At 44.1% G+C, this 61,608-nt stretch overlaps 1 protein-coding gene and 1 long non-coding RNA gene across 4 annotated transcripts; one reads left to right on the plus strand and one right to left on the minus strand.

Annotated features, from left to right (window-relative positions):
* The first annotated feature begins 558 nt into the window (after positions 1-558).
* On the plus strand, positions 559-6,392 carry s1pr4 (sphingosine-1-phosphate receptor 4). The gene is made up of 3 exons (XM_040053067.1): positions 559-2,244; positions 3,780-3,981; positions 4,650-6,392. The coding sequence occupies exon 3, from the start codon at positions 4,802-4,804 to the stop codon at positions 6,044-6,046; it is 1,245 nt and encodes a 414-aa protein (XP_039909001.1). The 5' UTR covers positions 559-2,244; positions 3,780-3,981; positions 4,650-4,801; the 3' UTR covers positions 6,047-6,392.
* Positions 6,393-16,863: 10,471 nt separating this feature from the next.
* LOC120747142 lies at positions 16,864-33,335 on the minus strand. 3 transcript variants are annotated; one of them, XR_005699054.1, is made up of 3 exons: positions 32,064-32,748; positions 17,608-20,092; positions 16,864-17,502 (listed from the first exon to the last, which is right to left on the minus strand). It is a non-coding gene; the product is annotated as an uncharacterized LOC120747142 (long non-coding RNA). The 3 variants fall into 3 exon arrangements; XR_005699052.1 differs by having other exon boundaries at positions 16,864-20,092; positions 32,064-33,335; XR_005699053.1 differs by lacking the exon at positions 32,064-32,748 and adding an exon at positions 21,688-22,495 and having other exon boundaries at positions 16,864-20,092.
* Positions 33,336-61,608: the final 28,273 nt, after the last annotated feature.

Below are 61,608 nucleotides of genomic sequence, written 5' to 3' on the forward strand. Positions count from 1 at the left end.
CCCCTGGCTAAACTTTGCTAGATCCGCCCCTGCACAGTTACAGCCGTCAGCTGTAGAAAAAGATCCTGGTGTAGAAAGTAATATTAAATACATTCTAACAACAGCTGATCAAGCTTAAACGTGCTGCTGTTGTTCAGCTGCTGGTTTCCCCTTTCTGGCGCGAAGTGAGCCAAAAACAAAGAAGAGAGACGGACTCACGACAGAAAAGCCGATCAGCTGATCATTGATCAGTTTCATGATTGAAGTAGTAGCAGGAGAGAGAGAGAGAGAGGCAGTCGCTCCATATATCAGTTGTTAAGCTTAACGTGGGGATGCTTTACAAACATTCAGAGATGAACTTGCACACTTGCTTTACTTCTCTCTGGGATCACTTCCTCAGAGGTGAAATGCTGGTTTGGTAGCGAAGCTACAAATACGCACAGCCGCTCTATCACGTGACCACACTGCTCCAACGTGCTACGGTTATGAGCCGACTTACGCCGTGTCCAAGTTTTGTGAGGTGCTTTTCTGATATTTAATGGATCGGATTACATTTTTTATTTCTCTCCGATATCCGATCCAGTGATTTAGGTCAGTATCAGACCGATACCGATACGTAATATCGGATCGGTCCATCTCTACCTGAGACGTGCATCTAGCCCTGCAGTTGATCCAATTCACTGACTTTCAAGATCAGTCGAAGTGTTCACACTATATTTTTGCCTCATACACTGCATTTCCATGTATTTTTGCACCTGTTTCCCATTGTGGGGTGGCTGTAGCTCAGGTGGTCGATCAGCTCACCTACTGCTGGTGGTCTGATCCTAGTCTGCTCCAGTCTACCTGCCAAATATCCATCGTAGTATGAATGATGTGTGAATGTTAGTTAGGAAAAAGTGCTTGTGCAAATGGGTGAATGAACAAGTTGTGCTGTGAGTGCTCAGATGAGTAGAAAAGTGCTATAAAAGAACAGGTTTTATTATTTCCTAGCAAAATATAAAGAAATGCCAAAATGGTGATGAAGCAAATATCAGGGTCAAATCAGGACTTAATAAGCAGCTACGTCCAGCCAACAGACTGTCTATCCACTTAACTTGGAACCTGCCCAGTTTGTATCACAGGTGGTTATTTTAGCTGCCGAGTGTCATCGACTCACTATAGTGTCTGGTGGTCACTGTGAATCTCTTCCTGTGTGCACTGCCCGTTTCCCCTGCATTCTATTAAATGGTCAGCAGGCGAGCGACTGGTTGCAAAAAGATTAGTAGTTGTACAGGAATCGATGGGAGCCCCCACCCCTCCACCCGTGACTTCAATAAACCTGATGTATTGCTGGACTCTGTCACTAGTTTCAGGGAACAGTGAATATAAGTTTTTATATTCTGGTTATAAATGGAGTCAAAACGAGAGACTGTCAAGGCTTCGTCCATCAGCTGTGACTTGTTGATTAGAAGTTGTTAGCCAATAAGCATGGAGTGTCATCACTGCTTTCACAGGCAGATGTGCTCCTTCCTCATCAGGTCCACTTTAGAAATACCGAAATGTTGATGGTAAAACGTTCAGCTCGAGCTTTCACAACAGGTGTTCTCAAATCAGCAGGTGACGTCAGCCGGTTACAGAAACATCTTTCACAGGGTCCGTGTTGTGGACCAGTCTGTCTTCCTTTGTGCAGTGACTCTATAAACGACTTTTCTACTGTCGGTTTCTGTCAAAAGAACTTGGACTTAAATAAAATGGAAACACTGCATTGCTTGTCTTGAAACTGCACTCCAAGTCCTTCCTTGGGTGAACTTGCATCTTACTAACGAATACTGCTGTTATCACTACTTTGCTTTTAAGAATGCTTCACGTGTGATTACGCCTTCAGCAAAGAAAGCGCAGGTGTTTTCAATCACTCGTATCACTCATCAAAGGTTAGTGATGTCAGTGACACTGGCTGTGGTGAAAACAGTCAATAATCTGATGTAAAAACTGGCACAACAGCAATTTTCTGGGTTTTTTAATCTTTCATTGGTTAACCACTGCAGGAAAAAAACAACAACAAAAACAAGCCAAAGTGCACAACTCCACATTTGTGTTAATTTCAACAGAAAACTTGAAAAATGCACAAAAGTTCACCATAGAAAAACAGGCCTTCAGGACGTTGTGGATTTCCTAACTCTGCAAAGTGTTTAAGGCATGAAAGTGCTCACCGTCGATTATAATTTCTCATGAAGAAAGAGAGGAAGTCTGAAATCCGTAAACAAAGACCTGGCAAGAACAAATTTCGTGAGTACGATATTGTAGCAACATGGTGACTTGTTCTTTAGAATAACTGATTCCCTATCAGCTGCTCTCCTCTGCATTCATGCATTTTCACCTTAGCTTTAGTTTGCATGCTGGTATAGGTTTTCCTCTGCAGGCCTGAGTCTGCTGCACAGGCAGCACACACACATTTAAAAGATGCTTGGCAGTAATTTGGTGGCTGTCACTGGAAACACAGTAATATCGCTGGTCATAGTTAGGACGCACTTTTGTTTAAATCCCTTGAAGTGGAGACCTGCAGAGCTGGACTGCTTATGAGTGAAGAAGAAAAAACACACACTCATGCAGTTGTGGCCAGATACGCACATTGTGGTTATGGAGTGCTTTGAAGTTGTATTTTCAGAGTAAGGGCGTTTTCAACAGTCGTGGGTGTTGTTGACACCTCAGGATGTTGTAGCTTGTTGTACATTTTCCGGGTGTTTTTCTTTTTCCTCAGTTTATTCACAATAACAGTTTCGCCACCACCTTTAGATCTATACAGAGTAACAAGTCCTCTATCGACCATGATGGAGGACGTGTCTTCAACACTAAAAAAGGAGAAGTTGTGTTAGTCTTGCAGGGGGACAGCACAGAAATGATGTAGTTAATTACAGTACACACAATGTAGGTCAAATATATACGCATGGGCGACCTTGTCTCGCCGTTTGTTAAAGAAACCGTGCAAACTGGAATAATTCATGCAGACGCAGGCGACTGCGAGAATGAAAAGAGATATCTGCTTATAAGAATAATTGGGCGCCAGTATGATTGGTATCATTTGACTTTTTTTGGCAGCACAATCACAATTGGCTCTGGAGCATTAAATGTACAACAACAGCTCTTTGAAAACGTCACTCGTGTTCGGCCACGAGCTCTGGTTTTGCTCATATCTGAAATTTGGTTTCTTAATTCTGGGGTCTGCCTCTGCTTTCTGCTTCTTGCAGGGCGTCTCTTGTGTTTGTGTGTTTATGGTTTGAAAATGGTCACAGCTTCAGCAGTAATGTCTGCTTCGTGGCATGTGGTTGGGGGCCCACTGGTGCATGGTAGGGGGTTTGCTGAAGACAAGGGTTTCATGCATGGTGGCTATGTGTGAACAATGTAAGTGCGGCCTGCACACCCAAGCCAACAGCCCCAGCTGCAAGAGAAGATATATAGTATGAAACCTCACTATCTACAGGGAGGGGCACCTGAGTTCCTGTTTTTCTCTTGTATTTTCCCTTTTATTTTACTTACTTATATTTGAGAAAAGAAATTGTCATAACTCAGCAAGAGGCCAGTGCAAGTGGGTCTTTCCCCATATCCTTATTGCATAGCAAAAATTTACAACTAGTTTACAACTGGCACGGGTTTTGAAACCATCTTTCCCGTTACAGGCCATAGAGCGACTTAAGCAATAGATTTGATTGGCAGTAGCGGTAACAATGTGCGACGTCCTGGGAAACAATAAATAAGAAGGTTAATAAACCAGAAAAAAATGTTGGAGACGAGAAAATGATCACTTGTTTTTTCTCGTTACACAGTGATGGAACATGTGCAGCCTCTCTGTTATGCATGTGTGAATGTGTGTGTGAATGTGTGTATGTGTGTGAATGTGTGTATGTGTGTGTGTTGGGTGTGTCGGGCTTACTTCCCCATGTAAGTAAGACTGTACTGCAAAAAACTCTTTAGTCAGCGACAGCAGCTGCACTATCGCACACTCAGCATCACCAAGAACGGCCAGAGGTAAGCACTCACCACTGCACCTTCACCTCACTGCAGCTCTGCAGTGAAGTCAAATTCAAATCGAATCAAATTTATATTATAACAGGAAAAAAAAATGAATTTACACCCATAACTTTTAAACATAAATTCCAATTAAACGCCAATCAATTAATTAATTATAACATTTGCTATAAAGATTAAACTTGGTGTAAAATGTTCAAATATATATTTTTTCCACTCAGATATTATTGAATACAATTTCAACACAACGGCAAAGCTGCATTTCTTCAAATAGTTTTGAATATATTCATATATATATATATATATTATATATAAAAAAGAAAAAAACATTTTTTTTGTTGGTAATTATTTATTATAATTTCGCTAATTTTAAACGTGGGAATTTTAAGCAATTATTGTTTTGCATTCTTGATAAAAAAAACAAACATGTTTTTCCTTCATGTGGTGATTTAAATGCCCCCATTTCTCACTCATCCTGTGTTAACCGCAGATAGGTGGAGACTGTAGCTTTCGGGAGACATTTAAATGAGACCTTTTAAACTGACTGAAACTTTGCAATGAAGCGTCTCAGAGTGCAGTACTGAGAGTGAGGGAAATTTCGTTCATGGCTTTGATTTTCATACAGAAATCACTATTGTTTCTTTGTTTTCTTCTGCTTTTATTCTCAGGTGTTTGTTGCTCACAGGCAGCGAGCTCCAGTGGTTAGAGTGCGCCCATAGCCTGTTTACTCACAGGAGTTTCGCACTAATTCCCGTGCAGCTCGGTTCAGCCTGTTCTCACCCAAATCCTTCATCCGACCGGCCGGCTCAGTTTTCCCATCATGTGTGCCTTGGCCTCCCTCACGTCCCCTTCCTCCTGCCCTCACATGTACAACATACCCACCTACCAGAGCAACAGCACGGCACCAAATGCCACCAGCGCTGCAACTGGGATCAACCACGTGATCCTGAGGCATTACAACTACACCGGCCGTCTGCAGAACAGGACCATCGCGAACTCCCAGAACCAGATCAGTGCCTCCGTGGCCGTCTTCCTGTTCTTCAGCATTATCATCATCCTGGAGAATCTCCTGGTGCTGGTGGCCGTCATCTCCCGCATCCGCCGCAGCCGTCGTTGGGTATATGTTTGCATTGCCAACATCACACTCAGCGATCTCCTCACCGGAGCCGCTTACCTGGTGAACATCTGCTTGTCTGGCAGCCAGACCTTTCGCCTGACGCCTGCTCTGTGGCTCTTCAGGGAGGGCGTGCTGTTTGTGGCCCTGGCAGCCTCCATATTCAGTTTGCTGCTGATTGCTGTGGAGCGTTACACCACTATGATGAAGCCACTTCCCCAGAAGTCAACCAGAAAGACCTACTATCGAATCTATGGCTTGGTGGCGCTTTGTTGGGGTTTGGCGCTGGTTATTGGCTTTCTCCCCTTGCTGGGCTGGAACTGTGTGTGCAGCCTGGATGGATGCTCCACCCTGCTTCCTCTCTACTCCAAGACTTACATCTTTTTTTCTCTCATTATTTTTTTCCTCATCCTTCTGGCTATCGGTGTGCTGTATGGTGCCATCTACTGCCACGTGCACAAGAGTGCTCAGCTAGCGCCCCAGCGCAGTCGGAAGCGCTCCTTAGCTCTGCTGAAGACTGTTATCACCATTGTCGGGGTCTTTATGCTCTGCTGGGGGCCGCTCTTCATGCTGTTACTGGTAGATTTCTTCTGTGTCTCCCGCCAGTGCGCACTGCTGTTCAGCGCTGAATTTTGCATCTCCCTGGCCGTCTTCAACTCGGGCCTGAACCCCATCATCTACGCCCTGGGCAGCAGCGAGATGAGAAAAGCCATCGCTGAGCTGCTCTGCTGCTGCTGCCTGAGGGTTGGCTTCTGCCACCCAGACACATTCACATCAAAGGAGACCAGCAGCACCTCAGAGAGCAGGAGGGACAGTCTGAGGAACAGTTTTAATAAGGTCAGGAACCTGAGTGTGGCCTCCCCGCCATCCACCCCAAGCAAAACTCGCAGGGCACCTAGAAAATATAGGCTGAGCACCACCACCAGCTGCCTGTCAGTTTCAAGTGGTTAAACCACAACGTTCCCCTCCCAAGTAAACCAACCTGTGTGCACTGATACACATCTAACCGTTTCCTCACAGTTTTGGTTTGAATGTTCACTGCTTCATGAAATGCACATGCACTGCTGACTAAACGCTCCAATAATATCCTCAAAATATTCCAGTTTGCAACAATGTTACAAGATTTTATTTTTTTTGCATAACAATGCATTCTTTTGTAACTGTAAATGATATTTTACATTCACCGTACTTTTCTATTATTGCACTTATTGTTTATGTGAATATAAAATATGTACATTTAAGTTGTTTTTTGTACTTCTTCTGTGTAAGAAATATAAATAAAGTTTATTTTGCTTTATCCATGCGTGCCTGCTCTTTTCAGTAGGATAGTACCTCTGCTTACCTCTGGAGGGAGGCACCTCATCAGAGCTTTGACCCCCTCCTGCAAATGATCAGATGATTCAGTATCACTTAAACCTTCATAGACTGAAAGCAGACATTATACAGACCTTAATATCAATTCTAGATTTACTAAATATACCAAATATACAAATTCCAGCATGTTTAAATGATTATTTTAGTCTGCCTAAAGAAGGCTTAATCTGTATTCTGCAGGCATGTCGCTGTACATGTAATGCTTCTTTCTGTAGTTTCAAAAGCTTTTCCTAACAGGCTTTTCAAGAGGCCATTTCCAGCCTGCTCGCCATTTCCTGCGTTTCTGACAGGATGACTGATTGGAGTTCAGTGGAGGAGGTGAGGGCTGGGACTGCAGCCCCAAGGGCATACGCAGCCAGGGCTAATTGATAAATTCATTATGACTGTCTGGCAGCACGAGGAGATAAGGTTCAGCAGATAGTATGTACCCTTAAATTATACAGGCTACTGTACTGTATTTCTCCTGCTGACGCACACTGATCTGAGATGGAGGAAAGTATTTTTACAAATCAAAAGTAGTCGTCTGCCGTCCTGCAAAGGCGCAGCATGCCAGCAAGTGCTTTATTTGTTTTTACAAAAGAATCAGTGCAATCACTCCAAGCGACAGGGGGTTTCTCACTAGCTGTAAAACTCAAAGCGATCTGTGGTTCAAAAGATTTGGAAGTTCCCACTCTTAATATAAGATCATGGTTAATTCTCTCAGGTTTTTGAAGTATATCCTAAAAGAAAGACCTGTTTACATGATAAGTCCTCCTAAAGTTAATGACCAGGAAAGAAGCATCTCCAGTTATTATTTATCAAGCAATTCTCTGCTAATCGTTTGAAGGCTGGTGTTGTTTGAGCAGGCACAGACTACATGCAGTCATCACGCTGTGACTCAACTGTTGCATGAAAATGACATTCTTGGTGCAGCTGGGAAGCATGTCCCGTCTGCCTGCAACGCTAAAACTACATTTTCATTTAAAAAACCTCTTTAAAAATGAAACGGGTACAGTGTTAGAAAGTGAACGACTTATTGAAACAGTAGGAACGATGGATTATTACAAATTACTGCAAGTGGATTGGTGCACTGATAAGAGCCAGTGTGGTAAGTGAGTCACAAACCGTGTTGGCGATAAAAAAAAGATTAGGCAAGATGGCAAATAGGCTTAATCCCTTTCCTAGAATTTCCAAGCTAGATTTTGCAGACATTAAATGCCTCAAAGTGTCCCCGTAGGCCAGAGCGATAAAGCCTTATACCCCGAGAGTTAGCCTCAGTTCCATTAGGCTCCCCAGGAAGTGTGTTTAAAAGCTCAAACATGATACTGGGATTTTCTGTCTATTGTCTAATAATGACCTGAAGTAGTTACTGCACCAGCACACAGTCTTTCAAAGACATTTCATGCTGGGTGAGACTTCAGTCTTATAACACATAATATTAGGCCGATCAGGAGTTATTGCCTCGTCTTTCTTTGTTTCACACACCTGGCACGACTTCCTGAAGTTAAAAACATTTGCTTATCAATAACGATTTCAGAGATGTTCCAGGCTCCTGGCAGTCTGTCATGCAGGCATTCCCGTTCATGACATCTGAAAGCTGCACGGGCTCGTCAGCGTCGACTGGAAATGTAGCGGTGAAGGTGAGGAAGGAAGAATCCTGCTTTCGCCCACGCAGAGCTTGAGGTGATTGTGTTGTGGCAAAATATGCAGGAAGCATGCACACACACACACACACACACACACGCTCATTATTCAGCGTTAAATCAATGTAAAATGACAAATAATGACATGTAGTCTTGCACATAAAAGATGCACGTGCACACGCTCAAGGTTAAACATGCACAGATACCCTAAGCTCTCTTGTCTGCTTTGTTTTTGTGGCTGGGGAACCGAGCAAGTTATAGCTAGTTGTGTGTGTGTGTGTGTGTGTGTGTCTGTGTGATTCCCCCCTCTTCATGAAATCCTGCATCTCTGCCGTTAAGTGCAGGGGATAAAACTCCCTCATCCTTGGTCCTGGCATGGCTCCAGGTCTGGCTGCCTGATGAAAAAGCAACAGCAAATTCCAGGCTTTATTAGCTCGAGCCTGAGAGACATTTGTTGTATCATTTCTGTAACGTGTCACGGGCTGATCACCAATCCATGCTGCTGCTCTCTCGTTCTCCTCTTACAACAACAAGGCCTTTTCACTCTTCTAAATGAGGTACGATGGGTTAATGACGGTTGCGTGCAGACGTGGCTATGCCCTCAATAATTACCTTGCTGGCTTTGCCTCCAGGTGTTCAGCAGACAGCTAATGATGTACTGTCTGAGGAGAGGGGAAGGCAGCGGGTGAGGCAAAAAAGCTGCACGGGGGAGCTTGTGATTGGTTGCTATCAGCACTGCGACAACTCGGTGGCACATGTGGTGCAGAAGGACTGGGTGTAAGAAGAGCCCAGAAAAGAAAAGAAAAACAGGAACTCACTCAGGATGTGCTCGTAAAGACAATCCTGCTACATGTCCGTACAGCCGTACTGCTGAAGGGAAATGACACCGTTTTAAAAACTGTGTCTTTCATTTTCAGCCTTGACGTCATTTCTGTGACACGTTTCTAGTTTCCTTGCAGAGATGCGTGGCTGACTAATACAGAAATCAATATCAAGGAATACTCCACCCAAAGGCCCGTCTTCTGAAAGTGAGTCACAGGTCATATATAGAATTCAAGGGTGGATCTAAGAAGTGTGCAGCTTTTTAATATACGTTGCAGATCAGTCCAGTTTCATATCATCCAAAATATCTTTATCGACTCTTAAACCAGTCCTGCATTTTTGCCCAAATATGGTGAAATGCACAGTTCATGCATTCTGCCCCAGCAAGACAAAGTTTGGAGTTTAGTTCAGTCCTGAAAAACAGCAGCATACACTATCGGCCAATGACATGGCAGCAAGTCCATGCCAAACAAATAAAAATAAATAATGATAATAATAATAAATAAAAATAAACTGGTGGAGTGGTGCAGCTTTTGAGGGGAGGAAATGTGGACGTTACTGTTAATTTTATTTCACAAAAGGACACGAGCACGATGGTAAAGTGCAAACTGCACCCAGGACAGAAATAACTGCATTATACAGTGAATGCAACTCTTTGCAAGCATCTGCTCTGACAGCATGCTAACGCTAAGCTAGTGATGATAGAGCTGCGTGCATGCTGGCCCAGGTAACAAAGGCAAGGATCCATGTCTGTAGCAACACTTCTGGACCCCTTTAGTATCAGCTGAGCATGGTTTAAATGTCACAGCCTTCCTGTGTAACTTTGCTGGTGTTCACCTGTTTACCTGCTTCCTGCAGGACAACACACCATGTGACTGGTTTCTTGAACATGACGATGAGTTCACCGTCCTCAAACGCATGCAAGGTGCACCTAATAGAGTGATCAGTGAGTGTGACTGAAACAGAGGTGGTCTTTGTGTTCGTGCGATGAACCCAATCTGTACATGAAGTCAGAGTTTAGGTTCACATTCTGCACCGCCCGGTTTCTCTCTGTCGTCCTACAGCCGCGTTCGTTTGGAGTTTAAAACCAGATGGTGCTTTCAGAAGATTTAAGGAAGTGATCAGTTGAGGGCCAGGTCAATTTTCTGCCTTCCTTCAACTCAGTAAACATCTTAGGATGCATTTCACTAAGGGCACAAACAAATGATCTGCTCTGAGGCTGAAGGAGAACGATAAACGATATGTTGTTGGGACACAGATATTTCCAGGAGTGTGTCTAAAGCTTTTTATCACTGTGAACAAACTGACCACAAAGTATTTCAGCCCATAATGGATAAAAAAAAAACGTGTAGCAGCTGTTTCAAAGCTACAGAAAAGGATCTTCAGAGATATGATTTCACTGCTGTTCAGAGAAACACGAGGACGTATTGATGCTTCGGTCCAGACAGCAGCATGTAAGCACTGCACATTGTTTAAAGACAGGGTGGGATCCGCCTCTAATGTAATAAATGTCTGAAATTACAGGAACGAACTGACTCACTGTTGAGAGGGGGAAGGATTATCATTCCTGTTGTGCTGATATGTTGTCATGCACACCCACAAAATCTTGTTGTTTCCTTCTGGCTGAATATGGAGGGAAATCACATCAGAATACTCGAGATAATCCAGTTGGAGACGGTCGAACTGTCTCATTGTTTTGTTACCGTAACACATTTGCATAATCGCAACCTGGCAGTCGATTTAAGCAGCAGAACACGTTCAGCTTTTTTAACCCACTTCTGTGCTCACATCAGAGCAGTTTGAGCTTTATTGCTGACAAATAAACTGTAAGTCATTTTAGAACAGGAGACAGTGGCTGGAGTATCGCACATGCTGCACCGAAATGGCAGAGCGGGATCATTTATGTGCCCATTATACTTTATAGAGGAATACTTTTTAATGGCTCTATCTGGGTTTATGGTGCCTATAGCGTTTCCTTTATCTGTGACACACTTTCTAAAATATTCTTATCATTTATTATGGTTTCAATCATTTTTATGATTCAAAAGAGTTTCTATTTTTTCGTTCCACTGGATCTTTGTGCCACACGGTCTGAAAGCTCCCAGCTCCGCATCTACACACCAACCAGTACAAAGGAGATATTCAGCTACAAACACAGCATCCCTGAAAGCAGCATGCCTGTCTGCTGTGCTTGATGGATTGTCAAAGTGCATGTATTCGCACTGTGAAAAGAAAGTTTTTACAGGATAAACTAAACACACCCTGACTGCTTCAGTCAGCTGCTCCTAATGAAATGGGATGTCCAAAGGAGGAGGGTGGAGGAGCTGGCCACCTTACAATCACTGACTTAACCATAAACTCCTCTATATAGCAAAATACATCGCATGTGAGGTCATCGGTCCGACAGCTAAAGCTTAGCCCAAATTTGGGTCACACAACAGGACAATGATCATCACAGCAGCAAATCGACACCAGAATAACTGAAAAAAGAAGAATCGAGGTGCTGCAATGACCCTGTCAAAGTCCTGACAGCAGCCAGGTTGAAATGATCTGTGCAAATGCCCACAAACCTCAATGAAGCGAAGCAGCGCTGCCAAAGTCAGTTACAGTTACCATTTAAAAAGGTGGTATTCAGAATACAGTTACTTTCTTGAAATAAAGGGATTACACGGCGGTCTTTTCCTGTTTCATGTGTTAGGCTGTCCCGTCTCTATTTTGGGTAATTCAACGCCGGTGGAAACCCAAACAAAACACCCATTAAGAGGCTCTATGCCTGTGTTTCAATCACCTCTACTTGCGACCCGCATGACGTGAAGAAATATTTTTAAAAATTATTATTCAAAAAATTGTTTAAGTTGTCACCGAGCAGAAACGTACGGAGCCCCGCAGGGGACATGGGAGAAAAAAAATTAAGACGGACTTTTGCGAGATCTCGCAAAACAGAGATGTATGAAACTAAGAGCCAGTGTGGTAAGTGAGTCCGTCTTAATTTTTTTTTCTCCCATGTCCCCTGCGGGGCTCCGTAGAAACGGGAGATGGAAGCATGTAAATATAATAATAACCACTGCAGCTAAATGACGTCATCGCCTAGTTTGCATAATTGGTCATGCTAATCTAATTGTAACCTACGTTGTTGGAGAGAGAAATAACATCGTGCAAGAGACATAAAGTGAGTAAAAACGTCCTAAATGCATTTAGAGTTTATTTAGAACTACAAATTAAATTTCTTTTAGCAATTATTGTTTTTTTTAATGTCACAATTCCAACCCTGCTCCTTTACCCGGGCTTGGACCGGCAAAAGTGACCCGAAATAGGCGCTCTGGTGGAGTTACTTTGTGTGTGTGTGTTTATAAGTAGTTTTAAACCTTGTGATCCACAAAACAGCATAAGAGTAAAAGAGTAAAAGAAGAACTGACTGCGTTGCAGCACCCGCTGCTTGTTGAGAGTAAAAGCGATACGCGCTTTCACGCTTTCACGCTAAAGGGTCTGAAAACTCGCTAAATATAGCGACAAAGTCGCTAAGTTGGCAACACTGGTTAGACGCATAACTGTGTTATACATAAATGTAATAATTACTTCATGTAACAGACGTGGCTGCTGTTTAAGTAACCTTTGATAAACTGACACACAGCACGTTCCCGGCATTTGTTTTATGCAGGACGTCTCTTTTGTGTGCAAGCGTGCACTATGGAAATATCACTCTGCCAAAGCAGGTGCTCGTGCACGCGAGAACATTCATGTATAGTTCTTAGAGCGGAGCTGACATCACTAATGGCCAGACAGTCGGTATCTGGTCGTCTTCACACACACACACACACACACACACACACACACACACACACACACACACACACACACACACACACACACACCTGGCAGCAATAGGGAACGTTAGGCCCTCTCCTATAGGGATAAACGCCTCCCTATAGGAGTAAGAATCCCATTTATTTAGAATTTTTCTTACAATTCAGCAGCCAGTCATCAACAATGGCCGTGCAAATATCCAGTGTCGGGGTTATAATTACACCCAATCAATCAGTGGTGCTTGCCATTTTTCTTTTGGCATGTCAACAAGTAGAACAAAGACGACGGGCGTATTCTTTGCATGTCCGGATGGAAAAACTCAAACATTTGCATACAGCCCTCTTTATCCTCACATGGTGGTTTCTGTTGACTGCACCTGGCTGAGGAATTCTTTTCGGAGGAATCCGGGAACACTTTTGGATCTTGTAATGATAATGCGCTCAACTTTCTTTCTTTTTTTAATGAATCGTGTCTGTAGCTGTGCACAAACATACTGTAGCTCATCCACACACTATAAACTGGGAAAGAAAGCAGACGAAGAGGAACAAGGGAGAACAAAGAGACGCCTAAACAACAAATTGTGTTCAGTTGCTTCCTAATTATAGGGGAATGCGCTGCATGTTGTCTTCATTCTGCATTTTCCGCTGTATCATAACAAAATAATAAGTAAGAGAAAAGGCCATTGTGGAGAGAGCTAATCTGATGCCAATATGGGCAACATGTGGACGGCGCTCCGAGACCAGCTGTTTCCTCTTTATCAGACTCTGGATAGCTGGACAGCGGACACAAAGGAGACTGGCTCCAGGTTATGAGATATGAATGAATGCAGACACACACACTGACAACACAGAGGCAATTATTAAGCAACTTTTTTTCTTTTTAATTTGATAATTTCAGACAAAAATTTCCTTCTTCGTTTAGTGTGGAATAAAATGACCAAAGACAACCGTTCTCTCTTGAGGTGCTGGATGTCGGCCATCTGCGCTGACTTTGTCGTCAACCTTGGGAATATATGTGAGCGTGTTTACTCCCTTTTCTTAATCCTCTCTGTCGGCCTCGCTGTGCTGTGGCGGAGTAGCGTGACCACTTAACTAATTGTGCTGTGCAAGATGTTCCAAGGGTGATGATTTGGCTTCGGTTTCCTAAAGTTTCCAAAGAGAGGACGCAGGTTTTCGTGAAGAGGGCTCTGCGGGAGACTCCTTTGGAAATGTGGAAAACAATCTGAGGCTTAGTGAGGCTAACGTGCTCAACATGTCGATCTCGAGAAGGTAACCTTAGCGATCCATCGCTGAATAGCTACCATTTTTGCTCTAATGCAGCAGATTTAGGCAAATACTGATTTGATGATGAGGCTTGCAATTCCTCCTCCTCATCAGTGTGTGATCTACATATCGTGGTACTCCAAACACCATCCAAAAACCTTGGATATGAGCTACATGTGGGGCTGCTGGTGGTTTCACAGGCTTTGAGTTTCTCTGTGTTCACAGCAACCAACTCGTCGCATATAGACGCTCACAAAGGCTCACACTTAAAGAACTAGGTAAGCATGGATTAATCTTGTGAAGGGAGGCAACCTTATCCTAATCTTTAGCTTCTGACAGGCTGACACGAGAACCTTACGTAGATGCACAGACGTGCGAGTCGCAAGTTGCTCATGTTGAGTTTTGTGTCGCCCTTCTCGTACGTGACATTAACTTCTGCTGTCCTGCTGTTTGGTTTGGTTTAGGAAAATGTTGTGGTTGGCTCACAACACCCCTCCTTTACAATATTAACTCTGCACACGATACTACAGAGTTAATCGTGTGCAGAGTTTAATGCCTTAAACAAGGGTGCATATGTGACGACTGTGAGAGGAGGATCGCTACAGTTACAGTTACATAAACCACTTGTACACAGCGTTTCTGTATATCTGGCTTCCTGACAGCAAAGCTTACTTTTAGACTAGGACTACAGTCAGACTGAGGAAAATGGTGGAAAGCACACGTGCAGTGAACTTGTTGCCTTGGCTGCTTTGAAGATCTGTGAAAACTTGCAGTCAGCTGACTGGACGGGGATTAAAAAATGGAAATAAAACAGAGTCAGTCTGGTACCAGTCTGCTGCTGAGTGAGTTCACTGTGACAGAAACCACCGTCTACATGCACAGAAATATACATTACACAGAAATGTGAAACACTTGCATTGGGAGTCCAGACAGAGCCTCATAAATCTGAACAAATATAGCAGCAACAGTGACGCATTTGCTGCAAAATGACAGTTGCCAACCAGCTGAAATGATTTGCAAACCGTTGCCAGTCTGACTGTGACTGTTTGGAGACAGGTTGCCTTCCAACAGGCGACCAGCGTAATCGCCAAGTGATCGAAAGCGGTCATCCAGAGGTTCAGGGTGCACACGAGGAAGGAAATGGTTTAGTGGTCGACAGCTTTGACGAGTGGAGATATGAGCATTACTTTGGTTTTAGTGCATGAAAGGACAAAAGTACGATGGTGAAATTAATAAGCAGCCATGCTATGCTGCTAGCGCAACTTTACAAGCGTCCACACAAACAGCACGCTAACGCAAACGCCGTTTTATGGAGTAACGTCAAACGAAATGTAACGAGTAGTGCAGCAAACGATTCTCTGCGCTGAGTAATCGAGAAACATCCTGCGTTAACAACCCCAGCACTGGTTGTAAGGTGGCTGACGTCCTGCACAAGTATGCTCATTTTTATTGACTTACATCCGTGATAAACATGTTTGTAACCGTGCACGCGCTGCAGCTCCATAATAGACGTGTTCTGAGTGTCACTTTGTCTGTGGCACATGTGAAAACAATGAAGCGTTTTTAGTCAGTCGAACAATAAATCCTACGCGACTTCATAGATTTGGGTGTCGTGTTTCAAAGAATCGTCACTCTCTCATCTCACGGGAGGGTTGAGGCTCCGAGCGGTGACTTGCAGGTTTGATGTTACGTAGCAGCGAGCTGACCGCTGGCGTCGTTTGTTTCCATGAGGCCCGAGGAACGGAAGGAGCTAAAGCTTTGTAGAACAGATGTTCCTGCTCAGCTTTAAACCAAATTACCCAGCCGCGCTCGCAGCCATGGGCCAGAACCACACAGACGCTGATTGAATGGCGAAGGGGGCAAGAAAAGTAGATCAGGCTCAATAAAGCAGCCACATCATGAAATCTGGTCAGCCTTTGAGGCCTGAAGATAAAAGGGATATTGACATTGCTATGGAGACTAAGAGGAGAGCTGGCGGCTTCGGTCTGGGTGCCGGAGACTTCCTGTGTGTTTTCATGTTTTTCATTTTGAAGCAGCCGTTTTAACTCGCTTTAATTCAGACGGAAAGTTGAACCTGGACTGATGTGAAATGTAAAAAGCCTGGAAGCTGTAACAGAAGATGAGCTAAAATGTAAACTATTGTTTTTACAGCATGTTATTTATTAAGTCAACTTTACATTTAAATTGTGTTTCCTGAGACGGCGAAATCAAGAATCTCTCCTCTGTTTAAAAGCTCGGTACTGTTTAAAAATGATTACTGACGGCGTTTGTATTCACAACCTAAACACAGCATTGAATCACTAAAGGTGGATTCATTCACAGGCCTCGGTGAGCACTAACACATCTCTGCTTCAGGCGTGCGACTCATGGCTCCACCACAGAAATAACATTTCTGACCCTCTGACTGAATCAGCAGACACGTTCGTGTGACTTCTGGCACTCGCTACGCCGTCACGACGATGGAAAATGTTGCGTGGGACAGATGTGGCTCAAATGTCAGGACACACCTGACATCTGGACCACATAAGGTGAAGCTGTGGCTTATGTGACACAGCTACACTCACCCCGAGTCCAGCCCATGAGTCAAGGCCATATGTGGCTCTTAAGCGAGCAGCAGATGTGGTCTGCTTTCGGCCCGCTGCTTTCTGGGAGCTGTGAGTGGTGGAGGTGCGGTGTGGGTTAATGCTGGCATGGCAATTTGATGAGGAAGAAGAACGAGTGGGAGACTCAGCAGCGTAAGATTAAGGCCGGGTGTCAACAAAAATAATATCTGTGCTGAAGTGGCAAAAAGTTCCTCCAACAACCGCTTGAGGCTGAAAAGAAACTCAAATGTCTCACAGCCTGATACAAGACCAGCTGTATTTTTTATGATCTACACTTTTAAGCTTTAAAGGCATGCATTACTGAGGGAAGGCCTGCTCTGACTGACAGGTCGACGCTGACACAGGAGGCTGGAGCCAGAGGCATTAGCACCGTGTTTGTGGTGTCGGTGCTTTGCTGTGCTGAAGCCCATACTGCACTTTTTATGCTTGTGTTATATTTGTACGTTACTCAGGACTAAGTAGCAGATATCCATGTGATGCTATCATCAGCTAATAACTTAAAAATTCGCCATCTTGCTAGAATTTGGTCACTTTTCTCTCTATAAAACCCAACGTGGTTAAAATGCTCAGAAGCATCAGCGTGACTATGATATCTTTCATATTCACAGTCATTCAGAAATACTTTTGATCCAAACATCGTGCGTCTTTTTTATTTTCTTTGTTTTAAAAACTCTGTAATTATCTTCCATTAACCTCTTCTTGTCATCCGTTAGGCTTAGGTCTCGCCTCGTCTCCTTCCCGATTGCCGCTATTGTCTCCGTCTTTGTTCTTTCCTGCTGCAACATGCTTTTTGTTCCCGGGGATAAGCGATGTTATCTTTTGACACTGAATAGAAATAAAGCAATGCCAGAATTCTTTCTCAGGCTCATTTAAACTTTATTGCATTCAATCAGTGCTGGGTTTGTGCTGGAACGAAACACCTGCAACATCAGAATAAATCATGCATTAAATGAACATGCTGACATTTAGAAGAATGCACTTCATGCACCATTTCTACTCAACACTTTGTTCAATTGAACACTTACACAAATCATAGCCAACTTGTCAGTGGTACCACCTGGCTGAAACAATGCCCTGAAGTCGGCATCACCGATAGAGAGAAACCCCTCTCTAACCTTTTCACTGGGTAATCTCCTCCAGGTCTGAATGGAACATTTATCTGCAGAAATTTCAAGTAATGGAAACATAATTTTATGGCGGCAGCCAGGATCAGTGGAGGTGCCGGATAAGAGCAAATTCATCACGCTTACTGATGAGCTTCCACTTTCCTCTGGTTATGAAATTTTCAAGCACTTTTCCTTTTGTGGCTCCAAGTTGCACACACTCCCATTCGCTCACAATGTGGGGCTGCTGGTTGAAATCCATTACACAGACATAGCAGACATTTCACTGGGATTAGCTCACAATGAGCCCTAGTCTCAGTCTGGCCTTTGACGGCACAGACAGAGAGACGACACAGGTGAAGCTCGAGGGGCGTGTCCGCAGGCGTCTCAGGAGGAGAATGCAGGAGAAAGATGAAGGTTGAACAGAACAACAGGATTGGGTTCATTAGTATGTACGAGTATTCACAAACACCTACCCATCGACTCGTGAAACATTTACACGTCGACGAAGGAAAGCACAGTCGTCTAAGTCGGGACGCACTTCCACGGAGACGTCAAGCTTCAGTCTGACAGGTTTGGGGACTCTGGTTTGGATTTCATCACCGCCTTTGACTCGAGGCGAGCATCACGTCAGTTTGACACAGCAACCAACAACAGCTGAATCTCGGTCTCGCTGCTGTCGCTCGAAGCTGTCGCATGTCTGTAGGCTCCACTCCTGTTCCTGCTGAACTGAGCCAGTTTTCAGGTATAACACTGATACCAGTTCAGTAGGCACAGGAGGGCAAAGCCCAGAAACAACTGAGTGCTGCAGCTTATTTTTGCTCACATCATTGCAGCATGCAGCGTTAGAACAGCAGCACCAAGTTCGGGGTGAATTACGCAGCAATAGGCAAATTTACTGCAGTCACGCAGCTCACAGTGAGCAGTGGGAGAATTTGTGATCACTTAAGACACTTTTATTTCAGGAAAAAGGGGTTTTACTTCTTAGTTTGCACTGGTGTTAATTTGCTAAAAATCCACCCAAGAAAAATTAAGCGACAGCTCAGACCAACATGAAATCAATCAGCTAGTTTATCGTAGGAAAAGCTGGGAGACTTTCAGCTAAGGGTGATAAAGTGTGGGAAGGTTAGTGCTAAACACTGGCACTGACGTCCTAAGCTCCCTCAGTCGGACGTGAAGTGGCACGCCCAGGTACAGTTGACATTTAGCACCACATTCCTAATCCAGATGCAATCTGAGGCATTTGCAAGAACACATTAAACCTGGGTCACATGGCCTCGCTCAAACAATTTCAAATATATTTGGCATGCACCATGATTCTTGCCAGATGTTAGAGGTAAGAAGACAGTTGTTGCTGCAGGCAAATGAAGAAACAGTACAGCTTGTCTCACCTCTGGACCATATTGCACAAGCACGCTGCCTTTGGTCCACAGAAGCAGGTGAGCCCACATTAGAGCCGTGAGCCGAGCTTCTCCCTTTTCCCACCTAATCTCCCCCCCCTTCTCCTCCCTCCTTCTTTCCTCATATCCGAGATCATCAGGTTCTTTCCATTCAGCGGAACAAATCCCCCAACGTCGAATCCACTATTTCACCTCAGGCACTGAACTTAGCCACTGTGAACAACACATAGCAGGGATCAATGCTCACCAATTAGCTAAGCTCTGTGCCTTTAGCAAGTAGGTGGCAGGCTTTCGAGGGACCAGAGCCTCACGCAGACCTTTACGTGACTGCTCACCGGTAAAGTTGGTGGCTTTAGCGCCTGCGGTGCTTCGGATGTTGAGGTTCGCTTTCGTGTTTCGGAGCGTGCTGCCGGTGTAGGATCAGGGCCGCTTCCCTGTGTGTTTAAATCTAAAATCCGAGAGCTGAAACGTGAGCTGACTCCAAAAGTTAGTTCTATCACGTAAAGCTGCACGGCCCTCACGTGCATTTACATCAACTTCCTGTCGTATTTGAAAGACGAGACGTGTGAAGAGTTTGAATTTCAGACAGCTGCACGTTTAACGGCAGCCTCGTGAGCGTTTTGACACTTTCTGTGCTATGTCACAGCTCTCCTTGTGAGAAGTCTGCTGAGAGTTGATCGCCGTATCTAACTTCACCCATATTTGACTCCATAGCAACATCCAGCATCAGAAATCAACTGAAGCCAATCAGAGCAGCTAGGACGGCTACACAAAAGCAACCCGCGATGGAAACAGTGCGGTGGGTCACCGGCTGAGCTGTGAAGGAGTGGAAATCCCTGGCAATGTGATTTTTGTTTCTCTTTGTGCATCAAATCACGGTGCCAGGAACCCTCCCCACCACAGCCGAGATAGAGAGGCTGCATCCGCCCTCCCCTGCCCTTTGTAAGGTTACGTCCTCGTGGGCTCCAGATGCCTTTTTCCCACAGCAGCTGTGAAGCACCTGTGACCTAAAAGAAAGGTGGAGAAAGGAAAAAAGAAGATTTGAGATACTCCTGGGGAATAAAAGCTGTATATCAGAGCTTGAACTGATCTGATAATCTGTGATTCGCTTCATCTCGCTTTTGTAACCCTGGAGTGACAGATGATGCAGCTTATCTGTGACAAAGAAATAAAGATTACATTTGCGGGGTGAGAGGAATGACTCTGCAGACTTTTTGCTGCACAGATCAGCAGGAAGCCGCAGATGTGGAGACTAGTCGGAACATGCAGAGCCAGCTACCTGGTCAGTTTGTTTAAAGGAACTGGAGGGCAAAAATAAAACATCGCTTGTTTGAAATGGCAAAGGCAGCGCAGAGCGTTTGGTCCTCCTGGAGTCAGTATACACACCGTGAAATGTCAGCTCAGGATAACAGGCACCAGAAGGAAATCTGCTCCTTTTTAAACAGAACAACAACAAGTACAGCAAAGGGACTCGGTTCTGCTTTGTGTCCAATTAAACTGGAGGGTTTGGTCCCCCCCCCAAGTGCAGATTACGAGACACAGGAGAAGAAAGAAGAAAAAAGTTTTTTTGTCTTGTTTTTTTAACATTTTTTTTATTATTCTTGCAAAATGATAACGTCACCGTGTATTATTATCCTTTGTTGTTCTTGTTTATGCTGTTTTTCAGGGAAAATTCCAGGCCCACCCTGGTGGGGAAGAAATAATGACAGGATTGTTGAGCAGCACTGAGGGGGAGGTTAGGGCAGAGTCTCAACAGTTTCGCCTTTATTGCTTTTCGTACGTCGCCGCCGTCTCCTCTCCCTCAGTTTTAGAGCCGAAACCATGGAGACTTTTCTCCATCATGCTAATCCAGATCAGATGAGCGATATAACCCAATTGTCTCATGCTCATTCCCTTTGTTAGCTGGATGAGAAGCTTGAAGCCACTCCTTGTGTCTGATTGTTAACTCTCAGGCTAAAGAAAGCAGCGAGTTCACGGAGAGGCATTTCTAAGCCTCGCTGATTAACGTGTTATGGCTGGTTTGTTAAATCTCACTTTTACGGTCAGAACACATCTTGGCAACTTCTTGGAGTACCTGGTGGGTGAAAGGGTGAGCCACAAAAAGAAAAATAGTCCAACACAGGTACATAAAAGACACTTGCTGTGCCTCAAATTGTGTACCATTATGTGCGCACACTGCAAGCACAGCTGCACAAAGGTCACCACAAGAACCTGTGTGGTTTACCCGTAACGATCCAAAGCCTGAGTGTGGAACAGTGCACACTTCACACCTTCAACAGTTGCCGTCCAATTAATTTTCTCAGGGAGAAAATTCTCGGAAATTTCTCCCTCACAGTAGGCGGACTGTTGAGGGACTGCTGGGTTTTTTAAACGCAGGTTTTCTTTTACCCAGTGATGACAAATGATGATAGCACCACGCCAACCACTTTCTCCCACCACAGGGACACGACACGATAGGTTAACGCAGCTGATGAAAAGAGATTGTTTAACCAGGAGTTTCACTTCCTGGTTAAATGGACGTTTAAGTAAAAGCAGGTAAGCAGAACTCGAATGTGTAATGGAGACAAAAAGCTGAAGAAGTAAGAAACAGAGTAAAACTTACCAATAAAGTGACTGATCAGACCAAAAGAGACACGCGGGGGAAAGAAACACTGACAAATTAAGTAATTCGTTACTCTGAAATAACTAAATAAACAAGCGATGAGTCAAAAGAAATAAAAAAGTAAATCATTACAGTCTCTAATTCTTCCTGCACTCAAAAGTGGAACATGTTTTACTCAGTCCTGCTAGGCGACCCACCCAAACCCCGACCGCCTCCGGTAAACCAAGAAAAAAGTGTTACCAAAGTTACCAATCAAGGTGCTTTCAACTAATAAACACAAGTATGTTAAATGAAATCACATGCCACTGGTGCATGAGGTTACTGTTTGTTTGGCATGGAGTATGGAGACAAACTGTTCTGTGTAGAGGAGGCGGGGTCAGACACTCAGCAAGCTGTAAATCTTTGCAAAACACCCGCAGTCAGATGCTGCAATCGCCGTTTAGATAAGGGCACAAGCTGCAGTGTTTGATTGGAGATGATGATAACCTGCACTGCTGAGTACACATTGTGTAATATAAGTCTCAGTATGAGACACAATGAAAGCAGAATGAGAGACAGAGCCTCGGACACTTTCTCTACATTTAAGATCAGGCACGCCATCACAGGCTCAGGCTGCGGAGTGATTCCCATGATGCACTGCGTTTCTTCACTCTGCGTTCATACGTCACCACTGTATTTAATCAGTAATAATTATTCAACTTTACCCGAAACTGGTCGCAGCAGATGGCCCCGCCCCTCCCTGAGCCTGGTTCTGCTGGAGGTTTCTTCCTGTTAAAAGGGAGTTTTTCCTTCCCACTGTCACCAAAGTGCCTGCTCATAGGAGGGGGGTGTGATTGTTGGGGTTTCTTCCTGATATTGTAGGCTCTTTATGTTAGAATATAAAGCACCTTCAGGTGAGTTTTGTGAGTTTGTGCTACATAAATAAATAAATAAATAAATGATGAGCCCACAGGCAGGGCTGGACTGGGACAAAAGATCAGCCCGAGCATTTTGACTAGTGACCGGCCCACCATGGTGTTAAAGCCATAAAGCCTTTATAATAAACTTAAACCTACACCATCCTCCCTATTCTGGTATTCTAAACAGTACTTAGCAAAAATATAAAACAACCTAATTTATAATTACATATACCTCACTAATAGGGTTGCCAACTCCCAGCAAAAAAAGAAAAGAAAAAAAATAGGGAACCACTCCCCCACCCTCTGCCTCGAGATGCTTAACTGACAAAAATGTTTTTAATTTAATGCACGTATAAAACAAATGCAAAGAAATCGATTATTTTTCTCCAGTAATTAAATAGATTCAACATCTTTCTTCAGCAGAATCGCAGCCTGCACAGATGGTACCTTCCCAAAGGAAAGAATACTATAACTTACTAGGATATATACTAGACTTAATATTTACTGAATACACTCAGTAAATTTTTCATTTTACATCAGATAAAAACTTTGGTTGTAAGATTCAGATAATTATTTAACAAAAGCGAGACATTTTAAATGAGAATAAGAAAGTACTTCTTTGTGCCCCCCTCTCCCTGTTAATGCCCTACCTGCCCCCCTGGCAACACTTTGCTAGATCCGCCCCTGCACAGTTACCAGCTGTCAGCTACTTAGAAAAGGATCCTGGTGTTATTTGTCTCTCAGAAACAGTTCATAACTTCAACTTATTCATGTCACCTAAAAGGTAAACCTGTTTCTCCATCACAGCTCTGATGATCCAGTAAGGACATCTCCTGGTTTCATCTTCATGTTTCCCTCTCACCACATATCCAAACAGACATCATGACCAGCAGCTTTACAGCTGTGGCTCCAGCAAACATCAGCTGATACTAGAAATTAATATTAAATAAATGCTAACAACAGCTGATCAAGCTTAAACGTGCTGCTGTTGTTTAGCGCGACATCCGCTGGTTTCCTCTTTCTGGCGCAGAGAGAAAAGCCGATCAGCTGATCATTGATCAGTTTCATGATTGAATTTCACCTCAACTTTAAAGTTCGACCTCCTCGGCTGTAATTGGTCCAGCCCAGAGTCGACCATGACCAACTGGCCAATCCACCGCCTGTTCATTTATACCGTTAAAAAAAAAGAAAAGAAATAAAACACCATCGGCCCATAAAAACGAAAAATCACGAGCAGGCCGCCCGATGGCCAGTCCAGCCCTGCACAGGTCACTTGGGAATGCCACGTTTCATGGGAACAGTTTTGAACTTTAAAACATGAATGTAGTTTTTTAGCACTTTGTACTTGTTTTAATGGCTCAGCCTAACCAGAGGTTAAAAATATCTGCGCCACAAGTCTCAGAATGACCCCACGGCTAACAAAAGACATTACAGGACCCCAAAGGCCTCTGTACACATTTTTAAAAATGGCCTGCGGAGCCCGAGTACACGCTGTGCAGCTAACGAAGGCGTGTCGAATCCTTCCAGACAGAGAAATATGTCTGCCCTGTCAGGCAGAGTTAACACTCTGCCCCTCCCTGCTAAGGAATCATGAATAAATATGTTTGTCGAGCTTGTGAGACGTTGAACATAAAGTTGTGCTTCACTGAACAGTAAAGTGGAATGAGGGATTGCCTTTCTGCACGTGCGTGCGCGCGCGCCGTTCATTTGCATGCATGAGCTGCAGCGCGTCTGTGTGTGTCTGCGTGCATCTGTGTGTGTCTGCGTGCATCTGTGTGAGAGAAAAGGAGAAAACAGTGAGTGCAAGTGAATGAAGGGAGTGGTCACGTCCTCTAACAAATGTGAGTCACGGTTTGTTTGCGGGGTGTGAAGCTCGAATTGTGAGAATAGCTGTCGACGTTACTGTCAGCTTTAAATTACTGGTGATATATTTTCTGACAAGCGGGCCGAATCACAGGGTGGCACGCGGAAGTTAGACGCGATAATGGTGAAAATAAAATGTCACCTCAAAAATAATCATTAGAAGGTGCTCAAAAACAGCTGCTTTCCATCGTCGTTGTTGTGTAAATGTCATGCCTCCACGTTGTGTGAGTGTCCACAAACATAATTCACAGCCTCAAGTAGCTTCTCGTTGTGCGTGAGGCTGGAGGTGTGAACCAGTCACCGCATTTAGAAAGCGCAAGGTGTGCACTCTCAGCCGAACAAACTGACCTCATTCACGCAGTTTAGACGATCTGCTTGTTGGGCGAAAGGCTGAAGGAGGCAACGCTGAGCTCGAGAGCCAGGTGAGGACACACACACACACACACTTTATCTATAACATGCAGACATGAAAAAATCCACAGCATCTGCTAAAAACAATCACTTTGTTGTGTAATTCTACTCTGTCGTTTGGCTTTGTTTTTGCAGGGGAGATGTCGTGATGCATGTGGTGACCAAAGGTGTAAGTTTCACACGTGAACGCTGAGCTGACGTCACCCAGCATCTCACACGCTTGGTGCCGCTGTCATCTGTCAGCCTTCTCTTATAAAACGCAGCCAAAGTGCTGAGAGCGAAACATGGAAACAAGAAAGAAAGAATCGTGTGAGAAAGTGCAGCGTCGGATATCGCTGTTTCTTTCAGCATAGTGGTGACTTTATTCATAATTAGACTTACATTTGCCCCTTTATTAGAAACGTTCTTCAGGTCCATATCGACATGGTTGGAAAAAGATTTCTTGATTCCATGTTTTGAATCTCTAATTCAACCACTTCTCTATTGAGATCTGGTGAATGTGGAGGGCGTTAGCGTGCACTGAACTCATGTCCTGTTCATGAATCCAGGTTAAAATGACCTGAGTCTTGTGAAAAGGCATGTTGTCCAGTAGAAGAAGGGATAAAGATGGTCAGCAACAATACTCAGGAAGGCTCTGGCATTTAAACAATGCTCACTTTTCACCATGAGACTCGAACTGCTAGAAAAAAGTTTTTAAAAGTGCCTGAAAATATCCCAGTGTGGTCTTCTGCTGCTGTAGCCCATCTGCTTCGTGGCAATACTCTTCTTCGTGTCTTGGTTGTCACTTGTGGTTATTTGAGTTACTGTCGCCTTTCTTTGGCCTTGAAGCAGTCTGGACATTCTTCTGTCTCTGACTCCAGGAAGGTCTTTTTACCCAGAGAGCTACGACCGTCCTCCATGAACCCTCCAGACGTTTGTGTGGGGAAATCGCAGCAGATCATCAAACACTCAAACCAGCCCGTCTGACACCAACGACTGTTCCAAGTCACTTTTTTCCCTCATTCTGACGCTCAGTCTACAAATTCCTGAGCTGCTGCCGTGTGATTGGCTGATTAGATATTTCTTAACAAGCAGCTGAACAGCTTTAAATTTTGACTGTCTGTCATTTCATTTTGCAAACAGCTTCAAACTGCCAGTTTCCTTATCGTGTAACACAAGTAGCATCTGCAACAATCCAGCACCATGTGGTGGACGACCAAGCAAATAAAATGCTGGACAGAAGGCCAGTAACTGACATTTTCTGAAAAGACTGCCTGCATAATCACCTTTACCGAGTACTCGGTGACTTCATTCTTCCTCTTAGAGCTTTTTTAATTCAGCCACACAACATGAACTGAATGGGGTCGTTTTAGACCAGTCATGCAGTCGTGCACTTACAGTTTCTCCCAGGACTCTTCAATCTGCGCTCTCTACAGATTAACTAACCTTTGCATAAGTGTTGAAGACATATTTTAGCAGCCCATCTGCAGACAGGCTTCCCAAGCATTGCTCAGGCTCTAATGGCTGCGGTGTGTTGGGATGCTTCATGTTACAAAGCTTTCTCTATACAAACAAATAAAACAGATTGCATTAGAAACGTTTTGGTTTATGGATGCCATACAGTCAGGCTCAAGCTCCACCCTTGCTCCTTTTGATGCAGCAGTCTATAATATGACTGTTGTCTCCACTAAGCTATGATTAAAGTGCGTGCTGTGTGCCCCCCCCCATCTAAAACTTGTGCAACTTTACAGAACTGACGACCACGCCGAGCTCACTCAGTCACAGATTTCAGCTTCTTTTTTCGTTTCCTCACACGACTTCACGTGTGAGCAACCAAGAGAAACGCCGCCATTGTCTTCAAGGAGCGCCTTGACCTAAATATGTATCACTGTCAGCATATTGAAACGATGCCGCTGCTCCCGCCTTTCGACAACATTGAGACGAAGCTTTTCACCCTCTCCTTTCAAGTGTCGCTGTTTGGAACAAATACTTGTAATCTGACATGTTACACTTCCTTTCAAGTATGCCTCTGCTTTAGAGGTGTCGGTAACTTTCCTCGTTTTACTCAGGAACTGGTCAACGTCGCTGAGCAAAGCAGCTTCGGGCTGTGAAATCTTTCCAAAGGTTTTTTCCCGTCTTTAAAAGAAACGGTGTCGTTTTTTGTGTACAAACAAGAGCCACATCCTGTGAACGCCTCTGAGGAAAGATCGCTGTTATTCTTGCGTTTCAACACCTATCGCAACTTGTCCTTCTCAGTAACCGCTGGCTTTTAGTCTCCACCACCATTATCTCCAACCCCTTTTTACATATAGGACACAGCTGACAGGTAACCCCCCCTCCGAGCTCAACCAATCTATCGTCTGTAGGTAACTAAAGACCCCACGGGCATTAAAAAGTCATTACCAGTGTTCGTTGGGTCTGGGCTTCATTATTTAGCTCATTAGATCACTCATTCTCAATAAACCAGCCCTCACATGTGACTGATGAAAGGAGCAGACATCAAGCTGGAGCTTTTTCACATGTCCCATTAACAATAATCCACTTTGCATAGCGTTAATGCAATTTGGCAGAGATGTAATTTCATGCAAAATCAATCACTACCGACATTTTCTTGGAAAAGCAACAAAAAAGGACAGAGACTAAACAGATTTGGGAGTTATACGTTAAAAAGTACCTGGTGCTAAAGCACATGAGTGCTGTCTTTAAAGAGGAGCTCACTCACCTCATAAGAACACAGCAGAAATGAAAAAGACAAAAGATCTGGTCCTCTGCTCTGAAAGGAACATGATCGATTATAATGCATGAACGGAAATGGCACGGCTGCATTAAAGCCTCTCTGAATCTGATAGTAGTAGCTATTTCAGCTATTAGCTAATAGCTGTGGCTGCACTGATAACATTTTGACTGGAAGGGAAAGACTCTCAGCAAGAACCTGAGAGGAGCTGAAGCCTGGGGGAGGCATCGGTGCAAACTGAGACAAAAAATGACGCACAAATGATGGCACAGTGTGGTGCTCGAGGAAGAAGAGAGGCCAGGTGACGCAGCACTCGGGGAGATAAACGCAGACATTAGATTGCCGGGTTCGTCTGAGGACGGCGGGATTTATCATCGCTGCAATTAATAAAGCTAACTCTAATAAAGCCTCTTACTGCTCCGAGCTAAACCACTCACTATTTTAATTTGTGCCACACCCTAGAAGTGGTCTCGCTGTACTTTTAGACAGCTCGAAGAATAAAATCCTGACCTAGCTGCTTGTGAGACTGCGAAGGAGGCTTGGGAGCGAGCCCCGACTGACTACTGAGATGCATCCGTCAGCATGGCGTGTGAGAAGGCCAGGAGGAGTTGGCGTGTTTGGATTGTGACCTCTGTAACCGACAAGCTCCCTCCCACTCCAAGCATGCGATCCCTCCACAAACCGAGGCCTGTTTTTCCACCACACATGGCTTCAATTGGAGGTTACTGCTGCCGCTGCTGCTGCGTCTGCAGCTCTGAAAAAAAAAACAGCAGCAGCAGCAGCAGCAGCCAGGCATAGCACAACAAAACTGATTATGAAATCAGTGACCAGCAAACAAATGGAGCTGGCGCTGTCGCCAAGTCGTTTGGCAGAAGAGGAAATGGCTGAATTGATATTTTGAAAAGTCTTTGTCAGTTTGTGCACAAGCTTTTAAGCACGCGTGTGCGCGCTGATGTATCCGCGCTGATGTGCTTGTGTGCAAACAGGCCTGCATTTAAAGTCTCGCTCCAGCGCCAACAAGGCAAGCTGTTTACTACTTGGTTGGTCATAAAATGTAAATATGCATCAGTCGGAGCGCTATCAAAGGCTCCTTCATTTGGTTCCTGGCTAAGATGGCTTTGGATGTGCGCTGTAATTGCCTCGGTTCAGACAGAAATTCTCTGTGGTGGCGAACGGCCGCGCTGAAAGAGCTGAGGGAAACCATGCTGTCCTGTACGTTCTAAAATTCTGCAGTTGATCTGAGGGGAAGCAGCGGGCACACAAAGTGCAGGGAAACCATCAGAGAAGAGAGAAGGACCATGTGGCTGCACACACGGACACACACACACGTGCACAACAAACTACTGTGGAATCACACCAGAGTGCATTTGCAGGGGAAAACACACCACACGCACACACGCACACACGCGTGTTCCCACTCCCACACAGACTCTATCAAACGACAACAAAATTAGCAGCTGAGCCCAAATAACAAACATCTGCTCATTGTTCAGCAGACAACGCCCATGTCAACATCTGCCTCGAGCAGGAATCTGAGCTGTTCGGCCTTTTTCGAGTTACAGCGTCGCCGTCTAAGACCTCAAAGGCAAGTCTGGCTACCAAGCGGCCACCTTTGTAACACCCCCTGGGGAGTTACCAGCTAACCAGGCCAGGCCGATGTTCAAGTAAAGAGCAGGAACAACGGTAAAGCTGCATGCATAACACACACATAGACGCTTGTTTGAATGTAATAAAAATGGTTAAAAGGTCGGTGACTTGGCCTAATATAAGGTTATACAACGTTTAGCCTAGTTTTTGATGATTCACAGCAATAACTTCATTTTATGGCTCAATCCCAACAATCATCTCTGACGCGTCTCTGCGTCATCCCATCAGAGCACTTTAACAAATACTAATTCATGCTATGGATACATTAAGCCAAGAGTTGTCATTCAAGGCAATCGGACGGCGTTTACTTGATGTTTCTAGTGAAATATTTGGAACAATACAGCATAGAAATATGGTCCAAATGTTGCCAGGAGCCGTGGATCGTTCAGACTTCTCTGTCCTTATTCTGGCAGTGAGTCACAAACCGAGCTCAGAGGCAGAGACGAGAGGATAATGCGCCGATTGCATTTTTCTAAAAATCTCAGTCCCGATTATTTTGCGTGTAATTTCAGTTCAAGTGGTTTCTCCTAATTTCCTGCTGCTCAAACGTTAAGTGAGCACTTACACATCTGCTCACACATCTGACTCCGATGAATGAAAATATTTACTGACACGTTTGTCTGTGGAGATGAAAGTCAGGTAATGAGTTTGAAGGCCGGATTTAAAATCACACACATACAAATTATATGTATAGTATACAAACAGCTGTTAAAGGTGGCTGCTCAGAGTAAACATGGCCTAACATCACAAAGAGGCGATAACCTCAATATGGTAATCTCAGGGCACAGCTATGGCAGTGACGAGGGAAGCCCCACCCCTTTATTGTTCACGATCTTTTGTTTCTGAGGTGCAACCAATCAGAAGAAAGTTGGCATAAAAGGAGGGCGGGTCTTAGAAAAAGAGGAGCTGAAACCTGTTTGAGTCGACAGACTTTACAAAGAAAGGAAGCAAGAAGGAGAGGGCTGAAAAGTGAAGCCAAGGTGGGAACTGAGCGACCGCGTCGGTTTCAAAAAGCGTATAAAAGTCTGCAGACTTCAACTTTCCTGCTGGGTTTATGAGCTCAGCCGCTCATTTTGGTCAGAATGAATAAAACGTTGAGGTCATTTGGTCAGTTTTAGTCCTGCTTTAGAAAGTTTTATTCAGGGAACATGCGCTGCCTTACAACGTCTGACTGACAAGTCATTAGCAAATGAGCGTGCGGTTTCATTGTCAGTCCCGCCCCTCGCTCATCACATCTGGTTTCAAAACAACAAGATGATGATGGTGAAAACAATCTCAAGGCTCCAGAAACCAGCGGGTGACATCACGGTAGCTACGTCCATCTTTTCTAGCGGCTATGCCTGAGGAGGAGGAGGAACAGGGCCCAGAATAATCAGGATGACTCTAATGGTTTCCAAGAAATGATGAGCTGTGAATAAGAGCAGGTTCCCCTTTAAGTCCTTTAATTTAACCGTGCGGCGCCGTCGCATGTAAAAATAAAACGTCTGCATCTTGATTGTGTCTGACCGGGTTTAGGTCACGCAGGGCTTTAAGAGTTAACTCTTTTGCAACAACACAGCTGGCCTGATACATTTCCAACGTTTGGCTTTCATAAAGCAGATCGTGTTTCCGGGCGGAGGGGGTGAGAAATCTGTAATATCTGTAATATTTGGTGTGAGATCATTTTCCCAGACATTTCTATTTTTTAAGTGTTTTTTTTCTCCCAGATGTTCATTTATCCGGGTTGTTATATTCTGTTTCGTGCTGGGCAGGTGGCTCTGTGTTGCTCACTTGGTTTGGATAAATAGTCGCTGGTTTTATACTGGAGGGCTGATGAGAGCTGCGAGACTCAATTATACGCCTCAGCTGGGCAGGAAAACAAAACTAATGGCACAAAGTCACAAAAAGATGCTTACAGCTGCAGAGTCGGGTATTAATTCATGCTCCGATTAACGTTGCGAGTGCTCCATTAACTTTAAACTCTATTCATTTCTTTTCTATTAGCTCGATCAACCATAAAGAACTTAAGACAATATCGCACATATATACTGCAGAATTTAATTTAAATACTATACATTTCCATTTAAACAGCTTCTCTGAGCACGTTAGCCTTGCCCTTGTGTAACATGCCTCTTGCACATGGGAACAACTGACTGATTTAGCAGACCCAGATAAAGCCTTGGAGCAGGTTCAAATATTTGAACTATTTGTCCAAAAATGTTCTGTGCACTTGGCTTTAGGGATAGTTTATCAAATCAAACTCCTTCTCCAAATAGTGCTGAGATTATGGCGTTGTACAAAACCCCCCTCAGTCATGAGTTTTCTGAGAAAAAGTGCTGTTACAGCAGCCTGAAGTCATGCAGGTGTGTGTGTGTGTCTGCACGCAGGTATGTGTGAAATATCTGTTCTTCTCTTTGCAGGGATCAAAAATAAAACCCAGGTTTATTCAACTTTTATAAAAGCCTTTATTGATTTAGCATCACAAAATCCACAGTGTTGCGCTTTAAAGTAGCCTCGACTAAAGGGAGACGATAGTTTCCATTTAAGCCGAAACAAGCAGCCAGATTAAACCGCCCGTGTGAGATCTCTCCAGCTGAAAAACCAACTACTTGTTTGTCACACAGACAGATGCACCGTCTTCCCTAAAAGATCAAACGGTGGCAGGATAAACGCCGTAACATCACACCGATGGCTTTGATCAAACGTGTTATCTCGCGTTTGTGAAAAGTCAGCTGCCAAAGGAAGATGCATGGAAGGAAAAACACAAAGAGAGCGCAACTAATATCATTTGGAAAAGGAGCACCGAAGTCACGGAAGGAAGACAAAAAGTGTGTGAGAGACAGAGAGGGGTGTTTGCCACTCACCATGCCCACAGGTCCGCTCTGGCTACATGGCAAGTCTGAGTCACCTCAGAGTTCAGATGAGGGTATGCACTAAGAGTTGACTCTTTGGGAAGGACCCCACTGACCGATTCCCCGGCTGACTAACTAACCCTCTGACTGGCTAATGACTGACTAGACAACTGCATCGCTGCCTGACCGACAGCCAGGCGGTGCCAGCGAGGTCCAGTCACTGCTCGGCGGTGAAATCCTCAGAGCCCGGCTCTCCCTCTTGAGATCTCGCCCCCAAAGCTGTCCTGTCCTGTCATGTCCTCCTCCGTCCAGGGGCCGGTTCCCCGAGCTCGACGGCCCAGCCAGGAGCAGCGAGAGTGGGGGAAATGAAGATCTCTCCTCGTTCCCACAGTCAGCCAGGAGAGGAGAGGAGATCGCTCTGTTCCCATAGAGGTCAGATTTGGAGTTAACACACCCGGCCAGCTGGTTGGTAACTGCTGCCTGCCTGCTACTGGAGTTGTCTCCCTCCCCCTCTCTCCCTCTGTCTCTCCTCCCTGCAAACCTGATAAATCACTCTGGAGACACAGCAAGAACAGCGAGCCACTCAGCCGCTCACACACACACAGTCAGGAGTTACAGTAGAGAGAGACTTTCAACCATTGTCCCAGGAGATCCATATGAGAGTCTGGAGGCAGAGCTGCCAGATCTCCTCCTTCCTCCCCTCCCTCCATTCTCCCCTCCCTCCCTGCCTCTCCTCTTACATTCCCCTCTCTAGTTTTTTTCTTTTTACAGCCTCCGCTGAGACGCTCTTATTGTGTGGCAATTGCATTAGCCTTTAGTGAGCGATGTATGGCTTTTAGTGTCTAATGCAATGTTGTGTCTCCCCTTCTTTATCTCTCTGCTTATCTTTCTCCCCTCTCTCTCTCCTTCTCCGTCTCTCGCCCAAGTGTCTATCACTTTGACATGTACACGTATGCATAGACACCTCCTCTCCTTCCTTCTTTGCAGCCTTTCCTTCTTCCTCTGTGAGTTATCCCTTAAAGGGACACAGTCTTTCTTTCCTTCCTTTTTCCTCACACAGGTGCTTGGGTACTCTGAGGGAGTCCAGGTGCAGGATTATGTTTCTGGAAGCTGAGAGGCATCGATTGTGTTTCTCTGTTTGCCTTGCGATTGTCTCCAATGTTTACCCGCTATTACGGGACTAATGGTCTAATGTGCCTTTGCAGGAGATAAGTCTGTTGAATCAATGAAACAGCAATGGGCAGAAAAGCCATTTAACCACTTATGGTCGCAAACATTAAGAAGCAAATTTTCACAAATTCTAAAGGAAAGATCAGATGAGTTGTTACCACTCATTTCACTCGATAATGGGACTATGCTAAGTCATTTTATTTAAAAATGAAGTCAATTACTGTGCTTTGATGGCATGCGTACAGTCTACAGTGTGAAAATGTGAGTTCTTTAGACCACGTTTTTAAAAAAATCCGTTATAGACTGCTGCTTTGAAGCCAGATATGAAGATGCTTGAACGACAGGGTTGTGAGGCTTTGCAACTGAAATCAACTTGTTACACACACCTACACACCGGCCCAGCAACGATGGTTTGATGTCAGGCCTCTCCTCTTGCATACGGGACTATTTCTTCTCTTGGGAATGGACCAGTTCATGTGTAGGGCCTTGAGCACTCAAAGATCTTTATGTAGCACGTCTTATGCATGCATTTAAATAAGCACTTTCTATCTCTAATTGCGCGCTCTGAACGAACGCAACTAAAACGAACCTTTGCTGCACATCCAGGGATCAAACCACCAAATTTCAGATTAGTGGCCACATCCACAGGAGATGCCAACTTGCCTGCTAACTGCTCTCTGAGCGAATCTGTGCAAAGTGTGACTTAGACAGTCCTTCCCTTAGCTTTTAAAGTAATGCTTGTTTACCGCTGTAGGCGATGCCTCCATAGTGTAGTGGTTCCTGGTTTGAGTCCAGCTGCAGACAGAAAGTCCCTTTGGGGCTGTGTTAAAAACCGTACATGTAAACAATTGCAACTTAGATTTAACAGTATGTGTAATATATTTCCTAAATTTGTGCTGTTCTGTTTATTGCCGTTGGGAACCTCCAAACAAAAGAAAAAGAAAAGGTAGCACTTTCTTTTACAGCTGGATAATAAAGGGGTAATAGTCGGGTAACAAGTGGGAAACAAGAGCGTGAATACCTGTGGTAATTTGTTGCATTTGCATTTTGCAGCTCTGTCTTGTGCTTATTACAAAGAAGCTACCACAGGTAATTGAGTGGTAATAACTTAGATATTACCACATTATTACATTCTTGTTTCTGCCTTGTTACCCTGCTATTACCACTTTATTACAGAGCTGTATTTCCACATTTTTACCCCCAGTTTTGTGGCACTTATTATCCAATTACAGTGTAATATTACTCAACTGTAACCACTGTTCCTAGCATGATATTACTTGGATATTACTTTTGCAAAATGGTAAATGGACTGATTCTTATATAGCGCTTTTCTACTCATACACACCCACTCATACAAGCACTTCTAAACGTAAGTGCAAATTAATCTGAACACATCGGAGGGCAACTTGGGGTTAGTATCTTGCCCAAGGATATTTGACATGCAGACTGGGGAAGGAGGACCGAACCACCAACCTTCCAATCAGTAGCTGATCTGCTCTTCCACCTGAGCCACAGCCACCCCCTTGCATAGTAATAACTTAGATATTACCACATTATTACGCTCTCGTTTCCACCTTGTTACCCAACTATTACCCCTTTATTATCAAGCTGTAATAGAAAGTGCTACCAGAGAAAACAAAGCTTTTCATTGGTTGAGAGGGAAAGATTTAACAACTAGCCAACTCTAAACCAAAGTTTACTTTGTCCACCTAAATCAATGTGTAATGTGTAATTAATCTCCGATTTTGTAACTTAGAATCATGGAAAAAATGAACGACCTCCACTTATAGTCCAGGCATCTCTGTGTCCAACCCAGTAAATCACTCTGTCAGCTCAGCCGGCGGAGGGTCGGCAGTGTTTCATCAGCAGGCACGATGCAGCAGTTTGGGACGTGGCCTTTCAGTCTGACACCGCAGAGTGACAGGAGGCCCTGCAGATCTTGTAAGTAGAAAGTCACGACTTTTATCCCCAAAACAGTGAGTCCAAAACAACTTTCCTGTCCTTATTGAAGTGTTTTACAGCACAGTCACTGCCATAAAAAGTAAGTTTTGATAAAATAGTTCAACTTTGTTAAAACGTAGAATTTAATGCCACTGAGAAGAAGATATAAGGAACACGTTTTGTATAAAATGCAGCAAGGACATACTAATGATGCCCCTCCGAGCTGGAAGCAGCTTGCAGTGGCTCCAACTGCTCCCTGTGTAAATCTAAAATGATTAGAGGGCAGCAGCAAAGATTAGACAGTATTTCAGAGGGTATTACGTGTCCAGACATAACATTTATTAATTAAACTCTTGTGTTCCCTTTGAAGTTAGATAATATCTTACAGCAGCAGTTTGGAGGACGAGAACAGCCCCTGCAATGTTCTCCTGTTTCCTACAATAACTCACAATTTCATACTTTATCAGTGCAATCTGTCATTTCACTGCACAAAATTAGACTCCAGAGTTTGGGGGTTTTCAGTCCTCACTTTTCTAAGTGCTGACCTAATAGCAGAGGAGGATACCGGTGCACTCTGTTTCTCCAAATGGCGTTTTCTGCGACAGTCACTCAAAATTACATAAAGACATATGTTCTTATTTACCTCCAGCTGTACCTCGCTGTCCACACATTGCCACTTTATTTGCACAGGCCTCGCACAACAATTTGGTTTGTGGTTCGTAAAGCTGTTCGAGTGCGCGCCACCAATGTTCTGACTCAAGCTGTCACAGACTGATGTTTTTAGCCTTTATTGGGATAGGACAGGAAAACTAGGAAGACACTCATGGAATTGCCTCAGGACACAATCAAACCTGTGCTTCTGGATCAGCGAGCTATACCAGCACCTGGAGACTGACTGTTTAACAGGAGTCACATTATAAACCAGCGGGAACCCCCTTTAATCATTTTTCCTGTGCTTGGTGCAGGGTGATCCAGTAGGAGTCCCTCACCATCAGAAATAGACACGAGCAAAGGTTTGGCTGCTGTCGTTACTGTTGCAGAGCACGTAAGGACAGTCAACAGTAGTAATCAAGGAAATGTTGCAGCTGGTAGAGGATTACTTTTTGTTCTACGTTTAATTTTATGAAAGGTTGTATTATTAACCAAACAATGCCATCCATCCATCTTCTGCCACTTATCCAGGTTGTGGGGGGAAGACTTCCTTCTTCTCAGCCACCTGCTTCAGCTCTTCCAGGTATTCCCAAGACAGTCGAGAGACCTAATCTCTCCACTGTATCCTGGGTCATCTTTGGGTGTCCTCCCAGCAAATCTTGCCCAAAACACCTCAAGTAGAAGGAATCCAGGACATGTCAGATGTCAAAATGATCTAAGTGAGAGCCCAGCCTTGGAAGGAAACATTCCCACTGCTTCTATCTCCCATCTCATTCTTTGTGTCACTGCCCATGGGGCCATAGGTGACAACAGGAATGTAGATTAACAGGTAAATCAAAAGCTCTCTCTTTACCTTAACAGACCGGTACAACAACTGAGGGCATCGCTCTAATCTGTCTGTCCATCTCCCCCTGCCCTCCTCCCTCACTCAGAAATAAGTACACCAGATACGTGAACTCCTTCACTTTGGGTTTTCTTTGTGAAACAATGAAAATGAGACAATCTCATAATTGAAGTATAGTCTGTATTTTATCTGTGAGCACCAGTGATTAGTTTTGTCATTCTGTGGCCTGCGACAGTCGATGCTGTAAATGGCTACTGCTCGCTGGCTTTGGGCACCCCGAGACAAGGCTGCTGACCGATGATGGGAGGAACATGCTGAGCTGTTTTAATGTTTTTCTGGCTTTCAGTGCATCAGTGTTAGCTTCAGAGATGCATTACTCTGAAGTGATTGGTGCCTATAAACAAGGGTTTAATTGACCTGCAGCACCACGAGGCATCCTGAGGTGAGTCCTGCATTGATACAGCACTTTTCCATATTAATATTTGACCAGCTAGTAAGTAGTAGTAAGCTAGTAAGGGGCGATCGTGGCTCAAGAGTTGGGCAGTCACCTTGTACTTGGAAGGTTGCCGGTTCGAGCCCCGGCTTGGACAGTCTCGGTCGTTGTGTCCTTGGGCGAGACACTTCACCCGTTGCCTACTGGAGGTGGTCAGAGGGCCCGGTGGCGCCAGTGTCCGGCATGTAGCTGCCATCACCAGTGTGTGAATGTGTGTGTGAATGGGTGGATGACTGGATGTGTAAAGCGCTTTGGGGTCCTTAGGGACTAGTAAAGCTATACAAATACAGGCCATTTACCATTTAACCACAGGGGGCCGCAGTGTTTAGCAGCTGGAACAAAGAGATTTTTCTCATGATTGTGCTCTTGTTGTAAAGTCGTCATCTCTGTGTTTCCCTGTTAAACTACTTCCTGTTTTAATTTGGAGGTCCTTTGTCTCACTGTCAGGGATTGGTTTCACCCTGTTTCCTGTGTCTCATGGCACACACACACTGATTAGCCCTCAGTGTGTTTCTTACATGACATCACTTGATGTGCACATTGTCCACCACATGTTATACAAGCACCGGTTGCTACAGAAGTGGTTTTTCCCTGTAGTTGTTGATGTTTGTCTGCAAATACTTGCTAACTAAGTGAGCAACAGGAAAACATGAAGCTAATGGAGGTGGTTTGCATTCAGATGAAAGTTGCAGCATCTGCTGACCTGCCTATTCTGTTTACCTTCTGTTGGACTTTTGCATTGTGGACGTTTCTCGGCCAAAATAAAGGCTTTCTCTGGGTTAACTCAGCCTGCCTGTGATTCTCTGCATTTGCTAACGAGGTCAGTATGTCAAGTCTATAACTTAAAAAATACATCACTTTGTTCGCTGCCCTCATGTGACCGAAAATACCAACAAACATCTATTAGCAGTTTAACTTTCTGCTAAAATATCTGCATGCCAAGCTGCTTGACTTCATTCAAGCAGCTTGGCATTGAATGAATGCCAGTCACTTCCACCTCCATGGAAGTGACCGAAACACCCAAATTCACGATTTGGATGGGTGAGTGACCTCTGGCAATAAAGTGCATGAGAGATGTTTGGGAATTGTGCTCACATTCAAATTCAAATTCAAATTCAAATTCAAATTTTATTTGTCACGTACACAGTCATACACAGTACGATATGCAGTGAAATGCTTGGACAACTGCTCGTGACCCAAAGAAAACAAAAAAAGGAAAGGCTATGAATAAGATAGGAAATAAATATGAAAAATTAAAAAGAAAAATTAAAAAGGGTAAATTTAACTAGGAAGGAATAAAATATAAATTAAGGTTAAAAATGAAATAACTGTACAACACAAATTAGAATGAAGGGTAAATTTAACTGGGAAGAATAAGATAAAATATATAAATTAAAGTTGAAAATAAAATAACTGTACAACAAAATACACAATACACAATATAGAACTATATAAGAATGTATGAAGAAATCTAAATATAAATATATATACACAATAACAGCAGCTGTACAAGTATTACCGGAAATGAAGAATATAGTGACCAGTGTTGTGCAAAAACAAAGTCCAGAAAGTCCAGTGTGTGTGTAAGAACCATATGTGTGGGTCAGTACTGTGTGGTGTGTGATTGAGAGACCGTATCGCCTGCGGGAAGAAGCTCCTCCTCAGTCTCTCTGTGTTGGTCTTCAGGGAGCGGAATCGCTTTCCTGACCTCAACAGAGAGAACAGTCTGTTGTTGGGATGGCTGAGGTCCTTCACGATCTTCCTGGCCTTGGTCCAGCACCGCCTGCTGTAGATTGAGTGCAGGTCAGGGAGCTCGGAACGGATGGTGCGCTCAGCTGACCGCACAACCCTCTGTAGAGCTCGTCTGTCCTGCATGGTGCTGTTCCCGAACCAGGTTAAGATGTTTCCCGCCAGGATGCTCTCTATGGTGCACGAGTAAAAGTTCCTGAGCACCTTGGAGGGCAGTTGGAAGTCTCTCAAGCGTCTGAGGTGGTAGAGACGCTGTCGGGCCTTTTTCACCACGGTGTTGATGTGACAGGACCATGACAGGTCCTGCGTGATGTGAACTCCGAGGTATTTGAAGCTGTCCACTCTCTCCACTGGGCACTCGTTGATGACAGGGGTCTGGTAGTTCCTCTCCTGCTTAGTGCTGAAGTCCACTATCAGCTCCTTTGTCTTACTGACGTTTAGAAGGAGGTTGTTCCTCTGGCACCAGTTCTCCAGATTCCTAATCTCCTTCAGGTAGGCCGTCTCGTTGTTATCAGAGATCAGGCCCACCACGACGGTGTCGTCAGCAAACTTGATGATGGTGGTGGAGCTGGTAGTGGCCACACAGTCATATGTGTACAAAGAGTACAGCAGGGGGCTCAGAACACACCCCTGGGGTGCTCCAGTGCTGAGAGTGGTGGAGGCTGAGACATGTCCGCCCATCCTTACTGCCTGTGGTCTGCCAGTTAGGAAGTTGGAGATCCACTGACACATAGATGAGCTGAGTCCCAGATGCTCCAGCTTGGTGGTGAGTGTGGAGGGAATTATGGTGTTAAATGCAGAGCTGTAGTCTATGAAGAGCATTTTAACATAATTCCCCCTTCTAGTGTCCAAGTGAGTGAGTGATGTGTGGAGGAGATGAGAGATGGCATCGTCTGTGGAACGATTTGGACGGTAAGCGAACTGTAGTGGGTCCAGTGTGTCTGGTAGTGAAGAAATGATGAAGTCTCTGACCAGGCGTTCAAAGCACTTCATCACTACTGAGGTGAGGGCTACAGGGCGATAGTCATTGAGAGAAGCAGGGTGGGGTTTCTTCGGGACAGGAACAATGATGGACTCTTTGAAGCATGTGGGGATCACCGACTGAGATAAAGAGATGTTGAATATCTCAGTGAACACAGGAGCTAGCTGGTATGCGCAGTCTCTGAGGATACGACCTGGGATGCCGTCTGGTCCTGCTGCTTTCCTGGTGTTCACTCTCTTGAAGGCTCTCCTTACTTCATGCTCGGAGATGACGAGCACGTTTCCGGTGCTGGCAGTATCTTCCTGTCTGCAGCCGTTAGCGCCGCCAACACTAGCATCGTTGGAGACCTTAGCTGCAGCCTCGAAGCGAGCATAGAAAGTGTTCAGCTCGTCTGCCAGAGTCACGGCCGCGTTCGTCATACCGGTTGTTGGTGCTTTATAGTCCGTTATTGTCCTTAGTCCCCGCCACAGGCTCCTAGAGTCACTCTGTTGGAGTTGTGACTCTAGTTTCCTCCCGTAGCGCTGCTTCGCCTCTTTCACCGCCCTCCGCACGTTATATGACGCGGCTTTGTACGGGTCCATGTCCCCCGTCATGAGTCCCGTGTTGTAGGCAGCGGTGCGGGATCTCAGAGCGTCGCGGATGGTTTTATCCACCCACGGCTTCTGGTTGGGAAACGTTGTGATAGTCTTTGTCTCCACGGTATCATCCGCTAGTTTCCCGATGAATCCCACAACCGCTTCCGTAAACACGTTGACGTCATCGTCGGAGCTGTTCCTGAACATGTCCCAGTCTGCGTCATCGAGTGCGTCCTGTAACGCGGCCACCGATTGGTCCGTCCAGCGCGCGACCTTCCTCTGAACCGGAACTTCCTGTTTCAGCCTTTGTTTGTATTTTGGCATGAGGAAAATGGCGGCGTGATCAGATTTGCCAAACGGGGGGCGGGATTGTGCCTTGTAGCCGTCCTTGACCGTAGTGTAGCAGTGGTCCAGTGTCCTTTCACCTCTGGTGGGGCAGGTGATGTGTTGATAAAAGTTCGGCGCTGCGCGTTTGAGGTTGGCGCTATTAAAGTCCCCCGTCACAATAAGCGCAGCGTCCCGGTGTTGTGTCTGGTGCTGTGTGAGTGCCTCATGCAGCTCGCATAAGGCGGTGACCGTGTCCGCTTGTGGTGGAATATAAACGGCACTTACAATGACCGATGTAAATTCCCGAGGTAGATAAAAAGGACGACACATGATGGACAGTAGTTCCAGATTTGGTGTGCAGGAGCGTGTGAGAGGAACAACGTTCGCACTGTTGCACCAGTTGTTGTTCACCATTAAACACACGCCGCCTCCCCTTGACTTCCCCGAGTCCCGTGTCCTGTCCATGCGGTGAACCGAGAAGAACTCGGCCGGCTGGATGGCGTGGTCCGGCACCGCTGGGTTCAGCCATGTCTCGGTGAAGCAGAGGAGATTGCAGTCCCGAATGTCTCTCTGGAACTTTATCCTGGCCCTGAGGTCGTCAAGCTTGTTCTCCAGTGACTGGACGTTGGCGAGCAGGATGCTAGGCAGAGGTGTGCGGTGTGCACGAGCTCTCAGCCTGTTCCTGACGCCGGCTCGCTTCCCTCTAGGCCGCCTCCGCTTCCCTTTGTTCTCCCTCGAGATCTCACTCGGCCAGCTCGGATCCGGAGTTAAAAACTTCGAATTGTGAGTACATTGTAAACCAATAGAAACAAGAGTGTCACTGTCATACCTAATGTACCCAATGGTGATGATTTTGCCGATTTAGAAACGCTGAAAACTAACTTAAAAAACAAAGACAAAGAAAAAGTGGTCGGAGCAGTCGTGACGGCAGCCGACCTCACCGGCGCCATCTTTTAACATGCTATTGTGACCCTCATCACACTGGTTCATTTTTTTAGGTTGTCATTTAAGTCTAGTCCAGTAACACAGCCTTTCAGCCTTTCAGCCTTCGGATGATATTTTTCGTAAACAGGAAAACTTGATCATGGTTGTAGAAATATTTCAATTTAAGCATCATTATTACTATAATCGTGCCCTTTGACAGCCGGGAGAGCATCCAGCCCCCTGTGACCCTAAGATGGATAAGCATGTTTTTCTGTTTCCATCTTTCTGACAAAAGTATAGGAAGATCATTGCATCCTCATGCCTGCCTACAAATGTCTTGGCTCAGCTGATTTTCTTATTTGGAAACAGTCTTCAGTAAAAATCAGAGGGCACGTGGGCAGAGATTCAAGGAGCCGCCAACTGTGCTCTAGGACTGGCTGCGGTGACAAACTGCGGACAGCGTTTTCTTCAGATACTCAGAGGGAAGAAAACACTGGCTCAAAGAAAGTAAAAGTAAAACAAAATCTCTGTGTTGAGGTGAAGGCAAAAATGTGCAAATGTTTATAAGACAAAGTCAAATAAAGCCTGACTGCAGTTTATTATCATCTAGCCTGAAAACTAGACGCATTCATCGTGATTTCTGAGGAAAAAAGCTTCACTGGATGAAAGCAGACGTGGCACAAATACATGAAGCGATAACGTCTCTGCGTAAAACGACATGTTTCGGGGCACAAATGGATGCTCGTTACTCAAGCCAAGGTGCCGATGTCGTCTCTGTGTTTCATATTTTCCCACTGGACTTATTTGTTTGTTGAAACTGACGTGAAGCATTCAGAGTTTCCAGCAGACTGAGCCAGGATAAAACAAAGATGCAGGGTGAACGACCGGGATCAGAATCTCTTTTTCAGAGTCTGAAACCAAACATTTACTGAAATACCAAGCAGAGTGGATTTGCAGCACTTAGCTGCACATGGCCATGTTACAGTATATACACAACGTTTCACATTGTTTGTATGATGAGGTCTCGTTTTCTTTTAGAAAGAAAGTCATTGGACGGTAATGTTTTCCTTTTACGTCATGAACCAACATTCGTGCATATCAGGGCGCTAACGACACGGTGCCAAGCAGTTGAGTTTTCTTGTTTTCCCATGTGACTTAAATCAAGATATGTTCTTTCCAAAGGTAATTTTTCACTGAAAAACTCGGGGCTTTGTTTATTTTATTGTTGGTGGCAATCTCCCAACTCAATCTTTGGTCACAGCTCTTCTTTGTGGAGATTTAAGGCCTTTAAAGAAACTTCTGCTAATGCAAAGATGACATTATTGGCTGGAAATTGGAGTGATTTAACCCCCTGAGGATACCGACCGTCACTAACACGCGTCTCAGACTGATCCTCCACGTTCAGCGATTCGACAGATCGGTGCGAGACGGCAGAGTAGGAACTTATGGCAGTCCGGGACTAGAAGGACCAAAGGCAGCTGATTGCACAGACGTGGACGAACCAGTCAAAGGTTACTCAACAATCAGTTGACTGTAATCCACGAGGAAAGCGAAGAAGAGGATGCCGCAGACAGACATGGATGGGAGCTGCTGGGCGACGGCCACAGTAACAGAAGTGGAGACCAACCGTTGAAGGTGTGCTCCTCAAGGCGTAAAAGAGGACTGAGCAAGTAAGCAGCCCCCTGAGAGTGGCACTGCAATGGGACGCCACAAGTCCATTCATGAATATAGTGTTTGCAAAGAGGAAGCATTCAGCGAGCACAACATCAGTCATTAAGTGTCAGACCAATTAAAACGGGGCTACTGAGTACTGAGGCTCCACAGTGAGTACAAATCACCAACACTCTGCTGACTCAATAACAGACAGGCAGACATGCTCACGCTTATGGTCAGTTTTGAATCTCCAAGTAACCCTCAAAGCTTCTTTACTGACTCGTGCTTTCCACACAGCTTGTGTGCCAGACAGTAAACAAAACATGTAAATAAAGGAAAACAAAAATAATAATCAAGCTTGCTTGCATTACCTAATTGAACGTAGCGCTCCACCTTTTGTGGGTTTCCTTCGGATTCAAGAGTCCACAATGGAGACGGCCGTAATGCCAGACTAAAGGTATTAGACACAGAAATGTTTTAACTAAAATGTGACACAGGTACAATTTTAATGCACAGGTACAAAACACAACCTGTACTTTTTCTAACTGTTCTTAATTATTTAAACATCTTCCAGTACCCTGCTCTGTCTGCACACTACGACCTGGGCTTGTTTATTTGTACTTTAATCTTAATAACTGTTCAGTACTCTGTTTTTATAACTGTTGTCCACGATGTAAATATTTGTTTCTGTAAACACTGTGTGTGTTTGTTTGTATTTGTGCTTTTTTCTTTGCTGCTGTTACAACCAAATTTCCCCTTGTGGGACAATTTAATTCAATTTTATTCATACAGCACCAAATCACAGTCGCCTCGAGGCGCTTTATATTGTACAGCAGATCGTACAATAATAGATACAGAGAAAACCCCAACAATCATATGACCCCCTGTGAGCAGCACTTTGGCGACAGTGGGAAGGAAAAACTCCCTTTTAACAGGAAGAAACCTCCAGCAGAACCAGGCTCAGGGAGGGGCGGGGCCATCTGCTGTGATTGGTTGGGGTGAGAGAAGGAAGACAGGATAAAGACATGCTGTGGAAGAGAGACAGAGGTTAATAACAACAATTATTTTAAGTAAGTAAGCAAATATTTAAGGTCTTTGCTTTCAAAGAAATACATAAAGTAGCAGATATCAAGTCATACATCCCTAAAAATGAGGAAAATCCATTTTAATTATAGGTCACATCCAAGTTTTCTATGATGTTTTGTGACTGAGCAAATGCTGAAAATAAATATGACACATGATTTAAATTTGTTCACTTGTCAGGGAAAATATTGTCTTGCTTCTGTTTTTTTCCTGCCTTCGTGGTTTGATATTGAACTGCTCAGTTTTAGGGCAGAAAGATCAAGAGGTGAGGCTGATGAAAGGCCAGAGGAGACAGGCAGCAGCAGGGTGGGCTGAAGACGTGCCAGCCGGGATGCCATGCAGGCTGCTGTGCCAGGAAAAGAAGCCTACGCAAGAAACGTGGGAGGGAAACAAGCTTGCATGCACAGATACATATTTATGCACGCACTGGTTATACACAAGCTTTTCACTGAACAGAGGCATGAACCAAAAATTTGCAAGCATAAATGCAAAAACTGAACAGGCACATGCATACAAGGATTTCAGTGGACGGCCAGCTACACACTGAACGCGCGCGCGCGCACACACACACACACACACACACACACACACACACACACACACACACACACATAACCTATGCAAATAAGCTCCAGAGGCTCCATGGCATGTGGCAGATGCCCAGTTCTCCAGCCCACATCCTGTTTCCAGACCAAACCAGACCTCGCCTCCTCACCCAGGGCAGCAGCAGCAGCACATGAGAAAAATGACTCTGAAATATCAAATTTTAAAAAAAAGAGTCTATCATCTCTGCTTCTGTGCCAGATCTCTTTCAGTTGATGTATGTTCCTGTGCATGTTTCTGGCTGTACAAACTTAAAGATGTTCAGAACCTCTAAGAGTGTTGGGGTTGTTTCAAGCATGGCGGAGGCTTGCTTTAATCGGACGGACATCGTTTAGTTAAAGGCTGCCATATTGCACGGTGCAGCTCCAGTTCGCAGCAACAGTTATTTCACTGACCGTTAAAGCACCTTTTCTGCAGCTGTACTCTATTGTTAGCCAGATACAGTGAAAGTAACTGGAATAGAGGCCAACACACACACACACACACACACACACACACACGCACAAACAGAAAGAGGCTGATAACTGTTTTGAGTGAAAATCGACACATGTGTTCCCCAAAGCTCAGGGACTTCTTGCTGTAAGCCTTTAAAGAGAGGGATTGTGTGTGATGCATGCTGCCCGGAGGGCTCGCTGTCAGACCTCTCACTCTGTTCTTTCCCATACTTCTCAGGCAGGAGGTCATCTGTAGCTCAGTTTATAAGAGACACCGCAGCCATATGTGTGTATGTTTCCAATGCCCTCACTTACTTTCTGTTTACTTTGACCTTTTTCTGTTTTCTTCATTTGTCTTTTTGCCAACAGACATTTTCATTTGTCATGGTAGCAAAAACACAGGTGAAACCAAGAACAACAACAATGGCTCAGTTAAATTTAAGCATCTCAGTTTATCCATGACAGTGAGTCATCACAGTGAGCTCCGTGATGATGTAAACATGTAAAATTAAACTTCAAATGAACAGAGAGGTAGTGAAGTGAGGCAGATTAGCCACTGGGACAGATCACAGAGGCTTTTCTGTACCCTTCAACCAATACGCTCGTTCTATTAGCGATCCAGCTATAGATGTGGGAAATCAGCAGCAGTTGGGAATTTAAGAGGCCTCTGAAAGGGCAAAGAAAAACTGAGATATAAGGGACAAGGGTAAAAACTAGAAGGAGGTAGGAAATGGGAGGTGAGATAAAGGGGTAGCAGGTAGTTATAGTGTGAAGTAAAGGTGTACAGCAAAGTGCCATGTAGGGAGGAGTGAGCAGGCAGGGAAACAGATGAGAAAAAGCTGCATGGCTCTTCCCAGCGGCCCTGCCTGTATGAGGGGCTCAGGGGGGAAAATCCTCAGGGACTAACTGAACTATTTGCTCTTCTGCCGCCACATCTGGATGACACACCACTGCCCAGCATCAAAGGAAAGGACGCGGTGGACAGCTAGACAGGTGCTGGAAGAGTGTGCCACACATACTGTACACAGATATAGACACAGTACACATGCACACTTATGTACAAACGCTGCCAGCTTTTTAATTTCGTGCCAGACACTATACGTTTTTATTCTAATGGAATGTGACGACCTTCTGCACCTGTTTATCCTTCAGACGAGCACAAAAGAGAAGAGTTAGTGAAACACGAAGGTGGATGCCATTAAATAAATACATAAGAAGGGTGGTTTAGTCAAGCAGCAGCCTCTGTGCCTGAAAATGAAGCTAATGCAAAAACCGCAGTTCCTAGAATGGCCACTTGAGGCTGGCTATAAAACGTGAGAGGCCATTAGGCAAAACATTTATTCTCTGACTGGTTGGCAAAGAAGGTGCTGCACCAAAAGATGCCACACTGCTGCCAGCAAACACTTGCCAACTGCTAACTGAGAGGCAGGAAAACTTGGAAAAGTGTACCGCAAACCAGAAATAGAGAAGGTTTGCCTTCAAAGTAAAAGCTTTGCCTTTTATTTTGAAAGGCAAAAAACCTCAATTTCTAGTTTGTGCCATGCTTTCCAGTTTCACTGGACAGTGTTTGTAGACAAGTCCATTCAAGCTACAATCGTAGCAGGTTTTCGGTAACCGTGTGGGGAACAAATGTTTTTCTCTAGCTGCCAGAGGAGGACAGAGGTGGGCACTGACTGGTCTGTAGCTCTCTGTGACTGCAGCTTTAGCAACCATTTTCCCACTCCACCACTTTTCCAAGTTTTCTCCATTAAAGTATCAGAAAATCAACACAGATCAAAGATCCGAGGGATCAATGCTTTTTTTGTTATGCTACATCACAGACAGACTCATTTCTGAAGTCTGGCTACAGCTGTGTTTCTTTCACACAGCTGTAGCCAGACAAAGAGCTCAAATGTGTCTTTTAGCCCTAAAAATGTAACGTAGCCGTCACCTGTAGTGAAGTTATAAAGGCTTAAAAACCGCTGTCAGTTTTATTCATCCCACTGTACTTTGAGTAACATTTCAAAATGTTTCATAGTAACATTTTACAGTGCTTCATTGAACATGACCAAAATAGTCAGCTGGTTTTAAGGCTGGTCTTGTGGTCCAGTTCTTTGAGTGAGCATCTAGTATTTTATTTGTATGTTGGAGCAATAAAAAGTTTCATGACATCAGAAAAACAAAGCTTTGATAGTAAAACAGACTTGACCTGCCATTGATGGGTCAGAAACTCCCCACCTGGGCCCTCCTCCAATGCCTCAACATCTTTTCGTTTTGTTAAATCAAAAGTTAGGGAGCTTTGGAAAGTAAAGAATGAGTCCTTCCTGGGTTCTGATTGTACCGGCTCTTTCTGCGGGTGTGATGACATTAATAGATTTTCTGTAACCTCTGCCTATTTTCTGCTTTTCCCAATCTATCACTTCAACACGTGGATGCTGCACAGGTTGAACTAATCACTGCGCTACGCTACAGGAGGCTCTCCGAAGCACATGTTGGACTGAGCACCCAGTGGGGTACTCGGAGCAGAGCGTTCCCCAGACAGACATTCCCAGGTCCCCCCCACCCCCGGCCCGGCGCTGCTCCTCTGCCTGCCGCCGGTGATGGATGGGCTGTGAGGGATGATGAATCGGCTCCTGTCAGGTCCTCAACACATCCTCATCTGGGATTCAGCCATAAGGAGAGAGCAGCAACACCACCATCACCCTGCATTGTACTTTAAAATGCAGCTTCGCCTTGAGACAAAACGATCACTGACACACTGCATCACGAGGCTGCGCGGGAATAATGTGTGTAAATGCTGATGCGAGGTTGTTGCTCTTAATGACGGCGATACAGTTTCAACCCCGGAGAAATTACAAACACATTTAACCCGCTCTTTGTGGAAACAATACCTTTGCAGCGCCTCATCCTAACCACCAAGAAAGTACCTACCTCACACTTATACTACACATTACATGCTTTAACTCGTCAGCCCGTCTGGTGTCCAAGCCCCTGTAATGCGACATGCATGATGCGTCAGCAGTACTGGAACTGCAGGAGAAACCAGGAAAGTAGCATTGATTCTGCATATTCAGAAACCTGTTCATAGATATTATACGTCTCTGGCCCTTTTATTAGGTATACCAGTTCAACTGCTCGGTGAAGCAAAGTTCTAATCATCCAAATCACATGTCAGTGAATTTAGGCTTCTAGACATGAAAGCTGAAACTGAGCATCAGGGAAAAAAAGGTGTTTTGAGTGACTTTGAATGTGGCATGGTTGTTGGTGCCAGATGGGCTGGTCTGAGTATTTCAGAAACTGCTGATCTGCTGGGATTTTTCCACACTAAGGTCCACAGAGACTGATGGGAAAAGAGAAAATATCCTTTTAGTGAAAACGCCTCAGAGGAAAACAGCCAGACGTCTTCAACCCAACAGTAGGTTAAATAACCACTCATTATAGTCGAGGCATGGAGAAGAGCATCTCTGAACACACAACAAGTAAACATGGAACCAGATGTGCTGCAGCAGAAGCAGAAGACCACAATGAGCACCGCTCCAGTCAGCGAGGAGCAGGAAGCTGAGGCTCATGGAAATGAAAGAACGGAAAATTGGCACAAGGTCGCCTCATCTGATGAATCTCCATTTCTGCTGCAGCAGTCAGATGGTGGCGTCAGAATTTGGCATAAACAGGCTGCTGGTGGTGTGATGATATGGGGATAATTTCTCTGCACACTTTGGGTATTGTTGATGAGCATATTTGTTCCTTTATGACCACAGTGCACCCATCCTCTGCTTCCAGCAGGATAACACAGCAAAGTTAAATAATCTCAGACTGGTTTCTTGAACATAACGATGACTTTACTGTCATCTCATTCCAGTACAGCACCTTTGGGATGTGGCGTAACAGGATCATGGATCATTGATGCGAAGCCAGCAGATCTGCAGCAACTGTGTGATGCTATCGTATCAATATGGACCAAAATCTCCGAGGCGTGCTTCTTGAATCTGTGTCGGGAAGAGCTAAAGCAGTGCTGCAGGCAACAGGGCCAACCCAGTCTGAGCGAGGTGTGCCTAATAATGTGCCTGGTGGATGTCATGTTTGGTAAAGCTGCAGAGTTAGATAAAACCTTTCTTCATTAATATTATACTGCAGATAATCAGTTCGTGTGGTGGCTGGTGAGTGTGTCATATATAAAATGATATGACAGCTAACTCGGCTCACATGAAGGATCAGCTTCGACTTTACTGTTTGAACCTCATCTTTCTCCGCTTTCCTCACTCATTTCATCACATTTTCTTCATTTCCTGTGTGCAGTAAGTAGATGGATGTGAGTTTTGGCTGGGGCCTGGGTGTTATCTGTGCTGAGTGAGAGAAGGGCTTCAAAGCCAGCAGATTTTGAGCTCTTTCAGACCACAGAGTCTCACTGTTATCCTGAGTGCTGTTTCCCACTGAGGTGGTCAGCTGGCTTTATGAGAGTCAGCAGCACAGATGTTTCGTGTTTGCGTGGGGAGATCAGGTTAGCGCGCCGTGCTGATATCGTGTAAGCAGCTAGATCGATAATCTGCGGGTCAGTGCTGAGATATCCACTGAGAGAGATAGAGTCAGAGGGAGGCGAGTCTTATTTCACACAACAGTCAGTGAAAGTGCGAATAAAAGCAGAAGGAAACCATTCGCTCTCAGCTGCGTGCGCTGGTCCACATTACTTCCTTCTTCCTCCCTCACATTCTTGCATCTGTCAAACACCAGCCAATATTTATATTCATAACAAACAATGACTCTGAGAGCAAAGGAGAAAATGATGCAGAATAACTCAGGGAGTGTGGCTCGGGAAGCAGATACCCCGCTGTAGCAGCCATGCTGTGATGGGCTGCTGGCAGATATTGAACTTATAAACCTCATAAACCTTCACTGGCAGGCTGAAGAGAAGACAACAAAGCCTCCAGCAGTCCACTCAGCCCCTCGTATCATCCTTACAGTAGCACGCCCAATTACAAGCCAGATGCAGCAAAAGCTCAGAGATCAGGGCTTCCTGATTGGAGCAAATTAACGTCTCACGTTTGAGTCGGGCTTTTGATTGAAGTTCTGCTGAGCTGATCTGAGGCCTGTCGAGGAGGCTAACTCTGTGTCACCCTGTCTTGAGTGGTGGAGGCGGGCAGTATTTATAGAGATGACCAGACTGAAACCATTACTTACATGAGGATGTGCAGACGCAGTGCATGGCAAATAGCTGTAGGCCATATCGTAAATATTTTCCTCCCTCTATCATTTTCATGTGCAGACACGAGAGCCACTGTGAGGACTCGTGTATAAAAAGCCTTTTTGCATCTTAAACATTTTGTTTAATTGCTGACAAAGGCCAGAAGCTAATTACATTTTAATTGGGTTAAAACTGCTCTGCTAGGAAACGGTGGTTACTGGATATAACCCCTGTGCTACGAGTACCAGAGCAGGTACGAGTACGAGTAAGATTTATCCTGGCTTAGACCCTCGCTGTAACAGGTCTGATGGTGCCAATCTTACCCACGTGTTTTGGACTTTCTCTGCCCTGGCAAATCTTTGGGAGGTTTTCTGCACTCTGAACAAGGCTCTCAACCCCCTACTTGCTCTCTTTGGTACAGTGGGTGAGGATGATGAGAATATTACCTAGGCGTGCCATTTTGATGAGGTGGAAGGCCACTGCCCCATCCACCCACGTTCAGTGGTTGATCTCATGTCGTGCCTCAGTCTGGAAAAGATCCACTGCTTCATCCAGAACCAAAAGGGCACATTTGATCAAATCTGGGGTCATTTACTGTCAAACTTCTCTAACCTTCAATTTAAGGATGTTCCTGCTGACTCTGCTTATTCCACAGAGGCCTGATGTGTGTCTGTGTTAACGGGAACATGAAGCTCAGTGATGTTGCAGCTGACTCTGTGCTTTGTAAGGAAAGGGTTTGTTAGTATCAATCGCCGCTGCTGGGTTGTGTTTTTTTTGTTATTTTTTTTGTTTGTTTGCTTGTTTGTTTGTTTTCTTTTTTCTTCACCTGTGTTCTAACATGAGAAGTTCTGTTTTGTATTCAGTGTAACCAGATTCTGTGTTTCCCTTTTCTTTTCTTTTTGTCGTTCACTGTATCCACTCACTAAAGATATTTTGAGTTACAAAGGCAGCCTATTCACAATAACAGCCTTTTGTTTCTTGTCTTTTTTTTTCTGCATATGAACTTGGATCTCTGACTATGGCGAGAAAAACAGACGACCTCTAACGACGACCTGACGACGAACAAAGGAAGACTGAGGACTTAAATACACACATGATGTGATCAGGGGAGGTGGAGACACACGAGAACACAGCTGACTAGAATGAAACATACAGGCGAGAGTAACACTAACTACAATGAACAAAGGACACCAGACTCTTCCAAAATAAAACAGGAAACATGTGAAGAAGACAAACTTGATAACATAAGACATGCAGTCAAAACAGCCTCACAGACAAAGGGTGAAGGAAACGTAAGTACAGGGGAAGAAAATACAAGAGGAATCGAAATAGACAAACGAGCTTAGGTAATCTAATGAACCTGAAAATGAACCATAAACATCAAACATTACCTAAAACTTAAAACGCTGGGTCAAAGACAACGGTAAGCTACGTGAACCTTAAACATCAGGTGTGAGGTCTGGCTAGTAAATGATGTCAAACTTAATCAATAAAGTCTCAGCATGAACTGTTCACTCAGTCTCTTAATTGGGAAGAAAATAATGTGTCTGTATCAGACGATAACACTGTGGAATTCTTCAGTGTCTTGCACAACTGTTTGAGATTGCTTCACTTCCCCTTTGCTTGGACCCGAAACCTTCACCTCACATACACATATTTCTTTAAGTTGTTTGTCCAGGCCTGTAGTTCTCTATATGCAGCATGACTCAAATTGCCCCCCTCTGCCACTCCAAAAAAAGAAAACCTAAGGATAGTAATAGAGGTATAATAAGTGTTTTCCATGACACACTGCTTCACGTGACAGTGTGTCTGCTGGAAGAAACAACAGCCCACTGTAATGATAACGTATGACCAGACACTGAGCTCTAAAAACACGAACGCATGCCACTCTGATCCCGTCCTGATTCCTGCTTCTCTCCCGACATCCAAACAGCCTAAACCTCGCCGGCAATCAGACGGCAATCAGGCCAATCAAGCCGGCAAACAGCCAAAGCAAACAGCGGGAGGGTGAGCAATGGTCGGACAGTGCTCCCACAGGCCTGATGGGACCTCTGGATGGGGCGGCCTCATGACTAATTGGTGTTTGAGATCAATCACAGCCAGCACACTTCCTACTCCTGTGGGCCGTCTAAATGGCTCTATTCTCCCTGCTCTCTCCCTTCCTCTCTCTCCCTCAAGGGTCTCCAACCCCCCCTTCAGTCTGTCCGTCTGGAGGGAGGCACCGTGGGAGTTTAATTGCCTCGTATTTTCCATGAAACCAAGTTCATTACATTAACAGCTCCGACCCACGCTGCATACTTTCAACCTGCTGCAATTTGTTTTTGTATTTATTAGGCTGGCAGACAGGCAGCTTCCCGCTCAGCTGGGCGACGCAACGAAATTGCGGATGGGTGAGGGAGAAGGTCAGAGGGCGCTCGGCAGGCGTAGGCATCCATTGTGATGCACCAGCCAGGCAGATGAAAACATGACGGAGACGCGAGCGAGGAGGAGATCAGGGCCGCTCTGTTCGAGATGCAAAAGCACGAAGCAGCGAAGGAGCGAGGAGGGGAAGGTCGGAGGCAGTGCTATCTCCAAGTGTAAACATCAGTTTTAGGGGGGGTGGAGGACACTTCCCGAATAAATTGTCAGCGGTATAAACAGGTAAACAAAGCAGAGAAAACTTTTATCCTAACCGTAATCTTCCTAATACGTCGACCACTACAGGATTATTTCTGTCACTTGAATGAATCGCTTCATTTGCACGATGACTATTGACAATAAATGAGCTGATTATATGTATTGTAATGTTAATGATGGTTAAAAATTACAGTGATAAACCTGCAGAGGTTTTATTTGCCTCAGCCAGCCAAGCAGCCACATCATTAGGGAATATTACATCGGACCCCCATTTGCCTTCAGAGCTGCCTTAATGCTTCGTAGCACAGAAGCATTCCTCACAGATTTTGGTCCATATTGACATGATAGCATCACATAGTTGCTGCAGCTTTGTTGGCTTCACATCAGGGACACAAGCCAACAAATCTCCTGTTCCACCACATCCCAAAAGGTGCTTTACTCAATGGAGATCTGAAGACTGTGGAGGCCTTTTATATACAGTGAACTCATGTCATGTGGTCTTCTGCTGCTGTAGCCCGACTCCTCCAAAGCACTGTGCACTCAGAGATGCTCTTCTGCAAACCTTGGTGGTACCACGTGGTTATTCCACTTACTGTTGTCCTCCTATCAGCTGAAAGCAGTCTGGCAATTCTCCTCTGACCTGTGGCATCAACAGGATCATTTGACCCAGATAACTGCTGCTCATTCTAAACTTTAGAGATGGCTGTGTGGGGAAATCACACCAAATCAGCTGTTTCTGAAATACTCAAACCAACACATTCAAAGTGAATTAAATCACCTTTCTTCCCTGTTCCGATGCTTTAATGTACCCAATTAAGCGGCCGGCCAGTGTATAATATTAATGGGACAACTTTAAGTGATAAACAGAGATGGACAGTAACGCGTTACTGTAATCCGATTACTTTTTTCAAGTAACGAGTAAAGTGAGGGATTACTATTGCAAAAACGGTAATTAGATTACCGTTACTTTCCCGTAGGAACGCTGCGTTACTAAAACCGTGATTTTTTTGCGAGAATGTCTCATGACAGTGACGTAAGCGAGTGCGACGTTCGTGACAACAGCTGTGTGCAGATCAACAGTGGATCATATATCGAGTGCGGCAGAGAGTATGAGCGTGCAGCGTTTAAAGCGTGGAAGTACTGACCTTACTTTGAGTTTGATTCCATAAAAAGTGACAAAAACATTAGTGTCCGTTGTGCGTGGGAAGAAAACTTCTTTTTACAGCGAAAAACCCCTAAACTTCCGAGCAAGCTCCGAGTAGCTATGACGTAATGGGAAACTCACAGAGAAACTCGCGGATTCTTCCACTGACCGCTACGGCACACCTGCACCAGGGTAAACCTCCGCCTACCCCACTCCTGCTTTACAGGTGAAAATAGAGCAACAGGACCGCTGAGTCTTTGACTTTATTTATTTTCTGCTGTGTTTTACTTGCATCTATTTGAAAGACTGAGTGTAAACACAAAAAATATTTTATTTTATGAGCTGGAATGTGCAGAAAATAGGTTTAAATGTTAAACTAATTTCTTCCAGTCAGAGAATGTTGCATATAATTAAATGTTTGCTTGATGCATAAAGTTAAAAGATTAAAACTAATAAAACAAGTTTTAAAAAGAGACTTTTCCATTTGATTACATTTTGTATGATGGATTATGCAGAAAAAGTAGAATTGGGCTGAGAGATCTATCGCTTTATCACCTATTCAGGTTGTAAATTGTGTTTTTAAAAAGTAACTAAGTAACTAAGTAATTAATTACTTTTGAAAATAAGTAATCAGTAAAGTAACGGGATTACTTTTTGGGGGAAGTAATCTGTAATTAGTTACTAATTACTTTTTTCAAGTAACTTGACCAACACTGGTGATAAACGTGAAGCAGCGCAGAAAGACTTTAGCTTTACAGATTTGGTTCACCGTCGCTACCGATAGAAGCTAATTTTAAACAGCAGGCAGTTTTCTAAGCAGATCGAAGCTCTAAAAAACCAAATCCCAACTTATAAAACACATTTTTAAAGAAGTGCTGCGCTTTAAACGAACAGTTACACAGTAAAATAAGAGACGCCATACATACACAAACTCATATCGACAAACACAACAGCAGTCTAAATTACCTACGATCTCCCGCTTTGTTAAAAGTCAGAGAATAAAAACGAGTTTTAAGGCGTACTTCAAAAATGTGCTCAGTGCGGAGCAGCCTAACATGCAAAGGTACTTCCATACGTTGTGAAATGAGTTACGTCGTGTGTAATGAGGGAACTTCTAGTAAGAAGGCGAGCAGCAGCATTTTGGACCAGCTGAAGGTGTTCAAAGGAAGGCCTGATCTATACGATCATAAAGGGCATTACAGTAAAAACACGTACGACTCTCGCATGTTTAAGACTCGTTTGACCAAACACTAAACAACAGGTGAATATTTATTTTTTAAGCTGCTAGCTTCCAGGCAGAGAGTCTGTGTAATCTCTCTTTGTGCTAATTTTGGCAGTTTTTAAGTTTTCTTCATGCATCCTGATTGCTACACGCAGCACCTTTAGTTAAACCAAAGAAAGTCATCTCAGTAGTTACAGCCTGGCTGATGCAACATATTTCCTGCTGTCGGCTGTGTGAGAGCGATGTTCTGAACTGTTACTGTGCAGAGTTCACGCGCGCTTGAGAGCTAGATATTGTTTCTGCTGATTATTATTTTAAAAATGTATTATTTATTTCTAGTAAATTGTTGAACGAGACTAAAACAGAGCAGCCAGATAGATGCTTTCCCGTCCTGATGTCGGACAGAGCGAGTCGACAGTTTTCACTCTTGCATGAACCGCTGATCACTGAAACACCTTTTAATAACCACGACTTCATTAATAATTAATTATTTTGAATTTAATCAGTGAAATTAAGGAATTTACTTTAATATTGTGGCCTTTATTAAAGCCCTTTATTGAGTCCACATACCATGACTGTATTTTTGACTGATGTATCATTGAGTCGCTTCAACTTTTAAAGTTGATTTTATGCAAGATTTGACAAAAAGTGATCAAGTCAGTAAAGATGGGCCACAAAAAACAAAGTACATCAACGTGGAAGCAACTCTGAGTGTCTTTGACGCTCGATCCTCCAGGTTTCTGAGATCAGGCTTCTCGGTCACACATCACAGATCAGTGCTGGCAGACAACACATCGGCTTGGTCCAGCTATTGATCTGTGGTTCAACACAAACTATTCTTAAAAGAAACAAAACTACGACTACATTTACTACATTTACATTGACTATCGACCTGAGGATGAGTGAGACACACATCCCCAACTGACGTCTTTATTTTTAGCTTGTTGGTGAAAAACTGATTCAAGTCAAATGAATCCATCCAAACAAAAAGGAATGAACGACTCATATTGTGTACGCTTTAAATACAAAAAGAATAACAAAAGAAAAAAATTACATGACCCACGAAAATTACAAAATACATCCTCCCCTCAAAATTTTGTGTGACCACTGCAAAGTGGACAGATGGTCGTGGGAGATAATTCCACAGTGGCCTCTAATGTGGCAGAAACAAACCCCGCTCTACACTATACATTTCCATCATTACAAACAAGGGTGATTGCCACATGCAGCATATGCAAAAAGACACACCCATGTCTCCATTCATGAATTTCTCTTTGTTCCGCCTCCCAAAATGTAAAGTTCACACTGTACAGATAGTAGTTCGCATTACACGCGCCTCTTGCTCAAGCCCAGAGTTCCCAGTTTGCCACACACGCATGTTGCACCCACACGGTTGCATAGTATTTGGGAGGCGCACAAATCTAAAAATAATATTCTAAGAATCTGGATTACAAAAGTGTGAATCAGCCACAAATCCCTCAGAGTAGTAAATCAGAGACAATATGTACCCCTTCGCCTTGTGCAATGATGCTGCAAGATCAGCTAATCTGAAACAGCAATGCCCGTGATCGTCTGAGACTCAGCACAGAGAAGGAAACAAAGGCTAAAAAAAGGCAGAAACTCTGAGAGAAGAAAGGAGAAAGCAAACACTCTGATCTGCTGAAAGACTTAAGAGGAAGTTAACTGCAGAAACGGAGACGATGGGAAGAGAGAGAGAGAGAGACGGGGAGATTGGTTGAAGCAACCAGCCAGCAAGAGTGAGCGTCTCTGAAAGTGGATATGAAGGCGGATGAGCCACGCCAACCTCCTCTGACTGCATTAACGAAACCTAATGGAACGGCTGGCTCCGAGAGGCCTCGTCATCCATTATCTGACTGTTGCCCTGCGCAACCGAAGAGGCTCAGGGTCTGGGTGGCTGCAACTCAGCTGTCATACACCATTTTCTCCTTTTTCCTGTCTTATTTCCACTGGTCCTAATGAAAATGACCAATAGTCAATTGCCTGTTACATAAAGAAAACAGGGTATTATTGCATCCACCAGGCCACAAATCACTGTAAATCAGCAGGAGGAGAAAAGAGAAGGATGGCCTGTTTTCTACATGCAGTAGAACCACGAGGTCTTTATAGTCAAATATATGATGTCACAGTAAACGCGGCACCTATGGCACGGCCCTGCCAGCACTGGTGGTTATTAAGTGTTTTATTTTAGATTCAGGTGCTCTGTGAATCCTGGTATTTGTTTAATCTTATTAATTTATGTTCGTAAGATTTCATTTTACTGATTTATTTATCTGTTTTCAACCGAGTTTGTGTGTTTGTTTGGTTTAAGCTTTTATTCATTAAGACACAAATTTAATTTTTTATTCTCTGAACTATTTTAAATTTTTATATAATTGTTCTAATTCATAACTTACTTGTTTTGTGATACCATATTTATTTAAAGGAGCTACTCTGCCCTATTAAAATTATTTAGTTGTTGGTTCTATTTAAAAAGTTTTTACTTTCGTTTTTATTTGCTTAGGAAGTCCCCTGCAATTAAAATCTTTTTTCCTGGTCAAGAAGACAAAGCTTTGCACATTATACCATCAATTATTACATAAACACCAAAAAGATTTAAAAAGAAAAACAGATAACAAAATACAAAATATAATATTACAAGACGTCTTTATCAGAGCTGTGAACTGAAGCATGTAGCTTCAGCTTGTTCTGAAGGTTATTCCATGATCATTTGTTATAATTAATAATGAAATATTATTAAATAAATTGGAGATATTTAAAATAAGTGAAAGCATTCAGAAATTACTGAACAATCGGGCAACAATTTGTGAAGATGGGAGAAGAGAAATGTGAATATTTAGAGATTGTGGGTGGCGTCCCACAGGGGTCCGTGTTGGGGCCAAAGGCATTTACTATGCACATAAATAATTTATGTTAAGTGTCTGATTTGCCAACAATACAAATATCTTGGATCTGATTAGAATTTACAGCAACCTTTGAATTCGTTCACCTCAGAGATTAATAAAATATTTTATGGTTTGAAAAAAATAAGTCAGCGTTAAATCGGAATAAGACAAAAATCCTGCTATAGAAAAACATAGTGTCAACGTAGAACGTGAATTTATTTACTCAGAAGTGGGACATGTTAACGAGCAAAGCACGTAATAAATGAGAAATCATTCACATTCTTTACTGGTGCTTCCGCTTTATAACTACTTTATGACTGCTGTTTGAAATGTTGGAGGACAATGTCGTAAAAGTCGTGAACTGCTGATATTGTTGGATTTGTTGAACACACTAATTTTCTGTTCTTACAGTCAAAAACTGTAAAATTCAAAACAACACAAAAGAAAAAAATAAAGTAAAAACGAAGCTTGGAAACAAACGTTAAACAGCTGAATAGAAATACAATGATATTATTGTTACCAGGTAAAGAGACGCACAGGTGTCCAATCAGGTTAGTTTGTGAACTGCATGTTGAATGTATGTGTGTGTATAGACTTGTGTATGCTTATGTATGCATACGTGAGCTGCTTAGTTCATAATTCATGTGCTGCTCCTTTTCAACAATGTAAATTTTCTGCCTATTTTTTTATTACATGCTCAAAATCAAGCGATCAATCGATCAGTCAAAGAGGAGCCGTCTAATGTGAGGCAAATCACAGCAGCGGTCTGTGAGCGTTTGCAGGGCTAAGAAGGGCGTCTCTTTATGCTTCCTGACAGCCAGGAAACCAGCCAAAGTACACAGTGACGACTGGACAACTAGTTTGACATGAAAAATAAAGACGTGTGATGCACAGTTAGACAATGTGTGTAAATGATTTCACCATAATCAAGAATATTTAGGATTAACGCCTGCACTCTTAATTCTTATTCCCATGTATATATCTCATGTATATCTCATGCACATATCTTTCTATGTAGCACTTTTAATTCTTATTCTTATTTTTATATCTTATGACACTATGTTTGCACTGAAGCACCGCAGCAATTTCCTAATGTTGTAAACCTGCTCAACATTTGGCAATAAACCCCTTTCTGATTCTGATTCTGATTCTGATTCTGTACAAGTGTATTCCTGGGTGCTACATTAGAAGAGGCCATATTTCCATAATAAAACTCAGTCTAAGTGCTCAATATGCAGACTAACGAGAAGTCCCTCCTCAGTTAAGCCTGCTCTTGGTGTATAAAGAAGGTAAATGTGATTATACATTGAATATATATATTGAATAAAGTTGGGTTGTAGACAGTGTGACTGCACATATCAGTAAGACTAATATAGGAAGATGGACTTTAGCTACTCTTAAAGCTCCATGAGGCTCACAATGGGCTGTCATATCATGGACCTCTGCACTTATTCTCACATTTATCCATCGGATGGGATCTTGTTGTTTTCCAGGCTTCTGCTCATTAACAAGGGGATTACAGCCGGTGGTGTTTTAAGGGTTGAATGTAGCCAGACGAGCTGCTCCGAGGGTTTAGTCAGACAGACCACCATTGTGCGGTAATAGTGGTGTCTGTGTGGGGAACTCTGGCCCGAGAGCGCTCCCCCTTGCAGTGTATCTTTGGCATTCTGCAGTGCTGACCTTGTCGTTGAAGCACTTCAGTGTGACCATGTGGTGAGAAAATGACAGCATCCTCTGAGAATGGGACGGGGGGGCTGCTACGTACACAGGCATGCTACACAGAAGTTGCTTACTTACAGCTCGGTAGATAATCTTTCGTTAATCCACCGTACTTACCCCGACACACACACTGACTGCATCTTTTGTGTGGTTTCACAGAGAAAGTGTTTCTCTGTGGCTCGGGGTGGGGAGCAGGGGCCAGACTGATTCAGGACATTCCCAGGAGCACTGGAAGGAAATGAGGACACTGAGCAGTTCATGCAGGGTGTGTTGGGCTGTTGTTGTATCGCTCAGGCTTCAGTAGAGGAAAATGATTATTGTTATTTTTTAAGTTTTTGCCAAGGCGACATCAAGAGAAAAACGTGACCACACACATTTCTGTGCGCCAGTGTGTCGGGTGACCGCGCGATAACAGAATGTTATGAATTTTGAGCGATTGGACTCATGTGATGCAGCTGCTGCCATGCCGCTCACGCTCCAGCCACACAAGAACATCACTTTCCTCCACGAACAATTCTCCTTTTCTACTTTTGTCTACAGCGGTTTGTTTTCCTTCAAGCAGGCGGCGGGCCGTGTTAGCGGATCTCCAGATGATCATTTCTCAATAATGCGAAATCATTACAATGAGAGTTTCAACATCCACACTAAATTGGTTTTGTGCTTTGTTTGCTGCCTGCCCTCTCACCAGCCTGGGCATGGATTACTCATACAACAGGAAATAATGACGCCAAGGTCCATTAAGTGGGATGGCAGGACATCATATCAGCATTAATCTCCCACTTAGCAGAGAAGCCCCGGGAGAAAAGGAGAGAGCGATGGAGGGGAGATGAGAGAGGGAGAATATAGCCTTTCCCTATTGGACTGGGGCCTTTAATTTTTATTGTTTTTGTTTTTTTAATTATATAAAACTTCATTAGAAATATCTTTTTGATTTGTCAAATCTGCACCCAAACACGAACACCAATGATTTAATACTCAACATGAAGAGACTTTTGAATCGAACTTTAGTCAAAATAGACAATTCGATTTGACTGGATGCCTTTATTTGATATAAATATTATAAAATGTTCGTTACTGCTGTGCATAATCGAATCATAGAATCTGTTTGCAAAGAGAAACAATACACGACCAAATCAGGCGTCACTCTGAGGGAAATCAGGGGGAGGGTAATTATTAGCAGTCTGTAAGATCCTGTGAACAGCAGGTTGTTAATGAATTAAATAAATATATTATACCTTCCTGTGAAGTAACAAAAAAAAGCTTGCTAAAATATTTATTTCATTTACATGTTTTTCTTTTTTTTTTTGGGTGTGGGGGGGGGGGGGGGGGGGGGGTCCTCAGAGGAAGTCTTCTGGTTTTCCATAAA

The sequence above is a fragment of the Simochromis diagramma genome, unplaced genomic scaffold, assembly GCF_900408965.1.
Source record: "Simochromis diagramma unplaced genomic scaffold, fSimDia1.1 OVJJ01000419.1, whole genome shotgun sequence".
Taxonomy (NCBI): Eukaryota; Metazoa; Chordata; class Actinopteri; order Cichliformes; family Cichlidae; genus Simochromis; species Simochromis diagramma.

Bases quoted from the DNA above. Each gene is read 5' to 3' on its own strand.
- s1pr4 (XM_040053067.1), top strand. From the start codon at position 4,802: ATGTGTGCCTTGGCCTCCCTCACGTCCCCTTCCTCCTGCCCTCACATG.